Consider the following 72,089-nt stretch of genomic DNA (forward strand, 5'->3'; position numbering starts at 1 on the left):
GGATAGAGCTTTGCAGGCCATGGTGTTGCTGCTGATGAAAATGGAAGGAGCAAACGATATTTTAATGGACATGATTGGTCTGAACATTTGTTTTAGGCCTAGGAGTATGACTTGGTAATTTTGTGTTTTTTAAAATTTCCATGCTAAGATCCTAACTAATGGCAAGAATATAGAGGGCCCTGGTGGAAGCTTTTTGTTTTTATTGTGGAAGAAAGTGAACATGAGGAAGAATGAGATGCGGAAACTGATTTGAGGATTTAACATGATTGTATATAATGCAGAAAAAGTGAACTTTTTGTTATTATTGTTATTTTGTATATAAAGTGTAATTATTCGAGTTCCCTTGCGCCCTGGTCTATATCTTAAAGCGAAAACCCCTCTACTCAGATTTTAACATCTAAATGATTATATCATATATCATCTTTTTTTGGTTTTATTCAAATTGAATAGAAGATAACTAGTCACGTTAGTTTAATTGAACATGATCATGGTTTTGCTTAATATTTTTAATGTGCCTAAATCTTTAAAGCATGTATTGTTCCAAGTGACATGATGTGAATATTGTGTCAAGTTTCCGATATGAGCCATTATTTTCCACATAACTACTTTCATTGTTCTAATTGAAAGGTCGTATCGTTTCATTACTAAAAAATCTCTATTTTCCCACTGATTTTCTATTGAAAAATGTTTAGTGTCTATTTCCCACTGGTAGTCAGTAGGAAAAAGCTAAATAGTAGTGTTTTCACATGGAAAAAATAGTAAGTTTCCCAGCGTTTCAATGCGAACCTGTTTTCCACCATGCGTTTTCCCAGTGAGCTGATTCGGTAAAAATAAAGTGGGAATTATGGTGGAATATAGGCATAAACAGCGGAAGCAAATAGCCAGAATCGAACTTGCACGTAATATAGACAACACGTAATCAAAGATTTTAATCAAACATAAAATCGATACTTATCTCTTGAAGCGTGACCGCGGCTGCAAATCGAACCTTCAAGCACGAGCAAAAGTTGTCCACGTGTTCATCTTTCAGTTCCACAGTCTTTTGCTGTGTAACCCGAATAATACCAGAATTTGCGAAATTCATGTGGGCGAATTTCTGTGGAAAAGTTGAAGAAACTTCTAAAACTCTTGCCTCCTTATGGAATAAGACCCCTGTTTTCCAAAACCTATTGAGTCTTTATTTTCCACCAAGAAATAATATTCCATTTAATTCTTTGTTATTCGGGCACAGCAGGGACCACAGAATTTAATTAACGAGGCTTCCTATTATGGAATTAATTCGAAATATCTGAATTAATCCTACCATAATAAATTACGAATTATTTCACTAAAAAATCGTAACTGCACTCCTCAGTTCAATTTCGAAATCTTTCATTAAATCTTATTTAATTCCCCATGTTAAGATTACAGATACCAATCAATTAAATTAAATTACTGACAATTTAATTCATTGACTAATTGAATCCTTTATATTTCCGCTTAACTTATATCATGTGACGGATACAAAATCCACCTGCAAGGTTTTCACATGAGACTTATAAGCATTCATAAAGGGGTATCATCAATCTCAAAGTCAAGACATGGATTCTATCAACTAATTATTATTTCACAAATGTATTTTGCCATTATCCAATTTATCAGGAATACATAGACCCGCAATTGAGTCGTACCTTTTAATAAATCAAAATAATTAACAAATCACATTGATCATAATAATTATATCAAGATTACAAGTATAAGTACATTTAATGAACTAGAGAATTTGTTTTATATATTCAGTACAAGAACACTTATCTCTACTTGGTCCGTTCAACACATACAAAATGTACTAGCACAAGAAGATGGAACTATACCGTTCTCATAATGAAGATACATTATATTAATCTTGTGCTACAATCATACGATGACTTTGTCTAAATTCCATCTTAGATTGTGAATATAAACTTTATACTTATAAGAACCGATGATTTAATCTTCCGTGTATAAGCTAAACTCTATACGCTAAATCATCAACTATATAAGTAAAGGACACACATACTAGTACATGATCTATTTAACTCTTTATTAAAAATTGAATAAATAATTGTTCTATAATAAATATTATATCCAAACACATGGTTAATAGTATATATCCCAACAAATTATTCTATAGCACGGGTTTCCCAACCTCTATTTCTATTAGTGTTTATAATCAAAAGCTATATAACGGTAAATACTACAAAATATTCCTTTTTCGTAACCTTCTCCAAACTCTCTTTCTTCGACATTTAAATTATCAAGTTCTAGGTTCTTGCTTTTCTAGAATAATTTCTTTATTATTTCTTTAGTGTAGAGATTTAAAGGTTTGATCATATTTACTAAAACTATTTGCGACAATCCCATAAAAATCTCGAGAAGGAGAGAGAGTAAATATTATTTTTAGAAAACATTTTATACGTGTTTCAAGCCTTCAATTTTGTATTCTTCATATTTTTCCTGTAGGATCCACCATATAAGGTGGCCCAAGCGCCTCAATTGAGCAGGATGAAACTAGTGATTAGTCTTAATTGATTAGTTTGGATTAGAAACTAGAAAGTAGCCTCAATTTTGAAAAAAACTTACCCGCACCGGGTGTATACACTCAACTAATAAATAAATGACACTTGTCACATTATTTAACTATAAATATTAGTACTTAACTCTAGTTAACCAAATTTTTGCACATAAACTTAATTAATAATATAAAAATATTCTCACACTATTTCTTTTATCTTCTTAACAATAAGTAATTGACTGTACTTTTTTTTTTTTTACTTATCAAACACTTTTGTGCAAGCAATTAACTACATCTCAAAGGTCATAACTATATTTCTTTTCAGTGGTACACCCACAATACATAAACAAATATTGTTGTTCTTCATACATGATTCTTATTCCAGAAAGCCTGAAGGCTCTTTGTGTTCCTATTGAGGAAATGCCAAGTTGCAACATCTTTCCTTGGCTACAAAACGCTTATACAAAACAATATCTAAATATCATTCAGCAAATATTAGAACCATGAACCACTAAGAAAACCATAGCTACACTGCACATACAGATTTCAAAAACTAATCAAGGCATGTCAACTAGTTTCCTCACAAAATAGCTTAGTTAAGAGTATGGATGTGATAGATGACAAATACTCTACCTAAATATAATAATCAGAAATCTGCAATAACAAAGAAGATTTCGGTAATGAAAAATTTGTGTTCAACTAGTAGATATAAGGATAATTTATTTTAGTCGAGAATTTTTTCAAATAAAAAGCTTAAGGTACATCTTCATCACAAATTCAACAAGCAATAAAAAGAAATCAAGAATACAATTTTGATTATGTTATTGGTTGCTTTAACCAACGAACCAATCAAAAGTTTTCTAAAAAAAAATTTACCATCCAACAAAAGAAATTAAGGATCTTTTACGAATGTGTGTAAGTATACTACTATCTAAAAAATAAAGGACTAGCTTCTCCTGCCCAAATGCCTCAAAATCATAGTATCACATCATTCTCCGAGAAGATCTGACACTTCAATTGTAGTTTCATCCTGATTTCCATGTACTTGCAGATGATTGCTACACAAATAAGAAATAATTCGAATTAAAAAATATTCAAATATATTAATCATAATTATATTACCCCTAACGTTGTGAGAGTAACTGTGTAGTATTCTCAACACCTTGTAACAAGGTTAAAAATGAGACATTTGAGTCATCCAAATCCAAGTCAAAAGCAGTATCCTTAAAAAAAAAGACAAATCCAAGACAAATTAATAATATAGAACAATTGTTTAAGATAAGAAATTTATATGAAAAAGAATAAAAGAAAACTAACTTGTAAACTGACTTCTGATATAGACGGTGTTGCTTGACGAGGAGTGTATACATTGTTCTCAAACAAACTTTTTATTGGTGGTGCATCAACTTTTTGAGATTTCACTATAATCAAACAAAACTAATTAGATTATTACAAAAGTTTATTATCAAATGAAGACCTACATAATATTTACTAGTTCTCCCATGAGTTGGTTGAGTAGTTTTTTCCATTTTGGATTTCTCCCAATGATTTTGAATACGCTCTTTGCGAACGCCTGGTGCTCTTACATACAGAGGATCCAATACCTTGTCTTCTATATTTTTCTTACCATTTTTTTTGCTGAAGAATGAACAGTAATGTTGTCCAATTTTCCTAGATAGTCATCCAATTCATCTGAAGCATTTTTGAGATGTCTTTGAAAAATTTCTCGACACTCTGTATTAGATTTTCTAAGATAAACAAGATTGTAACAAGCCTTCATCACACTATTAGTGTAAACAATCTCAGATGATTCCGAATTTCCATTGCTAGAAGAGCTCTTGCTTGGCAAATCTTTTATTCTATTCCTCACATCTTTGGCCCATCTCTTCAAAATATATTTCGCTAGGATTTCTCTAACCTTATTAGAAGTGAAAACTAGTAGACAATGTGCACATCAAATACCCACAGATTCAAACTTCTTGCAAGTGCATGTCACATGTAAAGTTGTGGAATCCAACTCCACAAACCAATTCTTGGTTGAATTATGCATTCTTACTTCATATTTGGACACTTGACCATCACAATATACTTGTGGCTCAATATAACATGCCCCAGATCCTTTGAGAAACTCTTTCTAAAACATGTTATAAATCTTGTGAGTGTAGACGATAGAAACCTGAGCTAAAATTGGACTACCTTTTACAGCAAGAGTAGGTCCACCTTGTTTACAGTTGAAGTCTTCATGTTCTTCACTCAGCCGCCACTTATTTACTGCATTTTTCTCATAGTTAGTGACAAATATGTGCAAATAAGTGCTCAAGTCACCAAGCCCGTTTAATACATGATTAGTACTTTCACTTCGAGATGAGGCTTTCAATCCAGCACTAAAGACATCATTATTAAAAGTTGTGGACCACATGTGTCGAATATTGTAAAGATTCTTCAACCATTTATGTTCTTCTATATTATACATTGTAAGCATCATCTCCCAGGTTTCTTCAAACTCAGTAATAGAATCACATTCTGACATACACTTGTTGAAAAGTTTAGAAAAACCTTTATCATTATTAAGTGAGCCCAAATGAGATGGGGCATTCTGGGATATGTGCCATTGACACAGTCTATGTCTAGTTCCAGACATCACTTTTCTAATATCAATTGCCATTCCTTGAGCTTGATCAGTTATAATAGTTTGCGGGGAAATGCCTCCCATTGACTTTAAAAACGTAGAGAATAACCATTTGAAAGATTCTGCCGACTCATCAGATAAAAAAGCACAACCAAAAATTATATTCTGCCAATGATGATTTATTCCAATAAATGGTGCACAAATCATACAATACTTGTTTGTCCGATATGTGGTATCAAAATAAACGACATCACCAAAAATCTCATAGTCAATTCTAGATCGACCATCTCTCCAGAAAAAGTTAGCCATACGCCCTTCAGAATCAAGTTGAACATCCTAATAAAAGAGACTTTCACTCGCTTGTCTATTATTAAATTCATTAACAACACTTTGAGCATCCCCAGCTTCCGCCTTAGATTTCATCAACTGGTTTATAAAATTAAAACAATCTTTCTTTGAATAGCCTGAAACATCAACCCCTCCAGCTTCTTCTGCCAGGTAATAATAGGTTGCAGTTGGCTTTATACCAGCATTAACCATGTTTTCAATAACTAGCTTTTTGGCTTTAGTTATAGAACGAGCTGATTTTAGCAAATGTCTCTTTTTCGGTGAAGCCATCTCATGGTTATGTTCTTCTATAAATCTATCCACCATGAAAAGACTATTAGGAATTTGACGCTTAAAGATTATCATTGCAGGACATTTTGATCGCGTGTCAATATGATTACAAGACACCTTACTGGATTTTCTTAGCCTTTCATCTTTTTCCCCATGCCTATAGCATACGGAACGTTTTTCCCTAACCACTTCGCTACCTTGAAAATAATATTGCTTATCCTTCCGTACACTGAAACCTTTGGAATGTGCATATTCACAATATAAAATATAAGCCTCTTTCTCGTCTTTAACAATGTGATTTTTCATTTTCCCTTCTAATTCAATTATGACATCTTCTGAAACTTCCTCTTGATTTTTTTGCTCATTCTCATCTTCCGCTCTAATATCTTCTAATAATACTTCGTCACTCTCAGCATTATTTGCCTTCTCAAAAGTTGACATTCTGATATTTCAAACAAGGAGAAAAATATTTATAACATGTATAATCATAGAAAAGGAGAAACATACATGCAACAATAATCAAAATTCCCTCAAGTTCATGAAATAAAATATAAAAGACTAACCTAATACTAATTGAAAATAAAAGGAAGCAGTAGCAGAAAGAGACATTAGCTTGTTTGGTTTAAATTCGTATATAATATTTGATGATCAAATAGTTTAAACTGATTCAGATTATTAAGAAGAATGCTTGATAATTCATTAAAATATAACAGATATAGACAATAGCTTATTTCTACATGCATATAAGCTTACGTATGAAGTTAATAAGGAATCACCTATTTGAAGCCAATTTCCTTATTCCTAATAAGCTTAATTTGAAATTCCACCCGCTCCAAGAATGTTGCAAAGCTTCGGAATAGGCAGAATGCTAGAAGAGGAATGAGCAAAGAAAATTGATCCAATGACGGCAACCCTAGCTTAACTGATGTGACGTTGTTAATTTTGCTACTTGTTTTAAATTTTTACTTTATTAAAAAATAGGACTTTAAACCTTAGTTTATTATCTATGGTTAATTTAACTGAGTTGGGTGTATACACCCGGTGCGGGTAAGTTTTTTCCCTCAATTTTTCACTCCATTTCTTTGCTAGTTTCGTGCTTTGAGCTTTATCATTAATTCATTTTTAATCGCACAAAACTGATTGCTTTAATTACTTTATTAATCCTCGATACTTGATATTTCGGTTCTTCTATTTGCTATTCGTTTTTAGGTTTTATGTTTCTTCTGTTTAGTTTTGGGACAATGATGATCTCAAACTAGACTTTATTGTGTGAAATTTCTAAGTCATTAAATTTCGAAACGAAAATTCGAGCATGATTTGGTAAACTTATTGTTAAGAGAAATATTACAGCTTATAATTCCTCGTCTGCAATGGGCATAAATTAAGTAGTAGTAATAATTTTACAAGCAATATTTTATGTTGCACACCGACCAATTTTTATTTTTTAAATCAACGTGTTTGTACTTGAATTTTTACTTGTGATTGTTCACTATTGTCTTCTAGAAAAAATTATCAAGAACACTTTCACCAAATACAAATTCCCTAAATATATTGTTAAGGGAGTACTATTACTTAAGAGAAAAGTGAACGTAGAGGACTTTACAGAAAGTTAGTTAACAGAAATTAGATTACATATACGATATATAGATTTGCAAATAAATCAAGAAAATACATGAGATGATCATAAGTGTACATAAAAACTAGCTCGACCAGTAGCACCAGTAGCTGAGTCGAATCTGTCAATATTCTTGGATATTAGAATGTCTTTACATGACTTTTTTCATTTTTTCGTACAAAATATGAAAGACGATGAAACAAGAAAACTGCAAGAAATTACGTAGAAATGTAATAAAATTTGTAACAAGGCTTTGTAGTAGTTTATGAAAATTGTCACATATGTCCACACCCTAATGATGGAATACCAAAGTCGGTAAGATCTCTACACTTACAACAAGCCCAACAATCACTGCAATCATTCTCATTAGCACAAGGACGCAAACAAGTTATAATATCATTTCGTTGTGGGAGTAGCCTCCTTTGGATTCCAGAGAGATAATGGTAAATCTCTCGTATAGCCATAACTTGAGTTGTAGAGAGTCACGTCAAATTCACTGAAAGATGTCGCAAACCTAATTATCAAAATCAAAATCAAAATCAATCCATATATAATAACATGAAAAACACATTCTAACATCATGCATATATGAACATACATATGAAATACTACACAATCACAGATGTAATTATAGAGATAGTCGCAAATATAATGATGTAAGATGAAAACCAATATAGAGCCCGTTTGGATTGGCTTATAAGTTGCTTATAAGCTGTTTTCAGCTTTTTTGAGTGTTTGGCTGGCCAGCTTAAAGTCATTTTGTGCTTAAAATAAGCTCAAAAAAATAATTGGGCTCATTTGACTTAGCTTATCTAAAGCAGCTTATAAGCTGAAAACAGCTTATAAGCCAAAAAAAATAAGTCAGACTACCCCAACTTATTTTTTTTAGCTTATAAGCTGTTTGCAGCTTATAGGTATAAGCCCATTCAAACAGGCTCATAAAGTGAGATGGATACTAACTAGCAGTTGACATGAGAAGAATAGCACAAACAAAGCCAAAGTTAAGCGATTTCATTCTACAAATGTACTTCAAGCTTTATCGAATTTTCTTTGTTTGAGCATCTTCTTTCTCAAAGGGCATAATTTATAGACATTCATTTAGTGTTACAATCAATAATTTGAGTTCTATCAACTTTCCTTTTTTTTTTTTAAATTGTCACCAATAATACTTAATTCATATAATTATTTTACTTAGACATGTTAGCCCCAATTTAAGATAATACATTAGAACGATTTCAGATTCACCTTTTTTGCTAGAAGCATGTGAGTATTTAAGATATACATCCATAGTAAATCTTTTGTTGCCTACTGGACTATATATTCTAAGTTACACAGTTCATTTAATTAGAGGAACATCAAAATACTTATTTCTCAATCAGGCATGTTCTTGCATGTTATAGGACTTCAGTTGGGGTGAGTTTTTACAATTAGCAATTTAAATTGACCTTTTTAGTAATATTCCTCATTAGTATTACAATAGAAAATGTACATTGGCACATTAATGGTTTTCTTTATATAATGGTAACGCTCAATGGCGGAGCAAACAGATTCAAAATGAAATGAAGTAAATACATGAATAAGTCAAAATGATTAAACTTTTGTTATATGCGCATAAAAAATAATTTTAACCGTGTATATAATGTAATATTTTACAAGCCCCTAGCTCCGCCCCTAATAACGCTAGCTATATATAAAACCGAAAAACTGTCTACTCAGGTTTTAACAATATCCTAGAGAAATAATTAGTCGCGTTAATTTCAATTTAATTTCATGGTTTCGCTTAATTTATTCGTATATCAAGAGAAGACTTGAAAATTTTAAAACGTAAGTTTTAGACACAGAAGTATGTGACATATTTTTTTGATCTTATCAAAATGAAATATTGTAATTTCCGCACCCCAAACAACTCTCAGCTAGTAATTTCTAACATGCCTAGATCTTAAAAGCAGGGATGAAGCCAGAGTGTCGGCTACGATTTTGGCTGAATTCAGTAGCTTTGGTTCAAGTTATGTTTTAAAAATTTATTGAATATGTACAAATTATTAATTTAGCCCCATAATTATTTTTAAAAATGAACTCCATAACCACAAGTTTCATATCCTGACTCCACCTCTGCTTTAAAATTTATATTGTTCTAAGTGACATGATGTGATTATTGTGTCAATTTTACCATATGAGCCATTAGATTTTTGATTCCATAGAGCTACTTTCATTGTTCTATAAGGTTGTGTCGGTACCTTGTTTTATAACCACCAAATAGTATGTAACTTACAAGTGGCTAATAAGAATTGTGGTGAAGTGGTAAGTATTTCTTCATCCTTAATTAGAGATTTTGGATTCGAGTTTTGAGCATTAAATTGTCTTTTTTAGGGAGCTCTTTATCACCATGTGGGACTTCCTAACACAAATTCAAATTTAGCGGGATCCCAATAAAGGTACCACGACACCGGATTGAAAGTTAACATGGGGAAGAATGAGATCGACGCAGAAAGTGATGAAAATGACCAATCGACCTTCCATAATCCCACTAATTGTGCCTTGCTCAAGAGTATTCTTTCTGTTTTTGGACTCAATGGTTGTGTAGTCCAAAGAACAACCATGAGGCTTGTTGAACCAAAGCGAACAATACATGGCATTAGCTTGAACTATGACTAATATTGTCATTTAAAACTAAAATAACTTCTAGGCAATGTGGATCTAGATAATTAATGACCAACGAATTTTGATTGTTTAGTACGCGCACGGAGAGATGCTTGTTCCATGTGATCAATTGTCTTCAGTCTGAAAGCACTGTGTATCGTGCAACTATTAACTATATATAGAATAGCTCCTTCTTAAAAGACGATCAATGAATTCTGACTGTTTACTATGTGCAAAGAGAAATACTTGGTGAATGTGATCAATTATTGTCTTCATTGGGCACAATATATATATATACACAAAACCTGGCTAGGAGTCATAGACTCTATTAAAGATATACAAAAACACTTGGCTAGAAGTCATAGACTCTATTAAAGATATACAAAAACCTCTTTTTAAAGGATTTAATGATTTTACTGATGCATTAGATTATGCTAGAGGAATATTGGGTCCAAACTACTATATTTCTCCAGCACTCAGACAAAACCGAGACAAAATCCCTCAGTACAACATATAAAAAGACACAGACAAGGTATTTTTTTTGCGATCATTGTTCTTCTATGACCGAAGCCTTTAAAAGACTAAACCAGAACAATGAGACATTAATCCAAGAAACAATGAAGCTCTTGGAACAAGTGAAGATGTTGGTATCAAAAATAGAAATAATAGGAGAAAACCCTTTAAAGCATTGGAAGAATAACAAGATTGTGTATAAATTAGATATAATAAACCCAAAATATATAATTAAGACAGCCTCTATAGAAGCAACTAACCAAGACGTGGAAGACTTTAAGATACAAATAAAAGAATTACTATATCTAGGAGTAATAAGGAGATCCACTTCTAAACATAGATCTGCAGCATTTATGGTAAGAAATCATAGTGAGATAGTAAGAGAAAAAACCAAAATGGTAATAAATTATAAAAGACTTAATGATAACACTAGAACTGATGAATATAAATTACCAGACAAGAATTAATAAATAGGATACATGGTAAAAAAAAAATAGTAAATTGGATTGTCAATCATGATACTGGCAAGTACGAATGCATGAAGAAAGTATAGAGTGGACTGCATTTATTTGTCCTGAAGGACATTTCGAATGGTTAGTAATGTCATTTGGATTAAAGACAACCCCACCAATTTTTCAAAGAAAAAATGAATAGAATATTTGGAGAATACAAAAGGTTTGTGTCAGTATATGTAGATGACATATTAGTATTTAGTAGAGATATTAAAGAACACCTAGGATATCTATAAACAGTATTCTGACTATTTGAAGAAAATAGAATAATAATTAGTAAGAAAAAAATGGAATTATGTAAAAACTATATTAATTTTTTAGGAGTAATACTAGGAGATGGTAAGATAAAATTACAACCTCATATAGCTAAAAAAAACTTTAGAAATGCCAGACAAGTTAGATATTGTTAAAGAACTACAAAAATTCTTAGGAATAGTAAATTATGCTAGAAATTTTATAAAAGACCTAGGAAAAATAGCAGGACCATTGTATTCGAAAACGGGATCTAATGTTCAAAAACATTTTAATACTGAAGACATTAAATTAGTACAAAAAATTAAAGAAAAAATAAAAAATATTCCTGATTGAAATATGCCACTAGAAACAGACTATTTAATTATAGAAATAGATGATAGTTTCGAAGGAGGGAGAGCAGTACTAAAAGCAAGACCAAATAAATATAGTAATAAAATTTGTTTGCCCCTAAAAGAGCAATAATTGAATTTGTACGCGGTTTAAAGGATACGTGACTTAAGCTTAATAACAAATGTAGAGAGTTAACGAGTGCGAGTAAAGAAATAACGAAGAGAAAAAAGAGACAAAATAAAAGGCCTAAGTTCGAGATGGTAAATCTGGTGGGGGAAGATCCTTGTTCGGACTATGCTCCCTAGGTCCGAGTAGGGAAATTCCTTCCTTGGACTGTTGCGCGGATAATTAAAACTTAGAACGAAATAAAATGATGAAATACTGGGGCAAAGGTTTTTAACGAAGAAGAACTTGTATTAGCAACTAGAATGTATTGTAGAGATTGTGATGCTCTCTAATGGAGCTGATACATGTGTTTAAATAGTATAAGATTCCTACTCGAATTACGAGGCACGAACCCTTACGTCGATAAAAATAGCTACATATAGTTGGACACGTTTGTTGATGGCGCAATCTCCGGCGATAAATCAGGTGAAGATAACTTTCTGTTGATTTGGGTTTACCTCTTTGAACATTCTTCGGGTTCTATCTCACGGACTCACTAGCTCAGTCTCACCCTCGGTTCAATTTTACGGACTTATAATAAAACGAACCTTCGCTGAATCGGAGAGAACTAGGTTCTCACCGTACACAGATAGTCCCTCAATTTTCCGGAGTAAAGAAATGAAAACGGGAAATTGAATGAAAATATCTCGTTCTCCCAAAACCACAACTGCATAACTGATTACCCAGGGTTCAAATAAATGTTGCACCATTACGTGTCTTAGTAATGTGGATTTCATCAGAGTCCTTTGGCCTTCTGAACTCTGCCGGTACTAGAAGCTTCTAGAAGATGCTAGAAGTATCTTCAACTTCAACTTCCTCCATATATAAAGCCATGCATAGCATCACTTCCTCACACTTTCTATAAACGTTGGCATGGTTTTTCTTTAAGATGTGTTCTCTTTCATTGTTGTTAACCGACGTTGTTCACTCTCCGATCTCTCTTACATCCCCTACCGAACCAACTCCCAAACCTTCCGTCATGACTGACCTCGAACTTCAAAAGGCCAAAAACTCTCTAGCTTGGTTTAATTTTGAGAATGATTGTAAGATTGTCATCACTACAACCATGTGAGGAAGTTTGCATCCTTAGTTACCGAAGATACAGTTTCTAGGGTTCGATGAGAATGCGACTTAGGCAGCAATGTGGAGATTTTGCCTATCGGACAGGGAGTGCGGATTGATCATCATATCCCAGGTTATTCCCTCATGTATACTTACCCATTCGCCATCATATTTACGCTCTTAATTCCTCAAGTGATCGAGGACATGTGCCGACGTTATCGAATTTGTGTAGGGCAAATTGCTCCTCAAGTGTGGCGACTCGTTTAGACCGGAGTAGGTTTTCTTAATTTTCCTTTCTGGTTTTAGACTGATGTAAAATTTTATATTCGGATGTCTAAGGGACCCGTTTTCATGAATGGTAGCTCGATTTCCATTACCAAACTTGAATTCGATTTATATTACCGAACTTAATTTCTCTCGGAGAGGCTAGATTTGAATGTGATTCATCGGGAATGCGCGGGAAAACCAAACATCGCATCACGTCGTTTCACTGACACGAAATATTCATCGGTTCCCGATGGGTCACTTTTCGGCACGTGTCATCTCTCGACCGGTTGGGTAAAAGGCACCAAATGGGAAGCATTTCGCTTCTCCCATATATATATATATATATATATATATATATATATATATATATATATATATATATATATATATATATGTCTTCATTTTTGCCTCTTCTTCCTTTCTTGCTCACTAACAGAATCCGTTCAACGATTTAACTTCATATTTTCTTCAAACGCCCAAGAACAAGCTCTGTTTCTTTGCCTTTTCTTGAAAAACTTCTAATATAGCCTTTTGATCTTCATCCGTTTGTCTTAAGAAACAAAACATGGCGTCAAGTTCTAAGCAATCATCACGAGAGAACACTCCGTCCAATTCCCCTTGTGCCTCTGATACTGCTGCGGGCATCGAGGTCGAAGTTGTCCCCTATGAACCTCATAGACAAGATGCAATGCCTGGGGCTTTTAATTTTAATTCCGAATTCGCTCCAGAAAAGCCACCAAAGGGAGACAACGTGGACCAAGGATACGATATCCGGTGTTATCCTTCGGCCATCACCAAGGCTCTTATACCACAAGCTCGGGCTGACTATGGTTGGAACGTAAATTTGACTCCTCTAGCTGTCGGCGAGTAGCGGTACAGCCCTACGAAAATCGTGATCCCGGGCCCTGATAAAGATGTGACCACGTACCAAGAGGGGTATCCGAGTGTGTACACCTTTCCCTTCACATTCAATCTTGATCTGCTAATTGACGCGGTCATTCTAGATATGTGCCAAACATGTCAACTGTGCCTCGGACAAATTGGGCCGAATGTTTGGCGTGTCGTTACATCCATTCGGTTCTTATCTAATGAGGTCAATGCTCCGTTTATGCTCGACCAATTCATCCGACTCTACTCTCCCCGTTTCTTTCGCGAAGGAATTGTGAAATTGTTGAAGCGTGCCAAGTAACCCATACTTTCTAGTGCGGATGATAAGGATCAGGAGTGGCTAGTGTGCTATGTCCATGTGAAGACCGAAGAATTATTCCTTCGAGCAATCCCCTTTCCATGAAAAGTGGAATAAACAACGTAAGCCATTTGAATGTTTTACCCCATTTTTTTTTATGCATTCGTTTTGCCCTGCAGCAAGAAAGTGGATCCCTCAGGTCATTGATGACCTCGTGGACTGGCTTGAGAGCCTCATAGCCCAGTACCCCCACCAGTTGCGATGTTGGGCCGAACTGTCGAAGGGCAGATAGGTAACAAAAAGTTACGGGGGTGTGTTTTGTTGGTCCCTTCCCTTCGTTTTTCTCCATTTTTTTTACACACTTTGCTATATTTGCATTGAAATGGAACATTGCCTACCTAAGGGATCCTCCACCCCCCCCTCTCCGAGAGGAGGTTCGCTATTTGACCCGGCCGACTCCGAACAGCTCATAGTCGAGGTAGCTCTGAGTAGAAAAAAACAGAGCAGATCATCCAAGCCCTCTTCTTCCAAGGCGAAGAAGAAGAAAACGGCCATGGCTCGAAGTGATTCATCACGAACTTTGAGAGACGAGCCAGAACAGGACTTCATGATCGCCGTCCGAAGGCACCAACCTGCTCCATTTATACTCCCAGTTACTCCCACCATGACCGGCATGGATTTACTGCGTGCAACCCTTCCGCAACTGGCCGAGGTTGCTTTTGAATGCTCTCCCCCCCCCTCCCCCGGAGCCCGATAAAGATTCCTGGAGATGTCATTAGCATCGATGATGATCTGTCCAGAGGGGAACCTGCCACGGACATTGCTGATTTGCCCGAGACTTCTTCCCCACAAAGGGAGGATCTTGAACGGATATTGGGTGAGGCTTCCCCGATTGAAGCCGTTAGGGAAGACCCTTCGGGTTTTAACCTGCCAATTCCTAAAGGCAGGCGATGGCCTATGCATATTACTGAATCGGGTTCTTGACTCCATCTTGTAGGCACGTTCCCATCTCTGAGCATCGAACCGAGGAGGACTAGGTCTACCATTGTCTTTGTGTCGGAGGACACGTACTTTCTTTCATGCCTGGTTGGTGTGTCCAGCTACCTTCGTCCCTTAGTCTCCCAGAAATATCGCGAAAAGATGGACGAGGTGTCGTGGCTACGCATTTTAAATGAAAGCATACATGCTAGAAACCGATTAAGCACTGGTCATTTTCTTAATGCCCCGCGTTTTTATTTTGTACTCATTTTTAACATATTGTTGATTACAGGCTGTGGTTTTACTGCACAAAGGTTTTCTCCGAGGCTCGAGGGAGTGTGCCGAGCTGGGGACTCAGTTGGAGGATGCTCAGGACCAATTGGATGCTCAGAGCCGAGAAGCCCAGAAGCTCAACTCCCTGCTTCATGATGCAAGAGAATGCTTTAGGAGACCTAAAATATTTCCGTTCTTAAGGTGGAGATCGATGCCATTAAGGCCGACCTGGATGTTTCAAAAGCCAAGCTTGAGGTGGCAATAACAAAACTTGCTATTTCCAGGGAGGAGAACCTCCGAGTGGGTAATGAACTCGTGTCCTAGGGTGAAAGGTATACCATTTTACAGGTCAACAAGGACCGATTAGCTATGGCGACCGAGATCTCTTCCGAAGCCTTCAAGGAGCGGGTAGCCGCCCTTTCTGAAGTAACGCCGGAGCTGGAGACTCTTAAAGCCGGCTTCACCAGGCTAATAGCCGAGTACTCTGCACGGGGTGAAGCTCTGAAAAAGACCAAGAAGGCAGCGGATGACCAGGCCAAGGCCGCGAAGGATCTTGCCATTCAAATGGAACAATCCTTGGTTGCTCATCGTCGTATTTAGGAGCAGTCCCCTGCCGATGTCGAAGCTGCTACTAACCGTTACATTTTCAAGGCTGAGCACATGAAATATTTGACTCGAGTTCATACCCTCCGTGAAATTCAAGAACAAGGCCTTGAGGGCATCGGGGATAAGATCACTCAAGTCGAAGAAATGAAATCAAAAATGACCAAGGCCCTTAAGGACAAAAGCTCCGGAGAAGACCCTTCGAACTCAGAAGAACTTGCTTCCTCGAGAGAGGATTAAAAATGTGTTGCATTATTATTATTGTTTTTTTGGACTCAGCATGTTTCAAGCCGATAGAATTTATTAAAGATTCGGCAAATCGTGGGCCAATGTAAAAACTGACTCAACATATTTTGGCCGGCATATATATATGATATTTTGGTAATTTGTTGCAATTTCATTCACAACTTTTCATATTGATGTGATGAGTATATATTTTTATGTCGAGTCAGTATTCCCCTAGGCCCGCTTTCGTTCGGGCCTTTTTAGGTGAGTATACAGAAGCAATAGGATGTATTTAAGTTAAACAGAAATATTAACCAAAGTGTTCTCTTTATTTCGCAATCATAGTAGTTACATAATTCGGGGGAATTTGTTGTGATCCACCCGGGCACGACTCATTAGGTCATTTAGCTATCTACAAATGATCTATTCGGGCACCACTCATTCGATCGTTTGGCCCTTACATATAACTTATCCGGGCACGAATCGTTCGGTCGTTTGGCCCTTACAAATAACCTATTTGTTTTCTTAGTTTCACATTTCATGGAGTCATACTCTAGCCCCCCCCCCCCCCCCCCCAGTGTTTGACCTTCAAAGTATGAAGAAGAGAGAACACTGTCGTTGTCATCGAGGAGTCCCCAGTCTCGGCTCGAAACCAGTCTTCAATATTTCAAGTAACACGTTGTACGTCGTTGCCTCGTTAAAAACCTCACCGAAAAACTTGAATTAGGACAAAATCAGACTAAGGCAAAAAGAGTGCAACACGTGTTTTTCGTTAATATTGGTTCGTTTTTCCACAACCTGCATGGGTTAGTTTTAAGAAACTTAAATGATGGAAAAGTGAAATTCGTACCTTGGCAATAGTATCTCTTTAGGTGTGCCATATTCCAATTATTCGGTATCTGTTATCCGTCCATCGTCTTTAGTTGGTAAGACCATTTTCTCGTTATCCGGGTGACCTTGTACGGTCTTTCCTAATTCGGCTCAAGTTTCCCCTCGTTGGGGTTCTTCGTATGTAATGTCACCTTTCTAAGGATTAAATTCCCGATTTGGAAGTGTCGGAGGTTCGTTCTTTGGTTATAATATCTGCCCATTCGTTGTTTTTGGGCTGCCAAACGGACTAAAGTGGCCTCGCGCAATTCTTCTGTCAAATCTAACTTTATAGCCATCGCTTCGTCGTTTGCTTCCCCCGTGGTATATTGGAATCTGAAGCTGGACTCGCCTATCTCCACCGGGATTAGAGCCTTTGTGCCATACACAAGAGAAAACAGTGTTTCGCCCATACTTGACTTGTGGGTTATCTTGTACGCCCATAGTATTTCAGGGAGGAGTTCCTTCCATCTACCCTTAGACTCATTAAGGCATTTTCTCAAGCTCTGAATGATAGTTTTGTTCGTGGATTCCGCTGTCCGTTTGCACTTGGGTGATATAGAGTCGACACTATTTTCTTTATCTTCAATCCCTTGAGGAAATCGTTTACCTTAGCCCCTATGAATTGACGGCCATTTTCACAAGTGATTTTGGCTGGAATGCTGACACGGCAGATGATGTGGTCCCATATGAAATTGATAGCCTCTTTCTCTCGAATTTTTTGAAATGCCTGAGCTTCAACCCACTTAAAAAAATAGTCAGTCATAAATAATATAAAACGAGCTTTACCTGGTGCCGATGGTAGAGGTCCAACTATAACCATTCCCCACTTCATGAAGTACACTAGTCACACTTACGGACGAAGTTTTTCGCATCCGTTTCCATATGATCCCAATAGTATCCTGCCTGGATGAGTTTGCGGACTAGCAATTCGGCTCCAGAATGATTGTCGCATGTTCTCTCGTGTACCTCTCGCATCGCATAGTCGGCTTCACCGGGACCTAGGCATTTAGCGAAGGAGCCATAGAAGGAGCGTCGGTATAACTTACCATCGACTATGCAGTACCTTACTGCTTTAGTCCGTAATGCGCGTGATTCTTTCAGATCCGAGGGCAGCTTTTCATCTGCTAGATAATTCATGTACTTGTTTCGCCACTCCCAAGTTAAGCTTATAACGTTGACTTCGATCTGATTACTTTCAATAACTGAACTCATTAGTTGAACAACCTCACCCAAGCTAAGCCCTTCGGCTTCAACTGAGGAACCCAGATTTGCTAGGGCGTCGGCCTCTGTGTTCTGTTCCCACGGAGTGTGCTGTATCGTCCACTCTTTGAATCGATGCAAGACTACTTGAACTTTCTCTAAATATTTTTGCATTCTATAATCCTTCACCTCGAAATTCCTATTGATTTGGTTTACAAACAGGAGGGAGTCGCACATCACCTCAGCGACCTCAGCTCCTAATCCTGGGGCCAACTTTAAACCTGCAATTAATGCCTCATACTCGGCTTCATTATTAGTCAATTTCGAGGATGTTTTTATAGATTGACGTATTACATCTTTGGTTAGGCTTCTCAGTACAATACCGAGCCCGGACCCTTTTACGTTGGATGCACCGTCCTTATGTAGGGTCCATACTGCGACTGGTCTACCCGAGGTTGGCGCTAGCTCCTTTTCAGCCTCTGGTATTAGTGCAGGCGTGAAATTCGCCAAGAAGTTTTCCTAGATCTGAGATTTTATAGTTGTTCGGGTTTATATTCAATGTCATACCCACTGATTTCTACTGCCCATATTGCTAACCTACCGGTTAACTCCGATTTATGAATTATATTTCCTAACGGGTAAGTTGTTATTACACATATGGGGTGACATTGGAAGTATGTTTTTAACTTTCTAGATGCACTCAATAATGATAATGCAAGTTTTTCAAGATGGGGATAGCGTTTTTCGGCGTCCCTTAAAGTCCTACTAACATAATAAACTGGAAATTGTGTACCTTTCTCCTCTCGGACGAGTACTCCACTTACTGCTATCTCCGACACGGCCAAAATTATGTACCTTTATCCTCTCGGACGAGTACTTCGCTTACTGCTATCTCGGACACGACCAAGTATAGGTACAATTGTCCGTCAGCCTTCCGTGTATGTAATAAGGGCGGGATCGATAAGTAACGTTTCAACTCATCCAAGGCTTGTTGACATTCAGATGTCCAAATGAAGTCACTCTTTTTCTTGAGCAAGGGGAAAAATGATGACTTCTGTCAGAAAACCTGAAGATGAATCTGCTTAAGGCCGCGATCCTCCCGGCCAATCTTTGCACACCTTTCACGTTTTTAACTACCTTGATGTTCTCGATAACTTGTATCATATCTGGGTTGATTTCTATTCCTCGGTTTAACACCGTGAACCTTAGAGATCATATTCCGAAAACACACTTCTCCAGATTCAGCTTCATGTTGTACTTATGCAAGACATCGAAGGTTTCCTGTAAATGCTTGAAATGGTCCTCTGTTTCCAGGGACTTAACTAGCACGTCATTAATATAAACTTTCATTGTTTTCCCTATCTGTTTTTCGAACATTTTGTTAACTAGGCGTTGATAGGTAGCTCCAGCGTTTTTTAATCCGAAGGTCATTATGTTGTAGCAATAAGTTTCGTATCGAGTTATAAAAGAGATTTTCTCTTGATCCTCCGGGTTCATTCGAATCTGAATGTACTCGTAGTATGCGTCAAGAAAGCTTAGGAGAGCATGTTCAGCCTTGGCAACGATCATACGATCGATGTGAGGCAAAGGACAGGAATCCTTTGGGCACGCTTTGTTTAGATCTTTAAAGTCTATGCACATTCTGAATTTGTTACCTTTCTTTGGTACGACGACAACGTTGGCTAACCAGTTCGGGTATTTTACTACTCGAATGGATCCTATATATAACAATTGTGTTACCTCGTCTTTAACAAACGCATGCTTAGATTTCGACATTGGACTTTATTTCTGTTTGACCGGGCGAAAGTTCGGATCTAAGCTCAAACGATGAGTCGTTACTTCTGGTGGGATTCATGTCCTGTCTAAATGGGACCATGCAAAACAATCTGAGTTAGCTTTAAGAAATTCAATCAAATCATTCCTGAGCTCCGGGGTGAGACCCGTGCCCAGGAATACCTTTCTATCAGGGAGATGGACGAAGAGGACAACTTGCTCTAGTTCTTCTACCGTTGACCTCTTTGCATCGAATTCATCCGGAAAAATGAAGGATCTTGGAACACCGAAGTCATCTTCTTCCTCTGCCACCTCGTTCTGTGATTACTATTTGGTCTCTTCACTTGTACCCAAGGCATTGGTGCGGCCATCTGTATCTGCCTTCGGTCTATTTAGTACGGCTTCCTCGACTGCGAACATTTCTTTGGCGGCGGATTGTTCCCCCCGTATTATCTTTATCCCATCGAGGGTCGAAAATTTCAGCATCTGGTGCAATGTTGACGCAACTCTTTTATCATGTGTATCCATGGCCTCCCAAATAGGGCATTGTATTTCATTTTCCCGTCAATGACATAGAACTTGGTGTGTTGCACAACCCCGGCTATACTCACGGGCAGTGTGATTTCTCCCCAAGTGTTTTCACTGGCCATATTGAACCGGTTCAAGATCCTGGCTGCCGGTATGATTTGATCTAACATGCCGAGCTGTTCGACGACCTTCTATCGAATGATATTCGCCGAGCTACCTGGATCAATTAAGATACGTTTAATGTGAGTTTTATAAATAAGTACAGAGATTACCGGGGCATCATTGTGAGGCTGAGTGATGCCTTCGACTTTCTCGTCATTGAACGAAATGTATCCGTCCGATACATAGTCCTTGCTCTTTTTTTCCTTTGTGATAGAGAATCTTGTTCTCTTCAGATTAGGTCCTCGTGGTATCTCGACCCCGCCAATGATCATGTTGATCACTTGCTGGGGTTTTTCCGTCTCAGCTTTTCTGTCAACTTCTCTGTTCTTGTAGTTGTTCTTCCCCGTAAACCTCTGTAATCGTCGGTCCGGTGCCCGTGGGTACCGTGGTAGTCACATATCAACTTCGGGTCATATTGGGAGGAATCAGTTCGAAGAGGCTTTGGTCGTGTCGCACCTTTTATCTTTCTAATTGCTGCTACTAGGGTCGAGGGGTCGACATAGAAGTTATATTCTGATAACCTCGAATTTTCTCCTATATGCGAGGTCGTCACAAAGTTAGTTTTGTATTGGAGACCCCTACTTGACGTACCTCGATCAATCATTCTATCCTCTCGATCGATGCGCCTGTCTCCTCGATTACCGGAGTTGGTCCTGCTTTTATCGGATCTGAAACCAGGCCTCATAGACAGGTAAGGGTGCTACCTGTCCGGTGGATTGTACTCCGGTTCTAACGTCCTCTTCGATTTATCACCCCTCACCCGGTTTACCGGACCTAGGGGAAGCCCGAGCTGATCATCCTCCACCCTGATTTTTGACTTGTATCTGTTATGCACATCAGCCCAAGTCGTAGCACTGAATTCTAACAAGTTTTCCTTCAATTTATTGGAAGCGTTGGAACTCCTTGAGTTGAGCCCCTTTTTGAACGCTTGGGTGGCCCATTCGTCAAGGACCGGGGGTAACAGCATTCTCTCCCAACGGGCTCCCTATACCGCTCATCGTCTCTTTGAAAGATTTTGAACATATTCGCTTTCCATGCTTGCACCTTACGTGCCCCTGTGTGAGCCTTCATGAAGGCGTCCGCAAGTAACTCGAAGGAGGGGATGGAGTGCTGGGGAAGTGAACAGTACCACTGCATCTCCTCTTTGTTTAAGGTCTCACCGAACTTCTTCAAACTCACTAATTCGATCTCATCATCTTTGAGATCATTGTCGGCAATGGTACACGTATATGCGGTGATATGCTCTTGAAGGTCAGTGGTTCCGTCGTACTTCGGTATATCTGGCATTTTGAACCTTTTCGGGATCAGCTTCGGTGCCGCACTGGGAGGGAAAGGCCTTCTAATGATGTATTTTATTCTTGTCCAGTGAGGATCAGAGGTGCTCCTGAAATTTGATCCACCCGAGAATTGTAGTCATCCATTTTTTTCTCGTTGGAGTCCATTAGTTTAGTCAAGTCTATAAGCATTCTTACTACATCAGATTGCTCATCGATCGGCCTGTCCTGGCTCTCACCGACCTCGACTTCCCTTCGAACCTGGTCAGAAACTCTATTCGGATACGATACCAACGTATCGCTGAGGTCCCTTTGGAGTCGAACGATGGCCTCTTATTGCTGCTGCATGGTAACATTATGTTCCTGCAACAAATTGTAAATCAAACGTAAGTTAATTTCCTTCGTTTCTCCTCCAGGGGCTCCATGCCTGTCTGCATTGACACGCGGTTTTGAACGGGCTGATTGTTAATTGGATCGATGGTGGGTGCGTTATTGAGTGGCACCCCGTTGAGTTTGGTGTCGTGTCCGCTGGATTCATCTTCGTTAAGATGAACAGATCTGCTTGGGTTCGACATCGTGTAACCTGGGATCACAAAAATGAACAAAGCCAGTGAAAGTCGTTTATACAAGTCTGTCGTTATTATCCTTAGCCCTAGGGTGGGCGTCAAACTGTTTGCCCCTAAAAGAGCAACAATTGAATTTATACGCGGTTTAAAGCATACGTGACTTAAGCTTAATAAAAAATGTAGAGAGTTAACGAGTGCGAGTAAAGAATTAACGAAGCGAAAAAGGAGACAAAATAAAGAGCTTGAGTTCGAGATGGTAAATCCAGTAGGAGAAGATCCTTGTTCGGACTATGGTCCCTAGGTCCGATTGGGGAAATTCTTTCCTTGGACAATTGCCGGATAATTAAAACTTAGAACGGAACAAAATGATGAAATACTACGGCAAAGGTTTTTAACGAAGAAGAACTTCTATTAGCAACTAGAATGTATTGTAGAGATTGTGATGCCCTCTAATGGAGCTGATACATGCGTTTAAATAGTATAAGAGTTCTACCCGAATTAGGAGGCACGAACGCTCACGTGGATACAAATAGCTATGATATCGGACACGTCCGTTTGTGGCGCGATCTCCGGTTATAAATCAGGTGAAGATAACTTTCCGTTGATTTGGGTTTATCCCTTCGAACATTCTTCAGGTTCTATCTCACGGACTCACTAGCTCGGTCTCACTCTCGGTTCGATTTCACGGACCTATAATAAAACGGACCTTCGCTGAATTGGAGAGAACTAGGTTCTCACCATACACAAAAGTGAAGAAAAAATATGTGCTTATCAAAGTGATAAGTACAGAGAAAAAGGAAATATGAGTAGTATAGATGCAGAAATTTTATCTGTAATATACAGATTAAATAGTTTTAGACTATATATTTTAAACAAACCAGAAATATTAGTTAGAATGGACTGTGAAGCTACAATTAAATTCTATCAAAAAATAAATGACAAAAATAGTTGTAGACGAAGATGGCTAAATTTTATAGATACTATCTCGATTTATAACCTAAAGTTTGAACATATAAAAGGAAAAGACAATAATCCAGCAAACCAATTAAGTAGATTAAAGCTTACTGTTAACTAATAATATGATTTCCTATTTGAACAGCATAAGACCATCAAGTTATCAGAGAACAGACAAGGGAAAAGACATACAAGCCTCAACCCAGACATTTACAGACAAACTGTATTAGGTAATCTTCAATTTAGACCTATATCTTCATTAGAAAGAAATGCCCTAGAAAGAATACAATTTGGAACTAAGCATAATTTACTATTTTTTCCACCATCAAACATGACTTTTAGAGGATTACCAGAATGTATAATAGATAAACCACAAACATGTTTAGTAGACAACCTATGGATATCACATAATAAAAAAGATTCTAAACATTTTATGGCCACCCTAAATGCACTTTGTCAGTATTTTACCGACAAGAACCTAGACAAAAAAATTAAATTTTATGTTGTAGTTCATGGTAGAACTAATGGTGTTTCTCAAACCTGGCTAGAAATCATAGACTCTATTAAAGATATACAAAAACCTCTTTTTAAAGGATTTAATAATTTTACTGAGGCATTAGATTATGCTAGAGGAATATTGGGTCCAAACTACTATATTTCTCCACCATTCAGACGAAACCCAAACAAAATCCCTCAGTACAACATACTAAAAGACACAGACAAGGTAATTTTTTGCGATCATTGTTCTTCTATGACCGAAGCCTTTAAAAGACTAAACCAGAAAAATGAGACATTAATCCAAGAAAAAATGAAGCTCTTGGAACAAGTGAAGATGTTAGAACACAGACTACAGGCGGTCAAGTTTGAGTTAGCACAATCTCAGAGTTTTCCATCTCAGACTAAAATGGATGAGACATGTGTGCATTTCCCAATGAATGCAGTTAGATCCACTGTATCAAATATGGATATAGCTAGTCCGGTTCAAACGGTAGCCGGCAAAGACTTATCAAATCCGTTGATGGCTATCACTTTGCCAAAAAGTGAAGATGAGGGATGTTCATCTCTCCATACAAGACAAAGACTACCAAAAACACTAACGTAAAGAGCTACTTCTACAAATAAAAGCATACTTGCCAAAAAGAAAAAGAATGAAAAAATAGAGAATATAGTTAAAGAGACATTGGAAAGGTTTTTTCAGACAAAAGAAGAACAAGATAAACATAATCAGAAATCCTAGTCCAGAATTATCTCCAAGTCCAGGGATGTCACGAGTCCATAGTTCAGATCTTGAAGGAGATATGTTAGATTTTCATAACAGTGCATTTCAAGACTCGCAAGATCCAAGTGATGTAGATTCTGGAATGAGTTTTGACTCCATTGCACTACATAATTTAGACACTTGAAGATAATAGTAAAAGAAGTCATCATGATAGCCAAAGACTAATTGAGGAAAATACACTCAACGGCTAGAAGACATTTCAAAAAAAGTAACTTTATTAAAGTAAGTTTTAATAAAGTAGGCATAGTAAAGGACAGATCAGCAAAAGAAACTTTATATTATTGTTCTTTTGATGATATGTCCTTTACTGTGGCTACTTTATTAAAGCTTACTTAAATAAAATTACTTTTCCATAGTGTGATTGAGCCAGCCTTGCGAGAAGGATTAAGCGAAATTGAGCAATTTTTGGCTATCATGACATTGATTGATGGTGTGTGTCTATATATATATATATATATATATATATAAAAGCATATTAGCTTCTGCGCTATGTGAATCTACAGTAATGGGACCAATGAATTCTGACAGTTTAATATGTGCAAAGAGAAAATTAAAACTTTGTGCATGTGATCAATTGTCTTTCCATTATTACATTAACTAGGCAACTTATACACGCTTCGCTGGGGCAAGAAAGTATCAATAATTAATTAATTAACTATACAATAGCCACATACTATAATATTTCATACAAATGTTTTTAATATTTGCAGTTCAAGCCTCATAATTAAAAAACGTGATTTTTCCCTTAAGAACCACGTAAAGAAAGAAAATAATCAAGAAAATATGATCTCCTTACGTGCATATGACTATAACTTAAAAAATTATTACGGTTTCAACTTTGTACATTATGTGTATATAAGTATTAAATTCATTTTCCTTTCATTACAGAACAAATTTCAAATTTTTTCCTTATTTATAATCCAAAAAAAAAAAAGATTATAAAATAAAGTGGAATGAAGTAAAAGTGTAAAATCTGCCCTAAATCCACAAAATAATATTGCATGTGTCATTTAGTACTTTTTAAAATACCTAATTTACCTTTACATTATCAACTTATGTCTTCTTTTTTTTACTTCTATAAGATCATGATATTTTTTCATTTTTTTAATTTATGTAACAAATTTCTTATAAAAAATAAATATTATCTTCTAGGCGAAGAAAAAAGTGAGAAATACTAATTGAGTATATAAGTTAATGATGTTCTATAATAAAATAAATTAGCAGAATAAACAAAAAGTTAATTTTATTAAAAATAATCAAAACTTTAATATTTATTTATATAAGTGAAAAATAAAAGGTCATAATAACTTTATAGATATATTTATATGCAGGTAATGCAAAAATAATTATAAAATAAAGGTAAATTTTTAAAATTGATTTATTTATACTGTAAATGAATTTTATTATAAGTTAAGAAATATTCTATTAGTGACAACTGACAACCAAAACTTGTTTATTTATATAAACAATAGAGAATAAGAGAGAAGTGAAACTTAAATATACACAGATGCATGTACATACATATATACTGTATACCCAATTAGCCTGTCGTGTGATTTCGGTTGCTAAATGTAAAAACAATAAGCCTTTACTGTTTTTTCTCCGTATAGCCTTTAATTGGTGTACTATAATTACACTGATTATAGTCTTGTAACTGATTTAAGTAGTTGCAGAGGCTAAATAATAGTAGTATAGTAATAAAGAAACCTTAATCAGTCTTACCGTATGATATAGATATATAGAGATTGAATTGAATGAATAGAATGAGGAAGGTTCATTATTTTTTACTAATAAATTTAATACAATGTAATTACAATAATTATAAGGGAAATAGTGACAAATAATGCTATTAAATGGTGAGTGAGTCTTTATTATACGTAAGGGATGAACCTTCAATATTTTATTTTATTAAGTAAAATAGAAAATGAAGAGAAAAACTCGAAAAATCGAGAAAAATGATAAATACTAATGAAAGCCGTAGAAAGGTGTTACATTACCTTATCTATGTTAGCTTTATATTATATATATATATATATAGATATAGATATAGATTGTGCTATGCCGATTTGTACGTACATGGTTGGGTTTGAGACGGTCGTGGCGGCTTGTGAGATGAGGTTTCGATGAAAGATTCATTATTTTGGTGGAAGCCTTTTTTTTTTTTTGGAGCAAAGTATTATAGAGAAATATTATGAGCTACAAAACAGAGACGATAATGACCAACTTTCTCAATTGCCTTCACTATACATTGTGCAACTGTTTATCTACGGACAGATCTTTAATTATTTATTGCCACCGTGGTTTTTAAATTTACTAATTTACCTCATGCTAACATAGTTATACAACATCATGCATTTTGCCATACCAAAACTTATGATATGGTGGAACCAACCCAACCACACTCCAAAAGATGCTAGTACTTGAGTACCAAATTGGCAAAGCATTTATACAGGCTGAAAATGATGCTGAAATCATCTCTATAGCTTCCATGTAAGTAAAAAAAATATACAGAAGTGGAGGAAATTTTGGCAGAGAAAATTGACCAGCACTTGACTACAACACACAAAATACACCCCGAAATGACGAAAGAATACAGAAGAAAAAACGAAAAATCTCCACCTGATTAAAGCTATGGCTACTCATTCCACTCTATAATTAACAAATCAATATACCATCAGGAGACGGAGCATAATCCTGATTTACACAACCGGCCTGCCTCCAAAAGAATATAAGCTCTAGTCCTGGTATCCTATCATCCTCGATACCAATTTGAACAATGCATCAGTAGTCTAATTACATCCGAAGTTTGATTGCCCAACGGTGATACTCAACGGCAAACAAAGTGTTGAGAAATCCTCGTCATTCTTTCTTTGCTTGATCTCTCCAAGTTGAAGTCGGCATCTTACACTAAGGACTTGGACATTGGAATCTGCTGCTGCTACTCCCAGCTTCATTGAAAATGGAAAAGTATCTTCAGTCGCATCATTTCTGTTTAAACAAGTCTATGCTGACGCAATCCCTTCCCAAAGTGAGGTTGCATCAAGCGGACATATAAACCATTTTTTGACATCAGTGTATCATGGGTACCATCCTCAACAATCCTCCCTCCATTAAGTACAACTATGTTGTCAACATGCCTCATCATGGCAGCTCGGTGAGCAATTAAAATGGTTGTCTTGTTCCCCATGATCAGAGTATCTAGAGCCTCCTGTATAACTCTGCTCGACTCAGATTCAATGGAGGAGCTTGCTTCATCCAATAATAGAATAGGTGCATTCTTCAGAACTACACGAGCTATTGCAATTCTTTGCTTCTGTCCAGGAGTCAGATCTACCCCCCTCATCCCAACATGTGTGTCGTAACCATGAGGCAAACTGCTGATGAAATGATGAGCATTTGCTATTCTAGCTGCTTCTTTCATCTCGGCTTCACTAGCATTGTGCCTTGCGTAGATTATGTTTTCCCTAATGGTAGTTGAGAAGATAATTGGTTCCTGCTGAACAAGTCCTAAATGGTTCCTCAACCATCTCAAATTGTATGACTTTAAATCGCGGCCATCAAGTAAAACCTGACCAGCAACAGGGTCATAAAACCTCTCTATTAGAGATATAATTGTGCTCTTTCCTGAACCGGAAACACCCACCACAGCTACAGTTTGCCCTCCGTTGACTTTGAGAGTGAAATTGCTCAACACCAGGACTTCTGGTCGAGATGGATATGAGAAATCAATGTTTTTCAACTCAATGCTTCCATAGACATTTGGGGGTTTTAAAGCTGAGTTATCATCTGGGTCAATCTTTGGTGCTCGATCAATTATTTCAAAAACTGATGTCAGCGATTTTCGTCTTTTGAGAATATATGGAGCCAGCCCAAAAGGCTCAACAAGTGCAAAAGATGCAAATGAGAACACCATATACTCCTTGAGCGCTGTAGTTAGACTCATGTGCTTATTCTTTACAGAGAGTGCAGTATACCAAAGGAGAAGAGCATTGCAACCAAAAAGAAGAAACTGTGAAAAGCCAAAACCAAAACCAATTGCCACACCATGGAGGAAGCTTTTTGTAAATATCTTCTGCAGTTGCGACCTGTAGAGTTCCATTACCTTATTACCAGCACAGAATGCTACAACTGTATAAATATTTCTAACAGCATCCTCAAGGACCAAGGATGCTTTCCTATGCATCTCCTGAATACCCTTTGACAACCCAGCAAGCCACAATTTCTGCAATTAAGTTCAGATCCAAGTGAGTGCCTGATAGAAAGGACTAAGAATATTGAATAGTGCTTAAACTTCAGAACAAGAAGAGAAGGTAATTTGAAAAGAAAAAATTGATCGCCATAAACTATATTCTAGCTTTTTTAACTAGCCTTTTTGCAGGAGCGGAACTCTACAGCACCAATTTTATTGTTTTATGGAAATAGGAAAGAGGACAACAAGAGATAATCTGGTTTCTTCAAGGAAAGACACCTCAGTATGTTTTAGGATAAGCTTGCTATAATAATATGTAACCCACTCTTCTGCTGTGTATGAATAAGTGACAAAGTTGTGACACTCTATAGCTGAGACAAACCTGTGCAACAGCAGACACAGTAAGAACAGGAAGAGTAGCTAATGCCACGAGTGCCAACCGCCACTGAAGTAGCATCCCAATAAGAACAGCCACAATAACAGCTGCGGTATCTTGTATGAATATGGAAAGCCGATTGCTGAAGGCAGCACGCACAAATGTAGCATCATTTGCCAAGCGCATAGATAGATTATCAGCACTATTCTCCTCCTCGTCAAACCACCCGACCTCATTGCGAAGCATTGCTGTTGAAGAAGGAGAAAAGCAGAAAAAAACATCAGTATTCATGAGACCCTTAACTATGATCATTATACGTACATATATTTACACTAGTGCAAAAGAAAAACAAAACAAATTAGGAAAGGAGCAGTTACTAATTGAAATTAGTCATTACCGGAAAACATCATCCTCCGAACTCGCTCAGTCATTTTCTCGCCCATTATACCAAAATAGAAGTGCTGCAGAAAATTGGCAAAAACAGTCACCACGCCCATACAGGCTATGATGAGGCACCACCTGTCAACATCTCGACCTAAGTGATGCTTATCTTCTGTTCTGTAATACGCTGTCACAATCAGAGCAATGACGTAGGCCAAAAGGGGATTAAAGGAACCAAATATTGCAGCACCCGTGCTCCCTAGTAGAGCATAAAGCCACTCTGCAAGGCTAAGCTCAACAAGTCTCCAGAAGGATGGTGGTTCTCGATTCTCTGTATCCTTTGTTTTTTCAGGTGTAATAGGGAAGTCATCAAAATCACTGTTTGGACGACTAAAAGTTTGTGAGTGAGAGCGCTCATTTTTGGGATCAGATGTCAAGAGTGGTGAGACAGGTGATTCGGGATCGGAATTGTTGGACATTTTCCGATTTGCAGATTGAACGTCAATCTTAGGAAGCTCTGGCAGTCTCATCTCGAAGCTATCCTGCCTTCTTATTGATGGTTCTTTATCAGCTGAATCCAAGGGCAAACCATTCTCGACCATTTGCTCCGGTGGCGGGCTACGGCTGTGGGGAGATTCTTGAGCGCTAAATGTAACATCTGCTGCCCAAAATGCATGGGCACCAGAAACCCTTTGAAGAGATGGTGATTTCATCATCTTGGGAGAAGAAGGTTCTTGGAAGCTATGACTAGCTGAAGAATCTTTTTCAACTTGGAACACTGCGGTCCCCTTGTGGTTTCTCATTGGCATCCTGAATGATGTTAGCAAAGGCATGACAAAGTATGAGTAATAATCTAAAACCAGAAAACAAACTTTAATGATAATTTTCAGGAAAAAAGGGGACTTGTATATCACCAAGAACCTTGTAATGCAATACTCTATAGGTATACCAAACATATATAAAATACCACCAAAGTGCTCAGTCAAGCCATGTAGCGCACCTGCGAGGGAGTTTCGCTGCTTCTTCACATTTAAGAAGCTCAGCATAGAGGCCATCCAATGCTATTAGTTCATCGTGTGTTCCCATTTCAACTAATTGGCCTTCCTCCATCACGGCAATGTAATCAGCATTTCTAATAAGACTCAGTCGCCTTGCTATTATTATAGTTGATCTGCCCAACATAAGGAGATCCAGAGCTCCCTGAACAGATCTTTCAGCTTCAAAATCAAGTCCACCAGTAACCTCATCAAGAAGGAGGATTGAAGGATTTGAAAGAACAGCCCTAGCAACAGAAAGTTTAATTTTTTGTTCTTCTGTCAAAGCTAGACCAGTCCTACCCACCTACAAGAAATACGAAGCAGGAAAATTTAGTATCAGAAGAAGGCGAAAAGGTTGAACATATGAAAGAACTGTGACAACTGCAACATACCTGGGTTTCATATCCTCCCTCCAGTGAGCTAATAAATGTATGAGCCTGTGCTATTTTAGCAGATTCTTCAATTTGATCTGAAGAAGCATCTCGTCCATAAGCGATGTTATCTCTGATGCTCAGACTTAGCAAGGCAGGTTCCTGGGTGACTAAGCCAATTCGGCTTCTGAGCCATTCCAGCTTCAGGTTTTTAATATTTTCCCCATCTAACAGGACTTCCCCTGCAAATAAATATATCAGTAGAGAATATCATATTTTTTATCTCGCTTCAAGGAATATGCAACAAGCAGAAAAGAACTTCAATGGTATATTACCTAATGTAGGATCATAAAACCGCTCCATAAGTGGTATAATACTACTTTTGCCGGAACCATTTCTGCCAACAAGGGCTACAGCCTTTTTAGCAGGTACAGTGAGATAAAATCCACTCAAGATAGGAATTTCAGGGCGAGAGAGGTAGCTGAAATATACATTTCGGAATTCAATGTTTCCTTGCACAGAAGGAAGGGTGGTTCCTTCATTATTAGCAACGGAGGACGAACGACTTATCATCTCAAAAAGCCTATAAGCTGCGATTCTCCCTTGCTCAAAAGAGTAGAAGTTTGTCGCTGCTTGATTCAGCCCACTGTATCAATAAAAGAATTGGTAGATTGCATTACTTTAGCACAACAGATGAGGGAGAAGGGTAAGACGTGTGAAAGAGATACTCACAGGCCACTTAAAATTACAGCAAAAAGAGCAGTAACAACTTCACCACCATGAGCTTTTTCATGTGTTACCAGGAATCTTCCAACCCATAGTTGCAAGGCACAGGAACAAATTGCAAGCCCGTATGTGAAGCCAAGTCCAAGTCCTTGCACAAGACTTATTAATATACCGTACCTCAGTGTAGCTTGTAGCGAGGTAGCATATGAATACTTGGCCAAAGTTTCATTTGTGAATGCATACAATGTCCTAATATAAGAAACTGCCTGCAGCATATGAAAGGGAAGTTGAAGGAGACTCTCAATAGACATTTAAATGCACAAACCCAAATACCCGAACTCTAGCTGAGGCATACAGAGACCAATACATGATCAAACCTTGAACAGCGTGAAATATGTCTGTTTACCATGTAGAAGTACATTATTTGATGGTTGACTAGTTATCTATATCTTCAGTTTCAAATATGAAGGCACAGCATGGTTGAAGAGAAAATGTTCATCAATGCCAGAATCATGGTTCTGCTATATCATGAAGATCATGGACATTGGAGGATAATAGAAAGCAACTTAATTAAAATCCATTTTTTAATACTTTCCGCAGGAAGACGATCTACTAGTGAGCGTGCCTACCGCTAACTCACTTCTCAACTATTTAACTATATATGTCTCTCAAGATAATTGGCTCTGAACGTGGACCAAATTAGGGTAACTTGCAAGTTTTCCACATAATGCCTCATAATTTAGACATTTAACTCTATTGTAACTCTATTTGTTCCTCCCGCATTTCCATAACATAGTTCATGGTTTGTGTTGAAAATCCTTTATTCTTTATTAAAGAAAAAGAAAGAGAGAGAGAAAGGGCATGACAGTCCTTCAGGAATAGATTATTCTTTATTGTGTACAGTGCTAAAAGGGAAGCATGGAAATTCTCAGTTTCTTTTTTTTAGAACGATAGGAACTTCTCAGTTTCTTTTCTTCTCTCTTTTATTTTTTTGGGGGGTAGCGGAATGCTGCAACAATTAGCACCTGATCCACCAAAGATTATGTAAAACAATAACATTCATCTACATGGCTACACCGATTGAGTTTAAAGAATCATAAATCATCACTGATTGCTAAAAGTCCACACACTAATAATTTTTAAAATTTCACTAGAAAGATCTCTTTAACTAACAATTGTATATACTAAGAGTCAGAATCCCTGTTGTGCTGCTTAAAGAGTTAATCCTAACGCTTCCTTCTATAAACTAGGTAAACTACATTAAGGTAATGTGTGGGTTCCCACTTGAGTTCAGAAAACAGCTCATTAAGGCCTTAAACTAGTAAAAATGCTATGAGCTTTTTTCAACTTCCCACCTTGATTTTTTCTAAAGCCTCATAATAATTTTCTTCAAGGCAATTAAATATTACATAAAACTAAAGAATTGACAGGAAAAGCAAAATCTAGAAAGATCAACAACTACATTCACTTCCAACTCAATCACCAGTCCCAATTTAATAAAAAGGGACTCCTTTGAGAATCAAAAAGGTTCTCATTTCCATTCTGGAAGACTGTAACAATTGAAAGTAACAACTGATTCCAAGAACTCTACTATTTCATCTTCAATTTCAAATACTCATTTTTCCAATTCCAAATATTGTCCAAACGGAAAGAGTTGCATGAAGTTTCCAAATGGGGAAATAATCAGATCAATAATGGAGAAAACCAGACCTGTTCAGCTATACTTGCTGCTTCAGCATATGCATCCTGAATGTTCTCTGCAAGTCTATGAAGAAATATATTTGATATTCCCCCGGCTGCAACAATGAACGGACCAGTTGCTAAAGTTATAAGGGCAATTTGCCAGCAGTTGACAAATCCAATAACAAGGCCACTGAAAAAGGTAGCCATGTTGTGAATATAGTTCCCAACCTGTCATAGCACAATTAAGATAAGGTGAGAAGTCATTGTCGCAATCAAGTAAAAAAGGATAAAGAATGCTGAACGTACTTTTTCGCTAAGAGCAGATTGAATAAGTAGCACGTCACTCAAAACTTGGCTCACAATGTCTCCATTGTTTCCATAGGTATCAAAAAAACTCATATCTTGATTCAGTAATACTTGAACATATCTTGATCTGATCACCGCAGTCTGCCGTTCTCCAGTAAGAATCCAACATGATACCTCTATCACAAAAAGATTAATTAAAACAAATGATGGACCGACACGCAACAGAAACTTTAAATGGACAATAATATAACTTGAGAAATTTAGCTTACCAATCCAACCAGCAACAAAAACACCCCCAGCAATATAAAGAATGGTCAAGGCAAGCTGTGAAAAATATGATCTTTGTTAGGTAACTTGAACTATTACAAAAATACTTGGTTAAATACTGCGAACATTTATAACAAAGACCAAGGGAAAAAGTTCAAAATAACTATCATCATCGAGTGTGGCTTGCAAGCACAACAAATCTTCAGCCTCTTTTACAATTTTTTTTTTTTTTGGGCTGTTGGTGGGTGGGGAGGTTGTTGATAAGAAGAGTATTAATTATAAACCTCCTTCCCTCCATCTTAATTTCTCATTTTCCATTTGATGGCCGGGTGCCAAATGCCAAGTAATACAGCTCCTACATGACTAGATCAGCGAGAACCACCTACACTAAAGAAACATACCTCTCTTTCTTTTCGTTTTTCTTCTACAACATTCAGACTAACATTTGAAGACCTTTAACATTTTTGGGCTGCAATTACATGTAATAGAAGCTAATGGGCAAGATTGATTCAACTAAAAAATCTCTAAAAGATTGCAAATAAACTTGTAAACGTGCATTGATCACTAAACAGTTAAATTGAAAACCATTAAAGCAAAGATGCTCACGTTAGTCAATAAACTAACGTTACATATTCTAACAATAAAAATAGTTATTTCTCGTACTTCTTTTTGTAGTTTCCAAACGTAAGTCTTGTTTTTTAGAAAAATCAGTCGTAAGCAATTCATACCAAATAATAGATTCTTTTTAATAAGTCAAAAAGTTTCATTGATAAACACCAAGTCAGGGTCAAAGAATATGTACAAGATGTGTATGTAACTTTGCTCTGACAATTAGATGAGTTGACCCTTGTACTTCTTTTTTTTTATGATGGTGGTGCTCGGTCCATCTTGTGCACACCTCGATTATTCCGCCGGATACTTGTTACCCCCCACCACCCACCAAGGCTTAGGTATATGAGAAGAAATCACCTAATGTTCTTTCCTCCAATGGAATTTAAACCTGAGACTCATGGTTCTCCTCTCACTACATTGACCATTAGTAACACCCTTGGCTATGTTGACCTACTTCAAACCACGACATTCTTTTGGACAGAGAGTATCTCCCTAGTCGATGTGGTTATAATTCCATGGTGTGTCACTTGGTTTATACAGTTCAGTGAGAGCAGTACTTCATCCGACGACATGGTCCAACTTCTCTCTGCAAACATCTACTTCAGCAAAAACAATACCTCCCCAATTACCTTTCCCAAGCAAATGCAACAAGTGCACATGGGCATTTATAGACAAAGAGGTAGATGTTACTTTTTTTTTTTTTTTGACCAATCAGAGATGCAGATGTCACGTACAAAGGCACCATATTATTTTACCAGAACATCCTCGCATAAAGATGTACAAATAGTAAGGGACATAGAGACTGGAGAAAGATTTAAGACACAAGCATAAGGCACATAAATGGATTTCGGATAGGTGGTGGTTGCAAATAAAGTACGGTCCACTCAGTTTTGATCAGTGAGTCATCCTAATTAGGGTTTCCAAATGCGACTGACTGATTAAAGAAAAGGGTGTAAGACCTCTCATTTCATGCCAATCAGAGGGTCTACATTATAGATAATGAGGAGATCATTCTATCCAATAGGTGACAGGGAGCTCACAGAATTTAAACCTGTTTCTGAAGGATAAAATGTTTCTTTTGATGGATTAGATTCATTATCTTATTGGGATTCCCGTTTTATGTCCCAAATAATCCAAATGATTTCTACGGTTAGTGCAATTATTATATGCCGCTTTGATGGGGCAGATCAGTTACTGAAATGACATTTAATGTTCATTATTAAGTCAGATCCGAACAACTACTACAGACTTTGGAGAGTCAGGTATAGACTGCCTCTATTTTTTAGTTTATTTTTTTGGGTGAACAGTGCTTTCAATAGACTGACTTGTTTACTAGTGACTATAAAAGCTGCAAAGCACCAGAACAAGCAAAAACACAAAATGGTTAAACCTTTTTGAATCTCTTTGCATGTTCTTATTAGATTATTCATCATACAGAAAAGGATCAAAATGCCCTTAAAGTATGCAAAAATTTATCAAATTTTCCCTCCCTTAACAGTTTGGTCCAAAAATGCCCCTGCCGTTACTTAATTGGGCCAAAAGATGCCCTTATTTCACATAAAACTTAACAAAAGGCTAATAAGGGCATATTTGGACCTAAACACAAACTTTAAGAGCATATTTGGTCCAATTTAGTTTCTATGCGATTATGTTACAACTTGAGAAGTTGCATTTATGAAGCAATTTGGTTAAATTGTAGTGAATTTTCTCTCCAATTTAAGGCATCACATAGGCACATTATGAGCCATTCTTAAGCAATTAATGTGTAATTCATTTTGCACAATTAAAATTAGACGTTATAGGCAAAGACACAACAAACATAATGTCATAAAACAATAAGATTCATTGGTTATCAAAAAGAACCTAGGTTTCCTTCAATTCTTCTGGGAATATCCATCCTATTCTCTTTATTATCAACTTATTGTTTACTAGTCTGCTCGTGTATCCCAAATCATATCAACTTGTGCACTCATATCACAAGTAGGCAACAGGTCTAAAGAGAACAATGTGAGATTGAGCATGATGTATTGACAAATGGTACTAAGGACCTAAGTTCTGACCAAAAATCTGAACAAACAGCTTTAGTCATATTATATATAAAACTATAGGCCAAATCTATGACATTCCCAGGTGTCAAGTCACTCTAATACACCCACAACCCCCGGGAAGCTATGGGGAAGTTAAGAAAAAAGAATAGCGGGAGGAGAAGGGGGAGGAGAAAGAATGAGTCTCCGTTGAGGAAATTATAACCAATAAAAAACCAATGTCTTTGTAATTGGAAAAAAAATAAAAAAATAAAACGAAGATAGTTCTAGTTAACATACAGTGGAAATTTATATAGGCCAAAGAAAGAAATATAAATTGTAATGCCAATGTGGTCATTGAACAGTTTGCACTGAAAATTGTGAAACAATCTTACTGAAAGCCCAACGCCTAACATCAGATTATGCAAGACTGAAGATAGTTCTTGTTAACAAAGGCAGAACCGCAGAAGACCAACTCACAAAGCACAACTGCAGGTGTTGCATAGCCGGTTGGTTATTGGCATTTGAACACAACTAAGACTGAAGGAATGTAGAGGACTCAATAAGGAAATCCTACAAGATGATTACTTTGAGAGAGGCAAATTTGGTTATCTTAGTTGATTATAGCTGTTGCTAATAATGAAATCACATGAGACAAGCTCAAATTCAGCAGTTTCCAAAAGATTAACTGAAACTATACAGTACACACTAAATTTTTCAAAATGATTGGCAAGCCAAAGCTCAGTCCAGGAATACTATTAGGAACTTTGTACCTGACATTCAATTTTTATTTTTTTTTAAAGATCCAATGGTTGTCCATCCTACTTTCTGAATTTGAAAATTTGAAATACAACAGAAACACAATGCCATTCAGATTAATGCACAAAACATGAAGTGAAACACTTCCAACCTAGAATTGGGTCGTTTTCATCAAACTCTGAAGAAAAATGTCAGAGGCAAATGTCTTCTGCGACCTGCTGCAACATAAAAAAGTAAATTCCTAGGAAACGTGGGAGTGGACAAAGAAATGATTTATGCTAAATAAGGTTAATCATTATCAGCCAGGCCCGGGATAATATGGAAGTTTATATCCCATTCACAGGCATCTGATGGAGGATTTACAGTTACATAATGACTTGCTCTTAGCCTAACTTGAAAAACCAGCTGATTTCAATTGCTTGAAAGGCCTAGTCTTTAGCACCAACTAATACTATGAAACACATAAACACAGAAGCGAAACTGATAAGAGACCTCAGCTGGAGTGCACTTGCCAAGTCACAAGGCACAACCAACTACACCAATAACAGGCTGAAACTACTAATAAACCACCATTTGTAATTGAAACCACTAATTCTATATTTTGTCTGTTGCCTATTTCTCCACTACTGTCTCGAAGGAGTACAATTACAATGTGAGAAAAGCCAGAGTCCATCAAACATCAGCTTTCCGAGTCAGATCACTTTTTACTAGCTATAATATACATCTTAATGATTTATTATTGATGGCTGACTAACACACTGACAACAGTGAGGGGAGCAAATGCAATAGCTAGTCCGTGTCCTGATTCTATAACACTACGTTGACGCAACAATAATCTATTATTCAATAGATGTCATTGTTTTTATGCCAGAAACCCTCTCTAACTCAGTTAAAAATGTTTCCAGTCTTGTACAAAAACCATATCTTTTAGCATTACTCATTAAACAGCAATCACCAGGACAATAGCCCACCCAAATGGCAACATACAAGTAAAAAAATGTTTCCAGTCTTATACAAAAAGCATGTCTTGTAAGCATTATTCATTAAACAACAATCACCAGGACAATAACCCACCCAAACGGCAACATAAAGTAAAAAATGTTTCCGGTCTTATATAAAAATCATATCTTTTAGCATTACTCTACAAACAACAATCACCGGGACAATATCCCACTCGAATGGCAACATACATTTTGCTAAAAGTACAGCAGACTAAAAGATTGCTACTGCAACAACTACAACTAATCAATATCCATTTGCTTCATTTTTAACCCTATTCATTTCAATTCTCCATATTTTAAGGTTTCGTAGCACTATTTGGCACACAAATCTCTAAACAGCATAAAAAGGAATAGCTACAGTCAGTGCACAATTCAGCTCTAGTTACCTCAGTAAATCTATGGGATAATACAGATAACACAAATTTCAGATGTAGGGTACCTCAGTGAATCGGTGGAACAGCTGATCAGCAGATTCATTCCCGTGGCTGAGCAACTGAATAATCTTAGCAAAGTAATGCAAGTAAACCACCAAAGCAGTCCCATGCGCAGCTGCAGCAACTGATCCTAAAATCATAAGCACCCAATCAAGCCGGTCCGCACAAGCGAACAGCATCGAAAATGGAGCTGCCGTCGGCGGTGGTTCCATCTCCTCCGTATCTGCATCCATCTCCTCCTCCAACTCAACCTTGTTGGAAGAAAAAAAATTCAAAGTAGTAGGAAACCAAAATTAGTCAGGATTTGGTATTAATTCATGTTTGATTAAGATGTATACTTCAAATTTATATAGCAATAGGTTTTCCTGTTTTAAGTTAAAGTAGATTTCGTACTACTATAGCTAGCACATTTGGCGATAGATTTAGATTTTGGATCAGATTTTATAAATTTATCTTCAAAATATTTTCAAGTTCCAAGAACTGGCTCAGTGCAGTTTTTAGGTACATTTTGCATATCTTTAGTTAACAACCACAAGATTCAAAAGTCTTTTTTACTTTCTCAAACTCTGTGCCAAATCAAAACCAGACAAACAAATTGAAACGCCGGGAGTATAAGTTTATGACAAAAATATTTTCGTTCAAACCTGCATAGCATCGCCACCTGTATCCGTATACGGAGAAGGTGATTCCGGTGGCTCTGATACTTCCGATACCGGCGTTAACGGTTGTATATGTGGTGGGGACCACCCAAATAACCCCCTTTGTACCATCATCTCTTCAAACTACCCCTAAAACCTTATACAACCGGTAAATCAAAAACCCTTTTTACCCTATACAATACCCTAATAAATCAGCATCACAATACCATCATTCCTTCAAACTACCCTGAAACCTTATACAACCAGTGAATCAAAAAACCCTTTTTTACCCTATACAATACCCTAACAAATCAGCATCACAATACCATCATTAAGGTATACAACCAGTGAATCAAAAACCCTCCTTTACCTTATATAATACCTTAAATCAGCAATATAATCCCCTCTATAACATCAATTTTCAACTAACCCTAAAACCTTATACAACCTGTGAATCAAAAAAAAAAAAAAACCCCTTTTTAACCCCACATAATACCTTAAATCAGCATCAGAATCCCCTTATTACCATCATTTTCAACCACCAATCAAAAACTCTTAAATCCAATACCCTAACAAGTGAATCATAAACCCTTTTTTTCTTTACTCTATACCCTAACCCTAAATCAGCATAGCAATTTAGGGTTTTACACGCAAAAACGAGGAATTCGAATTCAGATCCAAATTTTCCCTGTTGAAAATTAAAGTGCAAAATTTGGTTAGTGTAAAAGCACAAAATTGTACAAATTGTTGTTGTTTGAAACTTGTTTTGTGTGTAAGTATGAGTTGGTTTTATTGGTCAAAGATGGCGTGAGAGAGAGTTGACTATGAACAGAAAAAAAAAAAAAAAAAAATCGCCTGCCTTTGTTGTAACGTTTTTTATTTTAATTTTTTGTGGGTTTTATAAAACGATGTCGTTGAAAGGAGACAAAGGTCGTCGGAGTTTTCAAGTTTTTAATTTACTAGCGTAGAAGAAAAAAGTGGTGGTCTCTCTCTACAATTTTCAAGTCCTAGTTGTTTATTTTTATTTTACTTTTATTTTTCTTCGTTCGGATTCCTTATTATTATAAAGAAAGGCCATTTTACTGATTATTTTTAATGATAAAGTTGATTTGAAAATATTATTACTCAATTGTATCTGTTAAAGGTGTATTATTATGTGTTGCGATATTTGTTTTGTATCTGACTATTTTGCTATTTCATATCTGATATTATTGTGCTATGAATCTTAATGGAATCTTTATTTTGTTTCGTTATTCATATTCTTAGAAGAGATGTGTCATACAGGAGTGGATCCATAGTTACAATATTAGTTCATTTGATCCCAATATTTTTAATTTGGAACATAAATTAATGTGCAAAAATTCACTAAGATTGAAAAAAAAAATTGTAGGTATGAACTCAAACTTTAAAAATATAATTAATTTAATGCCATGGAATATAAATTTTGAACTCGCCTTTAATGTCATTGATGAATCTTGAATGTTTTATATGTTTTTCTTCCTAAGAAATAGCTTGATACTTATAATATCATAATTTAAGATTTTAAACGAAATATGTTACGTATGGGACAATCACTACTTAAAGAGCTAATACTTGAACTCACCAAATCATGAGTTTAATAAATCTTAATCACCTTGTAGTCATTATTGTCTAATTAAATCCTCTTTTTTTTCCTTAGTGAGTATCTAAAGAAGAAGAAAAAGGTCATCTAAAGAAGAAAGTTTGATAAGTCTTTTTCTCCTTTTTTTTTTTTTTCTTTTGGGTTATTGGGGTGGGGTCAAAATGAAAATTACAAAGTGGTATATGCATGATTAATGTACTGTGCTTTGTGTGTTGTGTCCAGCGCAAATGTAAATGCCATGTTCCCTTGGCTCCTCCCACCAAAGTAATGAATGCCCTTTTTCTTCTTTATTCTATTGCCCTCAAGATCTATTTATATGTTTGGCTCATCGTGTGTTTATATTAAATTAATAAATATTTTTTTCTGTTTTAATTTAAGCGTCTTAGTTTGATTAGACACAAAGTTTAAAAAGTAAAAAAAAATACTCTCTTCCATTCTAAATTAAATGTCTTAGTTTGACTAGACACAAAGTTTAAAAAGTAAAAAAAAAAATGAATCTTGTGATCTTAAATTAAACACGTGTGTAATATACTAAAATATTCTTTGAATCTCGTGATTTTGAACATCACATATAGGATGTTTAAATTGTCAACTTGCACACTCTTTATGGTACATACCAAAAAGAATAGTAAGACACTTAAATTGGTGACGGAAGGAGTACAAAATATGTGTTTGTATATAAATTTTTATTACTAAATCATGATTAATAAGTTTATATTGTTGTTTCATTAAATCGTTTGAGTATGGTGAAAACATTCAATGTGGGTAAGTATTTACCTCTAAAAACAATGTCAAATAGAAGCACTTTTGTCAAAATAGTTTTTCAGAAAGTAGTTTGTATTTGGTTAATTCATTTGATATATGTTTGTTGATACCGATAAATAGATCGTGTTTGACCAATCTACTTGGAAAGTGCTTTTGAGTGTCGTATAACGAAAAAATACAATTTTATAATTAGTTTATTTAGATTGAGAAATGATTTTAAATATTTTTATGGATGAGTTTAATTAAGTTTTTATTTTTGTCAATAATTTAAAACATAAAAAGAATGCATATTAAGGTTTTTAATAAAGTAGTTAAATAGAAAAGGGGAAGAGGATTGTATTTATATTTGAGAGATATCTTAAATTAATAAGAGATGGTTTGCTTTTTCTTTTCTTTTTTTTAATTATAGGAATGGTCTTGAAATATATATATATATATATATATATATATATATATATATATATATATATATATATATATATATATATATATATTTTGCTTTATTTGCAGCCCCTCCCCGATAGCAAAAGAACTATTGTTGCTGCTAAAAAACACTTGCCGAACACCTCAAGTCTCAAAACAATTAAAAGATTTCACCTTGATCACAAATTGTTAGTTTAAGAGAAGGCAACAAGAAACACACATGGAATATGTGAATATCATTATAAGAAACAAATAATGTTAAAGATGAATTATGCAAGTATAGTTTATTTTGGTCAAACTTGCAATACTTTTCAATATACTTTTACAAGGAACAATTAAGGAAAAGGAGGAATCATTGATTATTTGTTTGAGCATGTGGTGAAAAATCTCATTTCAGAAGCAAATTGTTTCTTCTAACATACATAATATTAACTTTAACAGCAGGAATAATTTTAGTACATGGATTCTTGAATCGTTCGATTCGCGGTATTCAACACATTTCTGGGTGAAAATAAATTACATGCACAACACTAGCACACATTTTTTTTCTATAAGAGGCTTAAGCGCCCCTGGACTGTTCCATTGGGTACCAACTGCAGTACAAGTACCTGAGAAAAATTACCTAGTTCTTTTTTCTTTTTTTGATGAATGTGGTGTTCGAGACAGCTTGCGCGCACCTCAACTATTCCAAAGGGTATCTGCCGCCTCCCAATAGCATCGGTACCAAGTGACTTTGCTCCCCAAGGCTTAGGCAGATAGAAAAAACATACAGAAGGAAGCACATATTTCCAATAATTATCACTCCACAGCAATGCCCTATATGTTACAACTTGACAAAATCGCAAAATCCTCTAACTCATGTAAGAGGAAAAGAAAGAAGAGCGGGAGTTAGCAGGAGCCATAAGTGGTCATTGATGGTCACATCTGCTCGACCTGATTGACATGTCTTTGATCGATTTCATGAGGAGCTTTTCAAGTCCTTGTGCAGTGGGCCCCGGTCTTAGGACACTGGGATCACCCCATTCACCGCAAGGATCACTGAACCAATTTGAGCTACCTAAACACCACCCTCCTGGTGAGACCATACCACGACCCCGGTGAAGAATGTGTGCATCAATCATATCCAATAATGGAGAATCTTCTGATATGTTTCCAACAAATGCAACCTCCCTTTTAAGTATTCTATCAGAATTGTCTGAGTTAGTGAACCGCAAGTTGGAGTTAATGACAGCATCCAAAAACTCCTTAGTATTGCAAGCGAGAGTCTGAAAGTAACCTTTATGAGACGATCTAGTGTTCGTGAAGTATAGCAGGAGCAGTCTTGGCAAATTTTCCCATCCATGGATCGAGTACTCGACAAACTTCCTGTTTAGAATTACATGTTGAGAACCTGATGAATCAAGCAAGCTTCGGTCAAGAAAATGGAATCGGATTAACGAGTTACTAGCAAACCACAACATGCAGCGAACCTAACTCAAACTCCATAAACGACTTCTGAAGCGCTCAAACAAATTATCAGAAAACATTTTAGCCTGACTGAGATGTGAAAAATGAAGGAAACAATTAAGGACAAGAAAAACATGCATGGAGGCACCATCAGATATTTATGGAGTACAATTAGCTACAAAAAGCCAAGAATTGAATTCTTCCAGTTTTTTTAGCATTTTTCCCGTTTGCCAAATTATAAAGGGAGTCTTTTCTGAATAAACAGTATTCTGCCCCCCCCCCCCCCCCCCAAAAAAAACACGTGGCTGCACTTAGTTCTATCAGAAATTCAAGTACCATGAGTCTTCTGCAAGACCGACTGTCAGATTCACTTAACTAGCTAACACTCCAAAAAAGTTCATACTAAGTACAGATATAGCTCACACAAAAACACGAAGCTGTTTTTATCTTGATGAGCAAGCAATAGAAATTTATGTGGCAATAAAACCATTAAGGGTAAAATGGAAAGTTTGAAGTTAATTGTTACTAAACATATAAAATGTCATTCTTGTTGGGACTGACCAAAATGGAAAGAGTGTCACATAAATTGGGACAGAGGGAGTACTTAACACAAATGAATTTCCCATATTTTAAAAAACGTGAATGCATCGGATTTACAGATTGGCAATCTCAGCTGCACCATCACTAGAGTCGGACAAACTACTGTCCAGATACAGGGAAACAGATATCAAAGTGGAAAGAAACTTACCCATAAAAAAATTAAAAGCACTGGGATGTGCCCGTTTTCTGTCACCCACAAACATCTTTCCTTTTAAGTTAATGTAGAGTCGAGAGTCAACGATAACTTCCTCAGCTTTTCGATATCTGAAAACAAAAACCAAACTTACAACTTTATATAATTGTAAAACGACAACTAATTTTGAAGGAACCGGAAGGAATGATTTTACTTACTCCTCTGGGCTGACGTTCTTATTATATTCTATGAAATTCAAATTCCTCGGAACAAAAGACAGGATATGGAGAAAATCTGCAACAAATGTTAAATTTAGTGCATCAGCTGAAACATATGTTGCGTCTAGGGAGAGCAGAGAGCAAAGTGAGCCTTTCTGGATGAGGGAAGAGGACAAGGCAAATTCATGGAATCAAATAAATTGTGAAGAATATTCTGTGGACATCTATCTCCAGCCTTTAAGTTATGCTCTGACCTATTAACTTTTTTTCTCCTGGAATGGTTGATCCTAATGAAACAAAGGGTTACTAGTCAATTGAACGGACTCAAGTTTTCGATCGGTAATTGTTGCTCAGTTGCTCAGCTTTTTACCAGTTTCTCTTTTTTGTTCTCAAACAAATATAGATGACAAAATCTACAAAGCTTCACTAGATTTGATTTGTAAGTAATCAAAATTCAAACACTTTTTTGATAAGGCAAAATTCAGACACTTATGAGATTAGTCTTCAACAAATATCGGGGTGTTTAGACATCATGTCGGTGTAATTCATAGCTCAAGCCAACTTTGAAGTAAATATGTTGAAGTTCAGAGCACTAGGTAATAAGAATCTCGGGGAAGGCAAACAAAAGAAAAACAGGTCCCCATGCATGAGATAATGGCGGGCTTCTGAGAAATAACTTCAAGGGAACGAGTTCCAATCCACATCCCATGAGAAGGGATGAAACCAGAATAACATGCAACAAACAACAACTACTATGACTCAGTCCCAAACCAGAATAACATGCACAAACAACAACTACTACTACACCTCAGTCCCAAATCATAATAACATGCCTTATGCATATATTTTCATTAGTTTGTGTGAATATTATTAGGAGTTAAAAACAAGTTTGAGGAAATAGAGTTTGATTAATCTATTGTGAAATGACAAGGAAGTACTAATGATCCTAAAAAGCTACTTACTCTCTATGTAATTGATGATACTCAAGATGGAGAAATGACTCCACTAGGAAGAAATTTATGTCATTTTAACACTTGAGACACCTTGCTTAGTGATGAGAGACCAGTAGAGGACTCTTCCATTCTTAAGGATCAGTATTCTACTCTTCTTATTTGCTGCAGGTATACTTTACTGTAGCTAACTTTAGCATGGAAAATGTATGGTTTGGGCCCAAGCCTGAGTTTTAGTGCATTTAGTTGTGGCTAGTGCTAGAAAATTAGCTTCACTCTCCCACGTGCAAATGATGCAAAATGTTGATTACAGCATATAGGAGCAAATTATGAGCCTTGGAGCAATCATCACTGGGATTAAGTTGGGGTCGGCTATATGAATACTCACTGAATATCTCGCACCAAATGGACTATACCTTAATGAGATATATTTTCTTTTCTTCTTTTTTGATAAGGTATACTTTTATTTTTCATGTACTCCCTTGAAATTTCCATTACACTCCCTTGAGATACAAGAAATGCACCTCAAAAGGAATCCACAACCTCGACTATCAACTACTTCATCAATAAGAAATGGTTATACACTCAATTGCATCGATGCTTCTTCTCTTTGCATTTTTAATGAGTTTCAGAGCAGTCACTGCATGTAAGAAATGTATTATATACTTAACGGCATCCAGTGGTATCTGCCACCGCCTTACCAGTATAGCTATTACCTCTGTGTATCAAGACTTATAGCCTGTTTGGCCAAGTTTTGGGAGGTCAAAGTGTTTATTTTTTTCCAAAAAGTGAGGTGTTTGGCCAAGCTTTTGGGAGAAAATAAGTGCTTCTAGGGAGTAGCAGAAGCTGAAAAAATAGTTTTTCCCCAAAAGCACGTTTGAGAAAATACACTTAGAAGTACTTTTTAAAAGCTTGGCCAAATACTAATTGTTGCTCAAATTAAATTAATTGGCCAAATACAAATTGTTTCTCACCAAAGGTACTTTTGAAAAGAACATTTGAAAAAAGTACTTTTCAAAATAAGCTGATTTTAGAAGTTTGGCCAAACAGGCAATTAGGCGGGGGAGAAGAATTTCACCTAGTATTATTTTGTCTAAGCTAGAATTGAACTCTGATCTTCCATGGTTTTAATCTCATTGCATTGATCACTAGTCCAAATTTACAATAGATCCCATGCTTATTAGGAGTCAATTTATTTTGTTCAGAGACTTGTATGCCCACGTCGGAACTAGTGCCAGATTTAGAGAACCTCCAATTCGCCTTAAGGGTGTGCTTGGTATGAAGGAAAATGTTTTCTTGAAAAACAAGTGGTTTTTTCTTACTTATTTTCTAACAAAATACTATGAAGTTGGGATGAGGTGAGGAGCGGGGGTTCGGGGATGGGATGGTTAAGGGGTGGGGTTGTGGGCGTTGGGGGGTGGAAGGAAACAATGAACTTGGAAAGTCAGTTATGGAACTTGTTTCCCTTACTGGAGTAATTTTCCCCATTTTTAAGGAACTTGTTTTCCTAGAGCAAATGTTTCTAGGACATTTTCACCAACCAAACATGGGAAAATTGCTGGAAAATGTTTTCATCCATACCAAAAACACCCTTAAAACTCATAAATATTTAGTAGTGGATTGAAATAAATCTGAATATAGAGCAAATGTGTAAAAAGGTTTCACATAGCCGAACCCAACTAAACTGTAATTGAGGCTTTAGTTGATGGATTGATGTTATTCCCTTGAAAGACAATAAAATCAGATGGATTCAACAAGCTTGACCATCAATTTTATGAACTCTTGAAAATGCTCATGAAATTTGTTAACACATGCTCTACCTAATCAAGCCTGCAATAAATAACTTAATTGAACTATAGCAAGTTCCTACTCAGCTCAATAATCTCAACAGATTCAATAAAAATCACTACTTTCAGCTTAAACTAAAACAAAAAATTATCAAACTTTTAACACAATAAACAGAAAGCAAAAAACTTTACTCACCGTCTTGTTTAATGAGTGGATAATCAGAGGCATCAAGATTCACAAACCAATCCCAATCTTTCTTCCACTTCAACAAAATAGCAACACCATGAAGCACTAAACTCAAAGGAGAAGACCCTTGTTCATTAACTGCATCAGCTTTCTCAATAACATTAACATTATCAGCTGCAACAAACACATCCACAGAACCAACTTGTAAAGCAAGGTTTAGTCTTTGTTTGGTTGAAGCAAACTGATCAAGATGAAGTAAATAGTAGTTTCTTGGATGGTATATTGCTTGAAGTAACCTAAAGATTCTTGGTCCATCATTTTTAGTACCAGTAATGAAGTAAGATATTCTTGGTGGGGTTGAAATGGAGTTTGAGAAGGTGGGGTTGTGAGGAAAATCGGGAGTGTGGCTATGGAAGTGATGAAGTGGAAGGAGGAAACAAAAAAGGGAAATTGGGAGAAGGGAAAAAAGGAGGATTTGTTTGACAAAGAGAGACATGGGAATAGTGGATTTTTGTGGAATTTGGACTATTGGATATCAGGGTTGTTTCTGGGTTTTTCAGGAGGGGGAAGTTCTTGATTTGGGTCAGCAATTTTTTTTTTTTTTTGGTGGGGGCGGGGGGCGGGGGGGGTTGGGTTGGGGGTGGAAGGGGGAACAAAGGAGGTTATCATTGGTTTATTTGAGTTAGGCGTGACATTATTTCAAATGTAGTTTTATGTTGTTAGAACAAAAGAAAATTTTCATACTCGTATTGAATCTCGACAAAATTTAGATTCGCGTCTGAAAATTTCATATTCAAAATAAAGTGTTCTGTAATAAAGACAGACTTCATACTCGACTCAAATTCGAGATTTTTCGTTATGGATGAAGGAATAGTTACTACTCGATCGCATCTTGGTTGGTAAACGAAGACCTTAGTCACACTATGTTTATATTAAAACGATAGTTATATTTTGCATTAATGAAGTAAGCTATTCTTGATGGGGTTGAAATGGAGTTTGAGAAAGTTGGTGTGTGAGAGGAAAATGGGGAGTATGGCTATGGAAGTGAAGTGGAAGGAGGAAACAAAAAAAGGAAATTGGGAGAAGAGAGAAAAGGAGGATTTGTTTGAGAAAGAGAGACATGGGAATAGAGGATTTTTGTGGAATTTGGACTATGGATGCAGGGTTGTTTCTGGATATTTTAGGATGCCATTTTCCCGTATGAAAGTTCTTGATTTGGGTCAGACATTGACAAAGATTTGAAAAAGGTTCACAAATGGAGTTTTCTTCATTGGTTTATTTAAGTTAGGTGTGACATTATTTCAAATGTAGTTTTGATTTGTTGACCAAAAATTTTTTTTAAATATTTTTTTTAGTTGATACTCTATATTTGTATTGGGGTTCGATTAAATTTGAATTTGTGCCTAGAAGTTTTATATTAGGTAAAGCGTTCTTTTATAAAGGCGAATTCATACCCCATGACTCAAATTTAAAGTATTTAATGAAGGAATACTTAACATTTGATTAAGTATGAATGAGAACTTACTACAACAGCATTACTCACACATTGTGTGTGTATTAATAGCCTATTTGGCCAAGCTTGTTTTCCCCCCAAAAGTATTTATTTTTTCAATAAGTGCTTATTTGAAAAAAAGTGAGGCGTTTGGCAAAGCTTTTGAGAGAAAATAAGTGCTTCTGGGGAGTAGCTTAAGCAGTTTTTCAGAAGCTAAAAAAAATAGTTTTTGCCCAAAAGCATTTTTTTGAAAAGTACTTTTGAAAAAATACAAATAGAAGCACATTTTAAAAGCTTGGTCAAACACTAATGATAGCTCAAAAGTGTTTTTTTAATTAATTGGCCAAACACAAACTGCTTTTAGTCAAAAGTATTTTTTTGAAAAGTATTTTTAGAAAAAAATATTTTTTAAAATAAGCTTATTTTAGAAGCTTGGCCAAACAGGCTATAAAACAACAAAGAGATATTTTTAACATAGAATTGGATGATTTAGGTCTGGTTATTAATGCCTCAACTTGTGAATAGTACTTTATATTAATTATATCCTACTGATTTGGTTCGGCATTGAACGCAAGTTGCAAGTAAATGTTGGTTGTTTTTGTTGCCTTCAAAGCATAGATTAGTTGGTTGATTTAGCTTTTTGTAGAACAAAACTACGGCGGTGTTCATTCAAAGTTTTGCAAACATTGTTTCTGATTTTTTTATTTTTTTTTTTCAAAGTGCGTCGTTAATTTTCTTTTAAAGGTATATGGTCATTTAATTAAGTATATTAAATTATCCACTAAAAAGTTAATTATATTTATTGTGTATCAATAAGTCATTCAAATTAACACAATTTATCCACAAAGTCATTATAACCAAATAACTAAAGAGATAGTTTCATAAACCCCTCTCAAGTTTGACTTTGTAACAAAATTTTTTTCCGGGTAATGATATTACGTTTACTTTCCTTATTTTAATTTAATTTGTAACAATTCTTTTAATATATCATTAATATAAAAAAATATTTATATTTTGACTAATTTGTCCTTTATGATATAAACCACAACGAGAGTTAGTGTTACAAAGTCAAATTTGAGGGATGTTTATGTAATTATCCTTTATTTTAATGAGTAATTTGTTATACTTAAAAGGAAAAATACATAAAAAAAAAACCCCAACGTATACTCGGATTAATTATGACGCACCCAACCTTTGCAGGCGACCTATTACCCCCCTGGCCTTATTTTTTTGTATTTTTGTAACATTTTCGACTAACGTGGCAAAAAAAAAAAAAATAGCGAGTGAAAGCAGTAAAAATAGTTTTTATATTTTAATAAAAATTAATTTTTAAAAATTTATTTATATTTTATCTCTCACCCACCCCCACTCTCCTTTTCTTCCACATTTTAATTGTTAAAGCTACTAATTGCAATTTATTTTTCTCTTTCTTCTTCTTTCTCCTTTTTCTCTTTCTTCTTCTTTCTCCTCAACCACCCCCGCCGCCGCCGCGTCCACACCCCCGTCGCCGCTGCGTCCACACCGCAGCCACCGACACCGCCATGATTGAACATAGCCCAGTTCGTGAAATCATGGGCAGTTCGTGCAATTTTTACATTGTTGTTACATTCCATTCCCCATGAATTTCTATGAAATTTAACAAATAGCAAGAAGAGCGGGTTGGACAATTTCCATGAAATTTAACAAACGACAATTTCCATGAAATTTAAGAAACAACAATTTCCATTGTTGTTAAATTCCAGTCCATGATTGAACATAGCCCAGAAAGGAAGAAATTGCACAGATTGTCCTTCAAATGGCAATTTCTTCAAATGGGTGTCAATGGCAATTTCTTCAGATGGGTGTCAATGGCAATTTCTTCAAATGGGTGGGGCAAGAGCAGCGGGTTGTGGGGGGGGGGGGGGGGGGGGGGGAGCAGCGGCAACAGGAAAATGAAAAAATTGTACAATCTCGAGTTTGGGGGGGGGGGGGGGGAGGGGGCTGCCTGAAATGAAGAAGAAGAAGAAGAAGAGGGGTTTATGATCAAATTGAATGTGTGTGTTAATGGAGGAAGAAAATGGGTTGAATGTTTCTTGAAAATAAGCTCTTTATGATTGATGATTAAATTGGTTGAATGTGTATGTGTGAATGGAGGAAAAAAATGGGTTGAATGTGTGTGTGTTAATGGAGGAAGAATATGGGTTGGTTGATTTCTTGAAAAGATATTTATGATTGATGAAAGAAATTGAATGTGTGTGTTAATGGAAGAAGAAAATGGGTTGAATGTGTGTGTGTGTTAATGAAGGAAGAAAATGGGTTAAATGTGTGTGTGTGTTAGTGAAGGAAGAAAATGGGTTGAATGTGTGTGTTAATGGAGGAAGAAAATGGGTTGATGGACTTCTTGAAATGAAGAAGAAGACAAAATTAATGCAGGGTTAGAGGTTAATTAGTGTAAATATAATTAATAAAAGAAAAATCAAATGAAAAAAAAAAAGGAAAAGTGGCACTGCAACTGGGCATCAAATTTTGATTGTGCCACGTCAGTCGAAAATGTTACAATAATACAGAAAAAATAAGGTCTGAGGGGTAATAGGTCGCCCGCAAAGGTTGGGTGCGTCATAATTAATTTGAGTATACGTTGGGGGTTTTTATGTATTTTCCCTACTTAAAATGACAAAAAAGTTATTAACCCCAAAAGTATCATGCTACTGAAGTGGAACATAGTTCATCATTTTTCCCAAAGGCGGAAAATAAACATTGAATTTCTAGTTTACCCTACAGAATGGATCACATGATGTAAAAGCTAGATAATTATAACCTATTTGGACATACCTCATAAAGGCCAGAAATTTATTGTATTGGGAAAAATTCAATCAGGTCCTGGTTCTATATTTTGGGCTATTGCACCTGCCAGGCCTTTGTCGTCCCATTTGGCCTAATCTAGTACGAAATCAACCTCGAGTATTGTTATCAATTGCTCAAATTCTTCAAAGATATTTTTGCATAATTCTCTAAAATTGTGTTCCCGCCATCTCAATTTATGTGATATAGTTTGACTAGGCAGAAAGTTTAAGAAGAAGGAAAGACTTTTGAAACTTGCGTCCCATTTGGCATGATCTAGTAAGAAATCAACCTCGAGTACTGTTATCAATGTTGCTCAAATACTTCAAAGATATTGTCGCATAATTCTCTAAAAATGTATTCCCTCCGTCTCAATTTATGTGATATAGTTTGACTAGGCACGAAGTTTAAGAAGAAGAAGAAAAGACTTTTGAAACTTGTGGTCTAAAACAAGCCACAGATGTTTTTGTGGTTGTAAATTTTTTTCATTAAGGGTAAAGGGGGACATTTAAATTTAAATTATTTCTAAATATATAAATGTATCATTCTTTTTGGGACAGAGAAAGTGTATCACATAAATTGGGACAAAAGGAGTACTATTTTTGAAGAATTCGACACTCAACGAGTACCGGTCGACATTTTAAAAAAAAATCCAAGCAGCGTAATTTATCAAACAAGAGACAACCCGAGGCGAAGGAAATGTGAGACGATATGTTCAACAGTTCAAGGCTTCAAGCAAACCAGTTTATCTTTGTATCTGCGAGCTTACGAGATTAATTACCACATTAGTTGAACACAATTAACAATTCACATGACGGCATGGGTCATTCCATCATATATATGCTCAACATATTAGTTTAATCAAATGTTCACTGCCACTTGAACAGACACTAAACTAACCCAAATTTGCATGTGCAACTAACCCAAATTTGCATGTGCACACGAATCTTTAATAGTTAACGCAAGTTGCATTTTACACGAGAACATTTCTATATGAGGAATAATTGAATCAACTAGTTCCTTTGTTTCTTTGACTACAACTTTACCACGCATTATTCTTCAAATACATTTTAACTAAATAGTTGTGATTTACAGTACTTTTATTTTATGGAGTTTCGAAATGTCAATTTGATACTAAAAATCCATAAAAGATCAAATAATAGATGATAAGATAGTTTGACCCTTGTACTCCAAATGGTCTCATCTTTGTGTAAATTTGGGAGTTGATCATGTTTTAACCATAACATGAAGCACCCACTTGATTTAAGGGACATTTCAAATCGGATAATATAATCAAATACTTTGAATAAAAAAAAAAAAAAACTGAAAAAGCACTATCTCGTTGAAAGGTTCTATACATTTGCTCTTTCTCAATGCATTTCTTTAGACAAAGACTCTGTTTTTTCCTCTTTTCGGATGATAAATCTTTCTCAGAACATGGAATGTGAATCAAATCCATGTTTGAATTGAAATTGAGATACTGATGTAAGTTTTTCCCTTCTGAATCAGATAGATTCATATCTGAAAGAGGTTGACAATAAGTTCTTTCAAAATTGACTATTTGCCCCTCTGTTAGAGGTGTTCCAGAAATGTACTCCATCTCCATCATTGCATAGAGGAATATAGAAGATAGTTAACGACAGTGTTTCTAACTGATACAACAACAATAACATATTCAGTGTGGTCTCACAAGTAGGGCGTCAGAAAGGTGGGGTTACGCACTGGGGCGAATCTAGGAGGCAGGAGGGTGCTCGCTGTAACACTCCGTACCTTTAACGTAAGCTTTGACCATGATCCTAGACTTAGAAATCAGGTAAAAAATGTGGGAATTGGAATTTCCCTGTTCCGTTGTAGGATGGGAGTTTACGCCCATGAACAGTGACCGTATTTCAGTTTATGGTCCGTAATTCAAGTCGTAAACTGAAATCAAGGATTTCTGAGCATTCTGGAATTTGGCAATTTGATGTCAAATGGTTAAATACGGACCGTATTTCAAAATATGGCCCGTATTTCGAAACATATTTGGAATTTGGGAAAACTTCCTTCATGAAAGTTGTAGAGCTTTGAAATATCTTTCCAACGGTATATTATGGGGGTCAAACGGACATCTGTGCAAAGAGTTATGGCCATTTTACTGAAGAGATGCAGTGCAGTCCGTATTTCAAAATACGGCCAGTATTTAACTGGGCCAAAAATTTAATTTTTCTAGAACAGTATATATTCGTCCATATTAGTTCAAATCATTATTTTTCATTCCTTCAAGCCCTAGAACGACCTCCTACCCTCTTCCATCATCAAGAACACCAAGGTAAGTCTACTCTAATTATTCCAACTCAATTCTAATACCTATCCTTGTAATCTAAACAAGAAGTTATCATTCCAAAACTAGGGTTTTCAAGAAAACCCATCTTAAGGTTCAAGAATTCAAGATTTTGGAAATCTTCTTCAAAGCTCAAGTCTTTAATTCAAGTTTTGGAGCGACTAAGGTATGTAGAGTTACTATCTACGTGTGGGAACATCATTGTTTTTCCCCACGCCTCATAATCCATAAAATTATGATTCTCTACTAAAACTAGGGTTTCAATACCATGCTCATGATAACCCTAGGTCCATGTCCATGATTATATTATGTATGAATTGTTATAATTCCATCATTGAGTTCTTAATATTTCTTTATGATTATTGAGAATCCGTCCGTAATCTATGAAAACCCATATCTTGTATTCCATGGGTTCTTGCATGTATGTTTTTGACTAAGAATGATTGTTTCATGAATATCCTACATGTCTACAAGTTTTCATGCAACTGTATTATATAATTACTTTCATGCTATGATACAAGATACATACATACTAAATACAAGTTATTTCATGAAACCATATTTACAAGTTATTTCATGAAACCATGCTTACACGTTATTTCATGAAACCATGTTTACAAGTTATTTAATGAAACCATGTTTACAAGTTATTTCGTGAAATCATGATTACAAGACAAGTACAAGTTAATTCACGAAAATCATGGGCTTCTTAGCCAATTATATTATGTTCATGTTTTTGGGAGTTGCAAGAATTACCGAGAAGGCTCAGATAGCCTGAAACTATGTAGCCACCATAGGACAAGGATCGCTCCGCCCAGTTAGGACGATACCTTAATTTTACACTGAATGGATCCATCAGGCACGTTACCACTTTATACCCTGGCAAGGTATAGGGGCTCTGCTGGTCCGGCGAGGTACCAGACTCCACGTATCCACGTGGTGATATCATGTGTCGGTTTATGAAATGCTCTCTCTACTTATCATGTTTTACTTATGTTATATATATATGTACCCATGCTCATGCTCATGCTCATGCTCATGTCCAGGTTTTCAGTTTCAGTTCTTATCATATTATTCCATGTCCCATGTTATTTCTTTCAGTTGCTTTACATACCAGTACATTCAATGTGCTGACGTCCCCTTTTATTGCCCGGGGGCCTGCATTTCACGATGCAGGTACTGATATACAGGACTAGGGGTGTTCATGGTTCGGTTTGGATCGGTTATTGGTTAAAACCATAACCAAACCAATTTAGTCGGTTTTTAAATGTCTAAAACCATAACCAAACCAAGTAAAATAATAACCACCGGTTTGGTTATTGTCGGTTTGGTTCGGTTTTTCGGTTTATGACTAGCCGTGACAATTCAAATATTCTGTTTCTACATTCTTCAAATTTCTTATGAAACTCTTTTTTCCTCATAGCCCACAAGGGTGAACTTTGCTGCATATTGAGGGAAAGACATGCTGTTAGCAAATCAGGTGGACCAAACTTGCAACGCAGTTTAGATTCAAAAGAACAAGTCAAACAGAGGTTTCAAAATACAAACAACCCTTATGCTTACGACTTATTAGAGTTGGGCTTGGATTGTTTGACATATTCTTTTAAGACATGAGCCTTAAAAATAAGTAGACCAAAATTAAATTAATAATTAAAAGGTATAAAATATTTTTAATTATTTATGAAAAGCTAATATTATACATATAAATAATTATAAATTTTATGTATATAATTATCGGTTTGGTTCGGTTATTTATTCGGTTATTTTTTACTATAACCATAACCAAACCAAATATTATCGGTTTTTCAAATTTAAAACCAAACCAAACCAAACTAAACCAAATGTCGATTATTTTATTCGGTTTGGTTAAATTTTCGGTTTGGTTTTGATTTTAACCAAAACTGTGAACAGCCCTATACAGGACGACACATCTGCTCAATAGGACATCATTCGTATCAGCTTATTGGTGAGCCCCATCTCATTCGGGGTTTAGTCAACTTTTGTTTTATGATTAGTTATGCATCTAAGGTATGCTGGGGGCCTTGTCCCAGTAAGTATGTTTTTCAGTCAGACTCATGATAGAGGTTTCATAGACCAGACAAGTCAGTTAGGTTATGTCAGACATTCAGAGTCGTAAAGCCATTTTGGCTCATTCATGTTATTTCCGCACTCATGTTTAAACATGTATTTTTATTAAGTATTATGACTTACTACGTTTTATAAAGGCTCATCATACATTCACGTTATATTCCGCTCATGTTATGCCTCATGATGATTCAGCAAGCCATGTGGTTCGCTCGGTCACATGCAGTAAGGCACCGAGTGCCGTGTTTCGCCCAGGCCATGGTTCGGGGCGTGACACTCGCCCCGATCCCCCAGCAAAAATTACACCGTATATATAAGGTAATTTTGTTAAAAAAATTTATGTACATATATAGATTTTGAATCCTTTGAATACAAGACTAGATGTTGGATCTGTGAATTAGGGGGTTCAAAATTTCACTTATGGGTTCAAAGTTCAAATCTCAGGCACTACATTTTTATTTTTCAATCCACTTAGTGAAAATCCTAAATCTGCTACTGGTTACGCAGTCACGAGACCTTACCCCTACTTTTATATTGGGTAAAGAGGTTATTTTCGATAGACCCTAACTCAAGAAGTGCTTCTAATTGATATATAAAATAGATATATCAATTACCCCTACTTTTGTATTGGGTGAAAAAACATTCCAGTATGAGGAATAATTGAATCAACTAGTTCCTTTATTTCTTTGACTACAATTTTACCACGCACTATTCTTCAAATACATTTTAATTAAATCGTTGTGATTTACGGTACTTTTATTTTATGTAGTTTCGAAATGTTAATTTGATACTAAAAATCCATAAAAGATCAAATAATAGATAATAAGATAGTTTGACCCATGTACTCCAAATGCTTTCATCTTTGTAAATTTGGGACTTGGTCAAGTTTTAACCATAACATGAAGCACCCACTTGATTTAATGGGCATTTCAAATCAAATAATATAATCAAATACGTTGAATAAAAAAAAAAAGTCGAATCAGATGGTTAGAGACTTAAAATGAGTTATTCAGATAATTACAATGATATGTTGAATGACTTGAAAGTTGAAATAGGTTCATTTGGCTTTACAATTCAACTAATTTGCCAGAGAAAAAAAGATATCGCGATACGTACCGGAAAAATAGATGGGGTCGGAGCAAGCTCGCGCAGCTGGGGAGAGTGATGTCAACTCATGCTACTAAAAGAATAAAAATTAGCGACGGATAAATTTTATACCTAAACAACAAAATTCATCACTAATCCTATTTAATGATTAATTAGCGACAAATTATCAAAAAATTATGTCAGCTACGAGTAATTTAGAGACAATTAGATAAAGTTGGTGTCAATACTGGTGGCTGGAATCAATGCCCCACGATTCCCAACTTCTTTTTAAACCAAACTAAACCTACAATTTTAAGGTAGTCGGTTTGTTAGTGTTATTTTTACGAAATTAGGTACAAAATAAGATTGCTCTAATGAATATTTAATATTTCAACGAACAAGCAGACAAATGTGGCTGTAGTTTAGTGGTGAGAATTCCACGTTGTGGCCGTGGAGACCTGGGCTCGAATCCCAGCAGCCACACTTCCTTTTTTATTTAAAATTTATTTCACCTGGGCTCGAATCCAGCAGCCACACTTCCTTCGTTTATTTAAACTTTATTTCACTTCGAAAAAAAAAAATCCTTTGAAATGTTGAGGAGGTTTTAGTTTCTTTTCTGTCCTTTGGGCTTGAAATATGTTTGTGGGCCATTTTGTAGAGGCCCAATCTAGCCCAATTTAATTGAATTTGACTTAAGTTCATTTTTTTTTTGTGTGGATTGTCCATCAAAAGCACTAGTCTTTAATTTTTACCCCTTAAATTGGTGGTCTTTAAATTTTGCACTTCCTTTTTTATTTAAAATTTATTTCACCTGGGCTCGAATTCAGCAGCCACACTTCCTTCTTTTATTTAAACTTTATTTCACTTCGAAAAAAAAAAAATCCTTTGAAATGTTGAGGAGGTTTTAGTTTCTTTTCTGTCCTTTGGGCTTGAAATATGTTTGTGGGCCATTTTGTAGAGGCCCAATCTAGCCCAATTTAGTTGAATTTGACTTAAGTTCATTTTTTGTTTGTGTGGATTGTCCATCAAAAGCACTAGTCTTTAATTTTTACCCCTTAAATTGGTGGTCTTTAAATTTTGCACTTCCTTTTTTATTTAAAATTTATTTCACCTGGGCTCGAATTCAGCAGCCACACTTCCTTCTTTTATTTAAACTTTATTTCACTTCGAAAAAAAAAAAATCCTTTGAAATGTTGAGGAGGTTTTAGTTTCTTTTCTGTCCTTTGGGCTTGAAATATGTTTGTGGGCCATTTTGTAGAGGCCCAATCTAGCCCAATTTAGTTGAATTTGACTTAAGTTCATTTTTTTTGTGTGGATTGTCCATCAAAAGCACTGGTCTTTAATTTTTACCCCTTAAATTGGTGGTTTTTAAATTTTGTCCTTCGCTAGAAGCCCCTTGATTCCGGATTCGAACCCCCTCTCAGTAAAAAATATGAAAATCGCAAGGCATAAGTTGGGATTCGCAAGACAGAGTTTTGCATGCCTCAGGCAAAATTTTGAATGCAAACTCTGCCGGCAGGGAGAGCTTTGCATTCAAAACTTTACCTGAGGCCTAACTTTGCTATGCCTCAGGCAGAATTTTGAATACAAAGCTCTCAAACTCTGCCTGCAGGCATACAAAACTCTACCTGCAAAACTCGGCCTTGCATTTTTTTTTATTGAGTCGGGATTCGAACCACAAACCTCATGATATTAGGCGAAGGGAAAATATTAAAGACCACCAATTTAATAGGCAAAAATTAAAGACCACCCCAAAAGAAGGGCATTCTTGCGAATTGCCCACTTAAGTTTGAGAACAAAAGGAAATTTAACTTTTTGAACATTAACTGTTCACTGTGTTAAGGTATTCGAAGAAGCATAAATATATATGATATATTGATATAGGTCCAACTCTTCATTTTTTCAACATAAGCATGCACTTTACAAAAACATTTAAGGGGATTTCAATATGAAATTTAATTTGAACATTACGTTTAGTGATTCTAATTTCTAGCTCAAAAAGATAGCGGCTAGGCATAAGTTGCAAATAAGACATTACTATATAAATTAAAGTTTGATATGCTTTGCAGTTTGCCCCCTCAAACCAGTTGGGGTGGGGTGTTTGGGTTATGTTTGTGTAGCGTAGTGTTTCCTCAGAATCTCATATTCAGTACTCTCAACGAGCTTTGATATATGCTTTTGAAGATAGATGCCATATATATTATTTCAAATATTTGAAAAAAGAAATTCAAATACGTTTGTTTTACCATACTATTATTTTAACTTCACATTTGAAGTAGATAGTATCAATAGTTTGGAACACTGGGATGAGGAGCATTACAGCTGAAACAATAGTTTACATTCACAATTTTTTAATAAAAAAATTCAAGTGAAATTGATGTTCAAACACAAACGAACGAATACCCTTTTTCAAATTCAACTTAAAATACTACTTTTTCTTCCTTCAAATTACAAGCAAATCATGTCAAGTGGAATTAGTAATCCCTGTTATAATTGACATGTTGAATCACAAATAATTATGTAAAGATTCTTCTAACCGAAGCGATATTAAAAATATTTTTGTTCAACGGGAGTCAATTGGCACTCTTCAACCAGATAATTTACTGTGTAGATAAGTCAACTTTTTTATGTATATATTGTATGTCGAACTCTCTTAACTTTTTCATGTACGTTTACTTCTTTATATTTTGTCCCTTCTCAATAAAATTTCTGCCTTTGTCACTATTTATTCAGTGAAGTATATAAGTTAAATTTGAGAAATTCATGCGCACTAGAACTAATTTCCCTTATCACGATATTTGCCAATCCACATCTGACATGTGTTAAAGCTGAATCAATTGTCATGCAACAACGATCCCTGGTGGTGACTTGTCAGTGAATGTGGAATATAGCTAGGGTTTGTGATTTTGTGTTTTTTTCTTGTTCTTTTGCCTCGTCACATATGATGCTTTAAATTACGACTTATGGCTAACACTAAAATGTTAAATTTCTAAAGGATGTACAAATCATGCAAGAACCACATAATTTATTCCCTATATCCTCTTACCCAATCTTCTGACTTCTCTCTGTATTCCTGATGATAAAAATAAAAGTGGATTCAGAATTTGAAATTTATAAAATTTTCATGATTAAATATTTATAAACATGTTAAAACTACTAAATTTCCGTGAACCTCCATATATAGAGTGTGCTCTACATCTGACACGGGATGAAAGAACATCCTCGTAGATTGTGTTCTACATTCGACACTGGATGAATGAACATCTATTATAGAGCCAAATCCAAGATTTGGAGTTTCTGTTTTTCTAATGCGACTTCAATTAGTAATACAATAATAATTACTAGTTCACACTCAATTATTTATTTACATTTAGTGAATTTTTTAATACATATACTAGAGTTTATGTGATACCATAAATTACACCGTAGATATCTGCCTTTGTCCACCTTAATCTGATCAAGTGGAACTTTTTATTCTGGCCTCATTTTATACGTCTAGATGAGAATAATTTGGTAAAATATCTTGAATAAAGAAATCATTTGTTTCCTGTTTGAATGTGTCGTATCTTTACCACTTGGTATACATTTAATGTATATCATCGCCACTATTAGCTGTTAGCTCAATTAATTTGAACAGGGACTGCGTGGGCGTCTACAAGAACCAAAAAGGACAGTACGTCAAAAATCTGTGAAGATGAACAGAAATATGGTATTATATCTTTGTTGAAATCTTTTCAGTTAGGATCAAACTGCTATATTTTCACGTTAAAAATTTATAAGATGTATAGAATTATGCTTGATGTTGTTAGCTACTCACTCTGGTTTTTTCAAATTTTTGAGACATTTTTTTCTTTTTAGTTTGTTTTGACAAGAATAGAACCTATTATATATTAAAAAATTATACTTAACATTCTATTTTACCTTTAATGACATAAGAGAAATGCATATCATGAGTAGAAGTACAGGAGTATGTCATACGGGAGTATAACTTATAATGTGCTCGGTCAAGTCGACAGGTTTGATTCAAATTCGATATTTGTTTTAAAAAAATTCATTAAACATACATAAATTATTGGATTTAGAATCCAATAATTTAAAAGCACTAGACTCCTTTCTAAGGTGGGGAGGGACTAGTGAAAAGCAACTAGGTAAAGTAAGACAACACAATCGCTTGAACTACCTAGTATAAGTTGACAGACCGATGCTTTTGCAGTTTCGGCTAGTGGTGGAGACACCCCTTTAAAAAAAACACTGCGTATATAGGTAAAAAAAAAAAAAAACTTGAAAATTAACATACACACACATAATCAACGCCTGCATTCTGCGGGATTTTTTTTTTGACTATTTACCTTGGCTGGAAGCAAAGGGCGAAAACTCCAAAACTTAATTTTAAAATTCTGCTGATCCCAAGTACTCCATCTCCATCATTGCATAGAGGAATATAGAAGATAGTTAAATTAACGACAGTGTTTCTAACTGATACAACAACAATAACATATTCAGTGTGGTCTCATAAGTGGGGCGTGAGAAAGGCGGGGTTACGCACATGGGCTGATCTAGGGGGCGGGGGAAGGGGTGTTCGCCCTGATCCCCTAAGCAAAAAATTACACCGTATATATAAGGTAATTTTTTTTAAAAAATTTTATGTACATATATAGATTTTGAATCCCTTGACTAGAACACTAGATGTTGGATCAGTGAATTAGGGGGTTCAAAATTTCACTTTTGGGTTTCAAGTTCAAATCTCAGGCACTACATTTTTATTTTTCGAGTATCCTTAGTGAAAATCCTGAATCTGTCACTGATTACGCAGTCACGAGACCTTACCCCTACCTTTATATTGGGTAAAGAGGTTGTTTCCGATAGACCCTATCTCAAGAAGTGCTTCTAACTGATATATAAAATAGATTATCAATTTGAATTCATTTATAAAGTTTTAAAACTTCAAGCTGAGTTGCAATAATAAGCCGAACGTGCTTTATACAAGAACTAGCCATATATGCCCGTGCGATGTACGGGCCGAACATGTTTATTCACTTTAATTAGCCAGTCTTTAAGGTTTGTGTTTTGGAAATAACTTTTAAAAATATTCTAATTGTTATTATATATAGCAACATATACAAAATGTATTTTATGTACCATCACTTTAGTTATAATTAGAAGATGAAGTTTAAAAATTAAAAACATCTGATGGAATTAAGTCTTTGAGAAAGAGTCGGACTTTTTTCTCATTATCATGACAATGAAAGTTGTTTAGCGATGTGAAAAAGAAAATTAGTAAGAATATGAAGGGAAATTAATATTTTGATTCTAGATTTTTTCTTTTAAATTCTTTAATATCTTATATGTATACCGACAAGTTGATATCTATCTCGATTAACTAACTGTTCAGATCCAAACATAAGAACCATTGTTGTATATATTGGATTTTTTAAAAGCAAAACTAATAAAGTATTTTTATTAAATTATTTCAAAAATATATTATAATTTTTTTTATTAACAATTATAGATAAAATGAATTGTTACAAAGAAATCAAAATTAGAAAAATATATGTTATATAGTAAATCACCAAATTTTAATTCCGAAATGAAAATATAAAGTAATACATTTTATAAATGTAAGGAAACAATAATCAGAGAATGCAAATGAGAGTAAAATAAGTAAAGTATTGACAGAAAGACATTCCCTCCCTTCATTTTTACTTGTCCATGTTGACATATCCGGAGAAAGAAATTTTTCTTCTTCTTATTTTACTCTTCACATTAATTACTCATTTTCAAATCATTTTCTAAGGCTATTGATATTATACATACACTAATAAATATGGATATTATGATAAAATATATACTTCATTTATTAATTCTTAAAGAACGTAAAAAGTCAAAAGTGAACAAGTAATATGGGACGGAGGGAGTACTTCATTTATTTACAATTTCAGTTGATTTTTATACAACTTATTGTTGATGTGTTCATCCATTTGGGCGTTTGTTGTTAAAAAAGAATGGTCTTATTTTGGTTATGTCCGTCTCTTTTTATATTTAGTAAGTTGACAATTCAAATATCCTATATGGATATTATGATAAAATATATACTCCATTTATTAATTCTTAAAGAACGTGAAAAGTAAAAAATGGACAAGTAATATGGAACGGAGGGAGTACTTCATTTGTTTATAATTTCAGTTGATTTTTGTATAACTTATTGTTGCTGTGTTCGTCCACTTGGGCGTTTGTTGTTAAAAAAAAATTGTCTTATTTTGATTACGTCCGCCTCTTTTTATATTTAGTAAGTTGACAATTCAAATATCCTACATGTCAAGTTTATAATTACAAGATTCAAAGGATATTTTATTAGATTATACACACTTTTAATTTAGAACCATAAGATTTGAAAGTCTATTTTTATTTCTTAAACTCCATATAAAGAATGTGAAAAGTCCTACATGTCAAGTTTATAATCACAAGATTCAAAGGATATTTTATTATATTATACAAAATTTTAATTTAGAACTACAAGATTTCAAAGTCTATTTTTATTTCTTAAACTCCATGTCTAGTCAAACATAGACACTTAAATTGAGATAGAGGGAGTACATCCCAAATGAAGGAAATGAAAGGACAATTAAGTCACTGCGGACATGTGGGGACTTAAAAAGTAAACACACAAGAGTTAAAAGTGCATGGAGGAAATAAATATGTGTCGGAGAATTAAAATTGAAGTGCATATATGTATACATGAGAAGAGAATAAATATTCAGTAAGAACGTGAAAACTCAAAAGTGAACAAGTAAAAGTGCACGGAGGAAATAAATATGTGTCGGAAAATTAAAATTGAAGTGCATGCATGTATACATGAGAAGAAAATAAATATTCAATATTATGACATATATCCACGTGGGATTTACTAATTCTTAAAGAACGTGAAAAGTTAAAAGTGAACAAATAAAAGTGAACAAGTAAAAGTGCACGGAGGAAGTAAATTTGTATAAGAGAATTAAAATTGAACTGCATATGCCTATACATGAGAAGAGAATAAATATTCGGCAAGAACATGAAAAGTCAAAAGTGAACAAGTAAAAGTACACAGAGGAAATAAATGTGTTGGAGAATTCAAATTGAAATGCATACGTCTTACTTGAGAAATGAATAAATATTAAGTAGTATGACATATTAGAAATGTCCACATGGGAGAGAAAAATAGTTAGATAAAGTGTATAAATTATATAACTTATGATATAAACATTTATTACGGGTACAATCTGTGAACCTTTTGATACAGCTGTTTAAAGCTGTGTTCGTCCCCATGACACTTATATATATTAGAAATTTTGCTGTTTGCAAAAGTTAAAAGGCAAAATAACGTTAAAGCTCACATACACTTGCAATTGTTGCGGGTCACGGTTCTTTTCCGCTGATAAGTAATCGCATATTTCCAAACAGCAAGGTACTGATGAAACCATGAAAATTTGATCAATGCGCAACGTGTTCAAATCTTATTGGCTAGTAACAGGTGAGTAGATAATTTTGTACAATAGGAGAATGCCACTTAATTAGGTAATGTTTGGTTTATTATTTTTGGGTTATTGATGATGATCCAATGGCTTATGGACCCACTTATCACGTGGAGGGGGCAAATAAAAAAGACAAAGAAATAGTCACTTACAAAATCTACTCTAATCCCCTTCCCACCAATTATCATTTATCTTTCACGTGGGACTCCTTACCCCACGCTACAGTTGCTACTCCTAGTTTTCTAACATTATGTCTATTTTTATTCACTCACTTGCCTCAGCTCATGATCTCTTATCACAACATATTTTATCATCTATCAGATAATATTTTGCAATATTGGGCTAGCTTGTGTTGGTGATCAAGATCAGATATACTAAACTATATCATGAGCGACTCTTCTGCTTCATACATCCGAATGGTAAATTAAAATATTTATGGGCCACTCACCATTTATTTCTGTGCGATTTATAGTTCAAATAAAGAAGTACTTGTGTTACTTATTACTACTATCGGTCGATCTTTTTTTTTTCTTCCAATTTTCTATCCAATATTTTGTATCCGTTTTGGGATCCTTGACTAATCCGGATTCACTACAAAAAAAGGGGTAATTTTTGCAGTGATTCACGCCTCCCTCTTTCCATTAGATCAAGTTAGCACGTATGATGCTCCACGCAACTATATTCAATCAATTGAGTGGAGAGAGAAATTAGATCAATCGTCATCCTTCGCTCTTGTGCTAATTAAAGGCTCTCTCACAACATGTCGTCATTACATCCTTTTTCAAAAGGGTGGATGTTTTTCTCCTAGATTCATCGAAATTTCAAATTGACATCTCGACAATAATTTTGTTCTTGATCATAATGGCCTTAATTGGCGAATGACTTGCCAACCTTTAAGGCCCATTAATAGAGGAGAAAGCGATTACCAGTATTTTTTTCATTATCAGGCTCAAACCCAAGAACTCGGGTTCAGGGTGAAAATCCTATTAATCTCACCACCACCCTAGATGAAAACAGCAAAATAAATGGTTGTTTACTCTCTATACTTAATTGCTTGTTGTTTTTGTTCTTATTGGCATGCTTAACCTGTTAACCCTAATTTAGGTGCAGCACCTTATAGAAAAGTGCCTGATTTTCAAAATGACAAAAGAAGAGTGCATGGAGGCACTATCCAAGCATGCAAACATCAAACCCGTAATCACTGCTACTGGTTAGTGCTGTGTACTTACTCTTTTTTTCCTCCAATATGCTCGATCTATTAAAGTTTAAATTTTATACACTAACTAGTGCGTAATAATTTTTACACGATTGGGTTGATTAGTTACTTGCACAATAACACGCAACTTGGTATGATATCTTGAAAAATAGATTAAGTAACATGCCATTATAACTAGTCAAATAAATACATCGATATTTGATAGTCATTAGCTTATATATGCATGCATGCAGAATTTCAGTTTGAGGGACTTTCCAAAACCACAAAGCTTGTGAGAAAGAGTATTTAATTGGCGAATATACTACTTGCAGATGTTAGAGGAACTACGGTGGTTCTCATCATACGAACTCTAGCAAGAACATATATGCAAAGAAATTTTGAAAAATATACACATATACAATAAGATCATCACACATTCACACTGATCACTCTATGTCCACTGACTCTATATCCTAGACTGGCCTTTGAGTCTATTCCAGTATGTCCGACTGATCTGATCATCATGATCAGGTGCGGGTGCATTCAGTGGTGAAGCCGGATCGATTTTCACTAAAAAATTCAAAAAATAAAGAAATAAATATACGAAAAAGTCAAGAAATTCAACATTTATCATACTTATGTAACTAACAATTTTGGTTATATATATATATATATATATATATATATATATAAAGAGATAGAGAGAGAGAGAGTGTTTAATTTTCCAACAAAGGAGGTTTGGCCGTATGGGTACCTCACGCCCCCTAGTTCCGCCCCTGGATGTACTGTTTACCGGATGGCAAAGTCCAATAATTTTGACTCAAACTTTATACTCCTTCCGTTTCAATTTATGCGAACCTATTTTTTTATTAGTCCGTGCAAAAAAGAATGATCTTTTTCTATATTTAGAAATAATTTACCTTTATGCAATGATTTAGAGCCACACAAAATATATGTGAGTCATCTAACACCACAAGTTTAAAAGTCTTCTCTTCTTTCTTAAACTCCGTGTCCAGTCAAGTGGGTTCACATAAATTGAAACAGAGGGAGTATTTGTCTTTAGATAAATCATTTAACATGTGCAAATTATAAACTTCAAATTTCGAATCATGATATTACTGTTGGTTTATGCTACTATTTTGCAGTGTGGAAAGAGTTAGAGAAAGAGAACAAAGAGTTCTTCGAGGAATACTCACAATCGCAGAACAGAGATCGCATGACAGAAGCAGAAACTAGTGCTATGATACAAAAAATGATATCAGATTCCAAAGAATCCGACGAAGCATGTTCTTCCAAGGAATCGGACAAGGATTAATAGTAGTAACATATATTATTCCCACGAGAAAGCGATCTAACCTGTTGAGTTCTTGTTGGCACCTAGTGTTGGTATTACACTTAATATTCCTTCTTCACAAGCTGCCAAACTCAAAGGCAATTAATAATTATAGTACTATATAATTCAGGGGCAAATTTATTATGTAAATTATGATGCACGTGAATTCATGATCTTTCTGTAAAACTAGATGTTTTATGTACATGTTTTTAAAAATTGATACTCCGTATAATAATATATGTTGGCAACCATGCTCTAAAAAGGTTGAATGGTGCACTTGGTTGAATGTTAAGTTATTTACCTAGAGAAATAAGGATCAATTGTATCAATTCTATCTTGATTTTTTAGTGGTCTACCTATATTTTAGAAATCCTACCGCTTCTGATATAATTAATAGCAGATTCAGAATTAAGACTATGCATCGTTATATGTTAAGAGATCTATTGGGTTCTGAAATATATTTACCTATTTAACTTTATCTATACATTCAACCCGACCACTGAGTTCCAGGTAAAAAATATGCGGTATCTTATTTGAATAGCGTTATTTAATTTGTACCCAAATTCTTAAATAGTTTTGGAGGCCTCTCCACTCCGGATCGACTTTTAAATATGCGATGTTCGAAATTAAGCTTGAGAAATATCTGAAATTTCATATAATTGAAGTTCAAGCATTTATATAAGCATTTATATTCAAGAAACAATGATTGGAATCAACCATGCATATGTGAAGGACTTTAGGTGAAAGTGCCTGATGTTCAACAAGAAAATGATTCAACTTTAGCCATGTGTCTAAACTTCAATCATACGAATTTTGTTCAGACACATTATGTATGAAGTTGTTCCAAAGTATGTAGGTAGACTCGTGACATGATTTAAGACCGTGAGTATGACTTAAATGGTGATCCCAAAATCAGGTATCTGTACACTTTAGCCGAGTTTCAAGGACGGACATACAGGCCTGATTATAGTATCACGTGAATTCAGTAGCTTTTGGCCACATCCTATATATATATATATATATATATATATTAACTTGAAGTCATTATAAAAAGCCATAGATTTTGGGAGCATATTTTGAAAATTTGTTTTCAAATCTTTGTTTGGCCATAAAATTTTGACAGATTTTGAAAACAAATCTTCAAATCCCAAATTCTGGCTCAAACCTGTTTTTGGGCCAAGATATATGTTTTTGTCTTTTCAAAACTTTTAAAAACTACCCCAAACTTTTGTATTTTATAAAAAAAAACTCCATCTATTTATGACTCAATTAATTCTATCTACCATGTTTCTCCATCAAAGTCGTATCTATAATGTTTCCACAATTAAAGCAGTTTCTTTTATAAAGTGAACGAGCTAAGTGTGCCCAAACAGTAGAAGAAGAAACCCTAGGAAAATTGCTCTGCAACTGTAGAAATCCGTTGAGAAGATAAAAATGGATCTTTGTATTGTAATAGCTAGTAAGTGTGTTATTAGCAGTTGTTATAAAAATATTATGTTCTAAATAATTTGGGATTAGCAAGTATGCATGTTTTGTATGGTTGAATATTCTTGATAGTTTTTAGAACTTATGGGTATAAATAATATTTCATGTTTTCCAAAATAAAAAGTGAAATATGTTTTGAAAAACTATGGCTAAACACATTTTCAAAACGTTAAAAACTTCACCCAAATCAAAATTTTCAAATTCTTTTTGGAAATCTATGGCCAAATACTAGCTTAAATTTTGGACCTATTGTCAGATCGGCGACTGATACTACGATGGTCCCTACTTCATTAAAATGCACATTGTACCATATATTCGGTCCTTTTCTGTATCATACTATACAATTAGGACCCGTTTGGCCATGAGAATTCTTCTTCTTCTTTTTTTCGGAATTTTTTCTTCTTTATTTGAAAAATTAGCCTTTGGTCATGAAAATTTCAAATATAGCTTGAAATTATATTTGGAATTTGATTGTATTTGACATTTGGAAAACACCTAAAACTCTATTTTTTTTTCACTTTCAGTTCATTTAAACAACCAATTTTTATTTTTTTTTGCAAAAACTATAACCAAACACAACTCCATCTTACTCTAACTTCAAAAAATCCAAATAAAGTGGAAAATATATATATTCATGTCAATTCAGATTAATATTTAGGTATCGATGTTGCCTTTTTTTTTTTTTCCTTTCAAACAAATAAAAATGATTGAATATTTTCGATTTGGAATCGCGTTAGGTCTAATTCCTATTAGTTTGGCTGGATTATTCGTAACTGCATATTTACAATATAGGCGTGGTAATCACTTAAGATTGACTATTCGAGCTTAATTCAAATTAAATTTTTCGAAATCCTTTTATTCGCGAGGAGCTGGATTCCGTTTCGATCGTTTCAACTGTCATTACAATGTTTCGATGGTCAAACACCTACTTAATATACTTGGTTCTGCTCCAAACATCCAAGTACTTGAGTAAATTTATTCATATAAGTTTTTTTGGTTTTTGTCACGAGAGTTGTGTTGAGCTAAAATAATTTAAAGATATTTTTAATTAGTATGATGTGATATTATTTGTTTTGAGGTCAATTAGTACGGTTTTCTCCAAAAAGCTATACACCATCAAAGGTATCACTATTTACATCTTATGTGTATTTCTTTTTCTTCAGCTATCAATATGAGACTTTGTTCTCACCCGGAATAAATTGGTGTTGACAAGAACCAAAACCTTAAAAAGATATGATTGTAAAGCAAGTGTTGTGAATTGTTGGAGAACGACTAGTGATAATGCGCTAAAGGATATGTGGCCACAGTTGGAATAATTAATGTTCGTATATATGTCTTGTGTCTGCTAATAAGGCGTTCTCTAGTACAAGATGACATGCAAGTGCTCCATGAATACAATGTACTGATTGTTAGCAATAAATGAAGCCTAGCAACAACATGGGGGCTACTTGTTCATATTTATGTCTCAATCGGGTATATTTTCTTTTTGGAGTTTTTCTTTTCGGGTTTTAGCGAGGGGTGTGCAAAAATTAATTTAATTGATAAATCGAATCAATAAAAATGCTATTGGTTTATAGATTTTGGGTTATTGGATTAAATGTTTGTAATCGGTTTTGTAAAATATTTTATTAGGTTATCAGTTCGGTTTCCAGTTTTAATGATGTAGTTAATGGTTAAACCGATAACCCAATAAGCTTATATTAAAATTACATTTTTATGGCCTAATTATATATTAGTGGCTTTAAATTTTGAATTTTTAAATACAAACCTATTTCTAAATTACTTACCATGCATGCACGAGTATTCTCTCAATGTTTCAATTCTCATACGAAACTAGGGCTTGTAATGTCTCTTTGTCTCAGTCTTTGCCTCTCTCCCTCACTTTGAAATGAACAAATGGGGTTGGCCTTGTTTATGAACTGTGAACTAGCCTTGTTTGTTTTTGAAAGATTGCTATAGTGCATTTTATAGTTTTAGTCCTATAATTTGTGTAGACTTTATGCATGAAGGCAGTGTATTTATGAAGATATGAAAAATAAGATAAACTAAAAAAACTAGCGGAGAATTTTCTTATTGGTTAAATCGAAAATTGAACCATTAAGGATCAAAATTCGATAAACCAAAACTGATAATGAATATCTTATTGGTTTGGTGTTGGTTTAGCATATTTACAAACCAAAAATCGATAAATCGAACCAGTAATTCACAAAACTGAACCAAACCGACCGATAAGCACCCCTGGTTTTAGCTTCTATTTTTATTATGAACTGAGTACAAAAGAATTTTTACATTATTAAATACTTAAATAATACTCCCTCTGTCCCAATTTATGTGATACACTTTCCTTTTTACTCTGTCCCAAAAAGAATACATTTCTTTAATTGGCAACAATTTAACGTTAAACTTTACCTTTTATGCTTAATGAGATGATTTATTACACAAATATCTTTGGCTTATTTTAAACCACAAGATTCGAAAGTCTTCCTTATTTTTTAAACTTCGTGCCCAGTCAAACTATATCACATAAATTAAGACGAAGGGAGTAATTACAAAGTAATTTTCATAATAAGTCAAATTAGTTACTTAAAAAGTTGTTAGACTATGCTACATTTGTTGTTGACTGATCGTGTAAAAGTTTTAAGGGAGTTTATAAATGGTCTTAGAAGATATTTGGATTGACTTTTTAAAAATAGCTTATACGTTAAAAGATAAAAGCCATAAGTTAGAAATACTCAGAGGGTGTTTGACTAAGCTCATAAGCTAGTCAAACCAGCTTATAAACATTTTTCGATTTATCTTCGTGTTTGGTAAAAATAAA

General features: G+C 35.2%; 5 protein-coding genes and 1 non-coding gene across 8 annotated transcripts; 2 read left to right on the forward strand and 4 right to left on the reverse strand.

Annotated features, from left to right (window-relative positions):
• Positions 1-3,521: 3,521 nt before the first annotated feature.
• Positions 3,522-5,471, reverse strand: LOC132613352 (protein FAR1-RELATED SEQUENCE 5-like). The gene is made up of 5 exons (XM_060327367.1): positions 4,730-5,471; positions 4,161-4,468; positions 3,851-3,970; positions 3,677-3,756; positions 3,522-3,591 (listed from the first exon to the last, which is right to left on the reverse strand). The coding sequence occupies exons 1-5, from the start codon at positions 5,469-5,471 to the stop codon at positions 3,522-3,524; spliced, it is 1,320 nt and encodes a 439-aa protein (XP_060183350.1).
• A 27-nt stretch (positions 5,472-5,498) lies between these two features.
• LOC132613353 (protein FAR1-RELATED SEQUENCE 5-like) lies at positions 5,499-6,221 on the reverse strand. Its single transcript, XM_060327368.1, has one exon. The coding sequence runs from the start codon at positions 6,219-6,221 to the stop codon at positions 5,499-5,501; it is 723 nt and encodes a 240-aa protein (XP_060183351.1).
• Positions 6,222-27,430: 21,209 nt separating this feature from the next.
• On the reverse strand, positions 27,431-40,671 carry LOC132614758 (ABC transporter B family member 6-like). The gene is made up of 12 exons (XM_060329284.1): positions 39,821-40,671; positions 39,182-39,427; positions 34,349-34,403; positions 34,080-34,255; positions 33,801-34,001; positions 32,097-32,356; positions 31,700-32,010; positions 31,386-31,606; positions 30,957-31,297; positions 29,973-30,766; positions 29,582-29,823; positions 27,431-29,232 (listed from the first exon to the last, which is right to left on the reverse strand). Exons 1-12 carry the CDS (start codon positions 39,947-39,949, stop codon positions 28,003-28,005), a joined length of 4,206 nt encoding a protein of 1,401 aa, XP_060185267.1. The 5' UTR covers positions 39,950-40,671; the 3' UTR covers positions 27,431-28,002.
• Positions 40,672-43,014: 2,343 nt separating this feature from the next.
• LOC132614867 (beta-glucuronosyltransferase GlcAT14B-like) lies at positions 43,015-48,555 on the reverse strand. The gene is made up of 4 exons (XM_060329417.1): positions 47,954-48,555; positions 45,021-45,096; positions 44,818-44,933; positions 43,015-44,013 (listed from the first exon to the last, which is right to left on the reverse strand). The coding sequence occupies exons 1-4, from the start codon at positions 48,438-48,440 to the stop codon at positions 43,532-43,534; spliced, it is 1,161 nt and encodes a 386-aa protein (XP_060185400.1). The 5' UTR covers positions 48,441-48,555; the 3' UTR covers positions 43,015-43,531.
• Positions 48,556-58,158: 9,603 nt separating this feature from the next.
• Positions 58,159-58,230, forward strand: TRNAH-GUG (transfer RNA histidin (anticodon GUG)). The gene has a single exon. It is a non-coding gene; the product is annotated as a tRNA-His (tRNA).
• A 7,290-nt stretch (positions 58,231-65,520) lies between these two features.
• Positions 65,521-68,106, forward strand: LOC132614497 (uncharacterized). Of its 3 annotated transcripts, none has more exons than XM_060328957.1 (3): positions 65,521-65,677; positions 66,363-66,468; positions 67,599-68,104. In XM_060328957.1, exons 1-3 carry the CDS (start codon positions 65,645-65,647, stop codon positions 67,766-67,768), a joined length of 309 nt encoding a protein of 102 aa, XP_060184940.1. In that variant the 5' UTR covers positions 65,521-65,644; the 3' UTR covers positions 67,769-68,104. The 3 variants fall into 3 exon arrangements, with proteins under 3 accessions (XP_060184940.1, XP_060184941.1, XP_060184942.1); XM_060328958.1 differs by having other exon boundaries at positions 65,533-65,677; positions 66,369-66,468; positions 67,599-68,106; XM_060328959.1 differs by lacking the exon at positions 65,521-65,677 and adding an exon at positions 65,752-66,286 and having other exon boundaries at positions 67,599-68,105.
• Positions 68,107-72,089: the final 3,983 nt, after the last annotated feature.

The sequence above is a fragment of the Lycium barbarum genome, chromosome 10 (genome assembly GCF_019175385.1).
Source record: "Lycium barbarum isolate Lr01 chromosome 10, ASM1917538v2, whole genome shotgun sequence".
NCBI classification, from domain to species: domain Eukaryota; kingdom Viridiplantae; phylum Streptophyta; class Magnoliopsida; order Solanales; family Solanaceae; genus Lycium; species Lycium barbarum.

Excerpts from the sequence above, each read along its gene's own strand:
- LOC132614867 (XM_060329417.1), bottom strand. The coding sequence starts at position 48,440 with ATGTCTCTCTTTGTCAAACAAATCCTCCTTTTTTCCCTTCTCCCAATT. Across the intron at positions 45,097-47,953 it reads TCCACTCATTAAACAAGACG|ATTTTCTCCATATCCTGTCT; the intron begins GTGAGTAAAGTT and ends CATTTGTTGCAG. Across the intron at positions 44,014-44,817 it reads TGCTTTTAATTTTTTTATGG|GTTCTCAACATGTAATTCTA; the intron begins GTAAGTTTCTTT and ends TTGATTCATCAG.
- LOC132614758 (XM_060329284.1), bottom strand. The coding sequence starts at position 39,949 with ATGATGGTACAAAGGGGGTTATTTGGGTGGTCCCCACCACATATACAA. Across the intron at positions 34,404-39,181 it reads TGTTCCACCGATTCACTGAG|CTTGCCTTGACCATTCTTTA; the intron begins GTACCCTACATC and ends TATTTTTCACAG. Across the intron at positions 32,357-33,800 it reads CAGCAAGTATAGCTGAACAG|GCAGTTTCTTATATTAGGAC; the intron begins GTCTGGTTTTCT and ends CATATGCTGCAG.
- LOC132613353 (XM_060327368.1), bottom strand. The coding sequence starts at position 6,221 with ATGTCAACTTTTGAGAAGGCAAATAATGCTGAGAGTGACGAAGTATTA.
- LOC132613352 (XM_060327367.1), bottom strand. The coding sequence starts at position 5,471 with ATGGCTAACTTTTTCTGGAGAGATGGTCGATCTAGAATTGACTATGAG. Across the intron at positions 3,971-4,160 it reads ATTCTTCAGCAAAAAAAATG|TTTTGTTTGATTATAGTGAA; the intron begins GTAAGAAAAATA and ends TAATCTAATTAG. Across the intron at positions 3,592-3,676 it reads GGTGTTGAGAATACTACACA|CAATCATCTGCAAGTACATG; the intron begins GTTACTCTCACA and ends TTATTTGTGTAG.
- LOC132614497 (XM_060328957.1), top strand. The coding sequence starts at position 65,645 with ATGAGCGACTCTTCTGCTTCATACATCCGAATG. Across the intron at positions 65,678-66,362 it reads CTGCTTCATACATCCGAATG|GTGCAGCACCTTATAGAAAA; the intron begins GTAAATTAAAAT and ends ACCCTAATTTAG. Across the intron at positions 66,469-67,598 it reads ACCCGTAATCACTGCTACTG|TGTGGAAAGAGTTAGAGAAA; the intron begins GTTAGTGCTGTG and ends ACTATTTTGCAG.